Source organism: Triturus cristatus, chromosome 6 (genome assembly GCF_964204655.1).
Source record: "Triturus cristatus chromosome 6, aTriCri1.1, whole genome shotgun sequence".
Classification (NCBI taxonomy): Eukaryota; Metazoa; Chordata; class Amphibia; order Caudata; family Salamandridae; genus Triturus; species Triturus cristatus.
In genome coordinates, this window is record NC_140589.1 from 1,724,656,470 (window position 1) to 1,724,728,558 (window position 72,089).

Sequence of the window (72,089 nt, forward strand, 5' to 3'; positions counted from 1 at the left end):
CTGGCCATGGAGTGGCTATTGTCATCTCCTGCATCCCTTTGTCCTGTCATGTGCATATCTTGATTTGTACCACCACACATGCAGTCTTATGTTTCGAATGATCCTTGTTGCTCTAGCCCCATGGTGATGCACCTGTCAATAGGTGCTGTGCATGATTGTGCCCTGACTTTCTTCTACTTGTGCATTGGTGTGTCACACTTTGGTTGCTGTGACAGTTTCCTTAGCTTACCTGTGTGCACACTGTGCTTGGCAATGGGGTAGGTATGCCTCTTTGTACAATGAGAGGGCTGGTGTTGTCATATGGCACCATTTAATTACGTTAAAATGGGTGGGTGCACATACTGGCCACTTACCTGTAAGTGTGTTTGGTGTACTGCAATGGCTTTCAACTGCTCCTAGGTGGGGGAGGGCTCCATCCTGCTCAGGTGTGGGACAGAGGGGATGTTGGGAGTGGTGGTGCAGGCCTCCACCCCCAGACACCTTCATTGTGAAGATGGCTACCTACCCGTAAGTTTGTTTGGTGTACTGCAATGGCTTCCAAATGCTCCTGGGTGGGGGAGGGCTCCTTCCTGCTCAGGTGTGGAACAGGGGGCATGGTGGGAGTCGTGGTGCAGGCCTCAACCCCACAAACAGCCTCATTGTGAAGATGGCTACCTACCTGTAAGTTTGATGTGGGTTGTGTAATGGCTGACACATGCTTCTGGGTGGGGTGGGGGGAGGCATCCATGTTGCTGATGCTGTGTGCCAGGGGGCCTGGTTGGAGTTGTAGTGCTGTCTGTCTGTAGACATGCCCCCATGGTAATGTTGGTAGCTACGTTTGGGGTGAATGAGAGTGGGTGAATGTTGGATCTGTGAGCCATGTTTTTGTGAGTGTGTGGTGCAGATGGATGGTATGTGTCCTAGGTGGTGTAGTTTTGTAGTTGTTCAAGCAAGTACATAGCATTGTGGTGGTAGTCATTTGTTTGTACTTACCAGCCTCCACTCCCCCGGCTACTCCTGTGAGACTCTCTGGATGCAGTATGGCAAGCACCTTCTCCTCCCATGGTGTGATTGGTTTTTGTGGAATGGGAGGGCCACCGCCAGTCCTCTGAGCCAGCTCACGGTCCTCTCCTCGACCACCCTCTTCAGATCATGCCACCGCTTCATGATCTCGTTTTTTGATCTTGGGGTGGTCCCTACTGCATTGACCCTTTGGACTATCCTTGCCCACATTTGTGTCCTTGTGGCTAATGGTGTCTGTTGGACCAGGCTACCAAAAAGCTGTGGTTCCACTCTGGCTATCTCATCTACCATGACCTTCAACTCACTCTCAATGAATTTGGGCATTTTCTGTGTGGCCATGGTGTGTGGTGTGCAAAGTGATTGTGGGTGCAGGAGTGTGAGTGGTGGTTGTGGTTGTGCTGTGTATGGTGTGTGTTGTGCAGGGGGTTAGTTGTGCTGGGTTGGAGGTGTTGGTGGTGCTGTGTGTGGTGTGGCTAGTGATGTTGTGTCCTTTGACTCTCCTGTCAGCTGTGGTATGTGTCCCTTCGCTCCTGGAGTTTTGCAAGGGATTGTGGTCAGGGAAGGGGCTGGTTTTATACTCAGCTATGTGGGTGTGTCCAATTGGGGTGTTGCTTACAGGTGTGTTGTCCTGGAATTTGTATTTTTCGTTTTGCCATATGGTTGTGTCATTGGGGTGTGTTTTGTGTATTTGGGGGGCATGGCTAGTTTTCTGTGTGCACTTTTTGGCCTTCTTGTGGGGTTTTGGCTTCGTCCGCCATATTTTTTACGGTCCGTCTGCCGTGGTGGCTGGACTTCAGCTCTTCCGCTGGCTCTCCCATTCATCCCATTGTGCGACAAAGGCGGTCGGAGACAGCGGTACATACCGTGGGACCATCGGGGATATCCTAATTTCCGGTGTGGTGTCTCCGCAATACTTACAGCGGGTTGGTGTTTTTTCGCCGCGATTCCGACCGCCGCGGAAGGATTTTGGCCATCTACACCCGCAACGGGCGGTTTTTCTTGGCCTCGTTCTGCCGCGGTCTGATTTTTTGGGCGGTTAATCCTAATTTGGCCACCGGTTTTGCCACGGTGCCAGCGGGCAGTTGTTTTCCGCCTCCATGGCGGTCAGGGTGCTTTTCGGCCCGCCATCCTAATGGACCTCTTAGTCTGTGATCTGGAATTTAAGGGGTAATATGGTGTAGTACAGTGTTTTTTAACATCTATTTTTACATATTTAATTATTTTTGTTAATTTTTTAAGTACACTGTACTACACTATATTTCCTCTGAAAATGCAGAACGCAAACATATTTCACCCTTCCAAAATTTAAAGTGCAAATTAAAGTTTAGACTTTGGTCCTGATTATGAGTTTGGCGGTCTTATTGCTATACCGCGGCAGCAGTCCCAAGTATACCATGGAGTTTGTGGTCTTCCACCCGCCCCATTACGATGTATGCAGCCTGAACTGCCAACCGCGTTGACAGAGATTGGCCTGCCTGTGATGTGTCAGACTGCAAAACAGGCAATTCGTTCCCGCCAAGCAGATTACGAAAACGCAGTTGTACTGGCGGACCCCTTGCGGCAGTTCCCCAATGGCGGAAGTCCATTGCGGTAGGCTCTCAGCAAACCTGCATAACAGTGGCCATTGTTGGATACTCAGTCAGAAAAGGGATATGTAGTCCAGAATAGTAAATACAGTGAATGCTGTAGGTACCACCCAGCGCACACAGGAGGATATTAGAAAGAGGTGCAACGGTATGAGGGGAAAGATGCATTCCTTGGCCTCCAAGGAACACCCGGAGGCCCAAAGGACTAGTGGTGGTCCTCCCAGTCACACAATCAAAATGTTTCCCCGGGAGGAGAAGGTCTTGCAGATCCTACATTCTCAAGGCTTGTCAGGAATGCCAGGGGGAATGGAGTCTGACAAGTTACACCCCACTAAGTGTCACAATACCTCAATGCCCTGTTTGCTCTCAACCCAGCTTTTGCCATTGTGTTGTGTACCTAGTTTCCTAACATGCGATTCTCAAAGTATCAGAGATGTTCGATTGTCTGTGTTAATGTGTATTGTTGCATATAGGATCACATTTATCAATCTCCATTACATGCTACACGTTGGAATGGTGTCTGTATGTGTATGTCTATAAAAATGTAATTCCAGGACCCATGGTATGGGTTAACATGTAAATGTATGGCCCATCCCAACTGCATTTTGCCAACAGGTATGTTACACTAACCATTTTGCAAGTGTTGGTAAGTAGAGTTTTAAATAACTATGTTATATGTTGGCCTCCCAGGACCTGTACCTAATCCTCTCTAAATTTAATCAGTACAAACCCGGAGCTTTGTCAGGACCAAAGATGTATTAACACCTTTGTACGTTTATTGAGGATGAAAGGAACAGTCTTAACACAGAGACACAGTCTTATGTACGAGGGTGCCCAGAAATGAATAAAGAACAAAGTATAACGGGTCTGGTATCCACTTCCACAGGTCTCCTTTCTTAAGGTAGCTTCCCTTCAGCTCCTTGTTGGTTCCCTGATTGGCTTGGCGTCCCTGGGAGAAAACAAAGAAACACAAAACAACCACCAGTCAGTCGTAGGGCTTATGTTTCGGTATCTGTGGTGCTGACCCTTCACCTGAGCAGACTACCACCACGGTTTGTGAGGGAATGAGGACGTGGGGTAAAGAGCGGTCTTGACTAGTGCCTGCCTTATGTAGGCCGTCCTCCCTTGTCTCCCCTACCAGCCAACCTTTTCAAATATTTAAAGAAAGGCACTTGCCTGAAGCTACGGTCCTCCGGGACTGTAGCGTGGGGTGTTTCGGCGTCCTGCTTCTCCTGGGGATGTCCAGACACAGAGGCAATGCAGGCTGGGGGCCCCTGGTCCTTCGATTCTTCCTTTTCCCCGCTCCACCGGTTCCTTTTGCCTCCCGGCTTTCCCGACTGGCCCAGGTTCCGACCTTTCGCCGCTTCGCTGTCCTTATCTCTCTCCGCCTCTCCTCGGTCCTCCTTTTCCTTCTCCCCCCTCTCTCCTCGACTCGTTGATTCCTCCTCTCTTGTTCCAGCGCGCAACGTCAGTCCCGCGTCGGCCGGCGTGACTAGTCCGCTAACCTCTTCGTCTTCGGATCGGGGCGCCTCCATCTTGAAGGGCACGGAAGTCCCGTCTTCCGAGATGCACGTATTACACTGCTTTTCTCCTCGGGATGGACAATCGGGCCATTCAGATACAGGAAAGCGGGAGAGTTAGTCTGCGTTACCTTGCAATCGTCCCGGAATATGAAATGAAAAGGGCTGTAATTTTAAGAACCATCTCAGTATTTTAGTGTTGGTATCCTTATTAGTAGCTAACCAAGTCAAGGGAGCATGGTCCGTTAGCAGAAAGAACTGTTGCCGCAACAGGTAATATTGTAATGACTCCATAGCCCACTTAATAGCTAGGCATTCTTTCTCCATGGTGGCATACCGGGTTTCCCTTGAGAACAATTTCCGACTCAAGAATAACACGGGTCGTAGAAGACCCTGTGCATCTGGTTGGGACAGTACAGCTCCTAAGCCTCTATCCGAAGCATCTGTTTGCAACACAAATGATTTTTTAAAGTCAGGACAGGTTAGGACAGGGGCATTACATAGTTTTGTCTTTAGGGAACTAAAACTGTCTCCTGTCTCTTCCCCCACTCTATCTTGGCCTTTGTAGTCTTGTGTCTTAGCAAGTCTGTGAGAGGACTAGCAAGCTCGGAAAACTGTGGAATAAACCTGCGATAGTAGCCCCAGAAAGGCTTGTACCTCTTTCCTGGTAGTGGGTCTGGGAATCATCTGTATAGCCTCTAGTTTGTTATGTTGTGGTAAAATCGTACCTTCCCTGATGGTGTACCCCAGGTACTCTATCTGGTGTGTTCCAAGGGTGGTCTTTTTTGGGTTTAGAGTGAGGCCAACTTGTCTCAAGGTATCAAAAATTTTATTGAGATGAGCTAAGTGTATTTCCCAATCCGGACTATATACCACTATGTCGTCCAAGTAGGCGACAGCATATCCTTGGTGTACACGTGACAGGACATCCATAAGTCTTTGAAAGGTTGCCGGTGCTCCGTGGAGACCAAACGGCATCACCTTGAAGTGGTATAGTCCTGACGGTGTTGAAAATGCTGTCTTCTCTTTGGCTGAATTTGTTAAAGGAATTTGCCAATATCCTTTCGTCAAATCAATGGTGGACATGACTCTAGCTTCACCTAACCTCTCTATCAATTCGTCCACACGGGGCATTGGGTAGTTGTCAAATTTGGAGTGAGCATTCACCTGGCGAAAATCTATGCAAAATCGAAGGCTTCCATCCGGTTTGGGCACTAACACGATGGGCGAACGCCACTGACTGTGAGACGGTTCAATTATGTCAGCTCTGAGCATGGATTCCACCTCCATTTCTACGGCATTTCTCCTGGCCTCTGGTATCCTATATGGTTTCAGGTTCACCACTTGCCCCTTTTGAGTGATAATGTCATGAGCCACTAAAGAGGTACGTCCTGGGCTACCAGAACTCAGCCCTGGGTATCGATCCAATATGTTTTCTAATTGTATCTGCTGTTCTAGAGAGATCTTAGATCCCAGCTGGGGTCTCTCCTCCTTGGACCCTCTTTCGAGTTCCATATGTATGTCCAATGGTTTATTGATAGTTACTTGGCATACGGGGTGTATTCCTTTCCCATCCCCGATACGGGCCTCAATCTCCTCCCATTTCTTCAAGAGGTTTATATGGTAAGTTTGTCCGAGACTATTGGTATGGGGTACTGCTACTCGGAATGAGACTGGAGTGACCCTCTGTGTCACGGTATATGGTCCTTGCCAAGTTGCCAACAGCTTCTTTTCCAAAGAGGGCAAAAGAATCAGTACTTTCTCCCCCACCTTTAACTCCCTCATTCGGCTGGTACGGTCATACTGTTCTTTTTGGTCAGCTTGGGCTTTATCCATATTCTGATGCACCGTGTCCCATAAAGTAGTTAGGGTTTCCTTCAATGTGTGCACAAATCCTAAAAGGGGTTTCCCTTCATCCTCCTCTTCAGTCCACTGTTCAGCGACCATCTCTAGTAAAGTGCAAGGTTTGCGTCCAAACAGGAGTTCAAAAGGACTGAATCCTGTGGATTTTTGCTCGTGTGTTCTGATGGCAAAGAGCACCAGAGGCAGTTTTCGGTCCCAGTCTTTTCCTGTGTCCCCTATCAGCTTTTTAAGGATGGTCTTGATTGTTCGGTTGTACCTTTCCACCAGACCGTCTGTCTGGGGGTGGTACACCGCTGTTCGAATTTGGTGTACTCCTAGAATTTTACAGATTTCTTTCATCAGTTTAGCCATGAAAGGAGTCCCCTGGTCTGTTAAGATTTCTAAAGGAAAACCCACTTGTGAAAAGAAAGAGATCATAGCCTGGGCTACTGCTATCGTGGTCATGCTGGTGAGGGGAATGGCCTCGGGATAGCGGGTGGCTTAATCCACCAAAACCAAAATATACTGGTGTCCCCTTGCGGACTTTACTAGTGGTCCTACTAAATCCATACCCACCCTCTGGAAGGGAATGTCAATGATGGGCAAAGGAGACAGTGGTACCTTTCGGTCCTTGGAGGGATTTATCAACTGACACTTGGGACATGCTGCACAGAATCTGTCAGTCTCCTGATACACTCCTGGCCAATAAAACCGTTTCAACAGGTACTTTAACGTGTGTTCTTGGCCATAGTGACCCCCCCCCCCCGGTCTGGTTGTGTGCCAACTGTAACGCCTGTTCTCTAAATGCAATCGGGATTAGCAATTGTTCAGACTTCTGTCCAGGACCTCCAGTAGCTCTATACAGCAGACCTTTTTTTATGAAAAAATAAGGGCCTTCCTTTTCGTGGTCGACTTCCTGTACATGCTTCCAGGCCTGTAACAGGGTGCTGTCGTCTTTCTGGGCCGTTCAAAAGCTCCGAGCAGGAGTGTTTCCATTGTCTGGGGAAGAGAGCATACATGAGGACACACTATGGCAGGCATGCGCGTAGCTTTCTCTATCTCTTCTTTTCTCGCTACGGGTTTTCTTTTCCCTATCTCTGGGGCTGGCTATGGATTCAGTGCAGAACGGAGCTTCCTGTAGCCATTCTACCTCATCACCTTGCTGCGTGAGGCCAGTTAAATACTCATGAAAGTGGGGAAGGTCAGTGCCTACCAACACGGTTTCGGGCAGTCCTGGAACTATCCCTACCTTTCTAACTTGTGGGTATCCATCTATCTCTATGAATATCTCTGCTAAAGAGTAGGACCTGACATCACCATGCACACAGGACACTAGTACCGTCTCCCCTTCACACTCTTTTGCCCCCGGAATAAACTCTTTGGCTACGACTGTATGGTGACAACCTGTGTCCAGTAAAGCATCAGTCGGTCTCCCGTTTATCCTGACCGCTTTCTTATACCTCTGTCTATTGCCTCCTGTCATTAACACCCTTCCTCGGGACCATCCGACCTCCATAGGTTCTGTGCTATCGGTGTTTAAGGGACAATTCCTGGCTATGTGCCCCCACTCGGCACAGCGAAAACACTAAGGCCCCATGTGTGCGGGAGACGGTTTTGGAAGTGGTTTAGACACAGGTCTCGTAGTGGAAAAGGGTTGTTTGTCTCCTTCACTGGAGAATTTGGAGAGGGGCTTAATAGAAGAAATAGGGGCTCTTGCTGGCTGAGCTTTGAAGTCTGGAGATCTATGATATGCACAAGCTAGTTCTATGGCCGACTGTTGTGTCAAACCCGGATGCTGTTTCACCCATGCTCTAGTGTTACTTGGCAGGGCTTCCAGGTATTGCTGTAGGAATACCTTCTCTACCACCTCTCCCACTGAGGAAGTACTTGGTTGAAGCCAGCGGGTTGCCAAATCTCTAATTCGGTAAAACAAGGCTCTGGGATTGTCTCCAGTCCCCCATATCTCCTTGGAAAACCTAGCCCTATAATATTGCTGGTCACACCGAGTCATTCTAAAATAGCCTTCTTGATATCCTGATAGGGCGTGACTCAAGCGGGGTTGCCGGCTTGGTAGGCGGCCTGTAACTCCCCAGACAATAGCGGGGCTATGTACTGACCCCACCTCTCAGGGGGCCACGTGGCGGTGGTAGCAACTCATTCAAAGTTCGTAAAGAAATAATCTGGGTCCTCTCCCTCTTGAAATTTCTGAAGTACGCTCCCAGGGACATTCGGATGTACCCTGTTGCTGGATATAGTATCCGTGAGTCTTAGAATGGCCGTATCTTGCACCTGTTGATTATTCGTTAGTAGCGCCGCCTGTTCTGTCAGGGCCTTATGGAAAGATTCTCTTTCCTTCTGTGCATTTTGATTTTGTTGTTCCATTACTAACTGTAAATGTCTCTGTCCCTCAGCCAACTGGGTGATAATGTCCTGGAGAGTCACGGGTTGTGTCATCTTCAAGCCTCAGACGACAAATCCCACTTCTGACACCACTGTTATATGTTGGCCTCCCAGGACCTGTACCTAATCCTCTCTAAATGTAATCAGTACAAACCCGGAGCTTTGTTAGGACCAAAGATGTATTAACACCGTTGTACGTTTATTGAGGATGACAGGAACAGTCTTAACGCAGAGACACAGTCTAATGTACGAGGGTGTCCAGAAATGAATAAAGAACAAAGTATAACGGGTCCGGTATCCACTTCCACAGGTCTCCCTTCTTCAGGTAGCTTCCCTTCAGCTCCTTGTTGGTTCCCTGATTGGCTTGGCGTCCCCGGGAGAAAACAAAGAAACACAAAACAACCACCGGTCAGTCATAGGGCTTATGTTTCGGTATCTGTGGTGCTGACCCTTCACCTGAGCAGACTATCACCATGGTTTGTGAGGGAATGAGGACGTGGGGAAAAGAGCGGTCCTGACTAGTGCCCGACTTATGTAGGCCGTCCTCCCTTGTCTCCCCTCCCAGCCAACCTTTTCAAATATTTAAAGAAAGGCACTTGCCTGAAGCTACGGTCCTCCGGGACCATAGCGTGGGGTGTCTCGGCGTCCTGCTTCTCCTGGGGACGTCCGGACACAGAGGCGATGCAGGCTGGGGGCCCCTGGCCCTTCGATTCTTCCTTTTCCCCGCTCCACCGGTTCCTTTCGCCTCCCGGCTCTCCCGACTGGCCCGGGTTCCGACCATTCGCCGCTTCACTGTCCTTCTCTCTCTCCGCCTCTCCTCTGTCCTTCTTTTCCTTCGCCTCCCTCTCTCCTCGACTCGTTGATTCCTCCTCTCTTGTTCTGGCGCGCGACGTCAGTCCCGCGTCAGCCGGCGTGACTAGTCCGCTAACCTCTTCGGATCGGGGCGCCGCCATCTTGAAGGGCACGGAAGTCTCGTCTTCCGAGATGCCCGTATTACAAACTACAACTTCCATGAGACCCTGTTTCTGTAACTCATAACAAGGTGAAATTGTGATTTTGCCCATTCTCACTTGTCTGACATATTACAACTGATGTTCATTTCTCATGGAGTGATCCATCTACATGCAATGCTCTACTCAGAGAAATTACTGCCTACTTTGCTTTATGTTGTCCTGGTCTCTTCAACTGAAACAATTGATGGAATAAGTGACACCATACCAAGTGTGTGGCTCAAATACTTGTAAGGCAAGAAGTTAACTCAGCTGATTAGAAGTGGCAGGTGACCCATTGATTCTGCATTGCTCACATGATGACTAATTCTAAATATACAACCAAGTTTGTGTAATCGCCTGTTTAATACACAGCTAGGCTTTGGAATGGCCAAATACAGATTACCTCTCCACTGTGTTGTCTTGAATGTTTGGGAGATGTCATGTGTATTCCTTAATCCAAAATGCAACATCTCAGGACATCTAATGAGCTGCTTAATTTAAGTACATATATTGAAAGACTAAAGATGTCTTGTTAAGTTCAATACCACTGTAATAAATCACAATAATGTTTACCTATTTTGTTTTTCTTAGGTTTCTACTTACTATGTCAAAAAAGATTTGTATGTAGAGACACCCACTTGACCCCAGGACCAAGCCGTCAATGATGACAACACTCCTGGTGATCTGGATTACGGTACTGGTCCATCTGGTCAGCCTGGGCAGACGGCAACAGTAAGTCTCACTGGGCCCACAACAATACCTCCCACCCCAGCTGCAACACCTCAGCCAGCCTCAGTCCCCACAACCTGTGTACCTAGCACAGTAACAGCCAGTGTGTGCCCCCCAGTGGGGCCACTCACACCCAGGCCATCATCGACCAAGTCTTGGGAGCCTATCATGAATACCAAGGTGGGATGGGCCAGGTACGCACCGCAATAGGGATATGATGTGCTGCAGAGGGACATACACCATGAGATGCAGGCCCACACGTCAAACATGGGCTCCGTAATTGGGGTGCTGCAGGACATTCACACACAGCTGTGCACGGCTTTTCCAACATCATCTACCTTTTCCTGTGGTCCAGCAACATCAGGCCCATCAACAACTGTTCCAGCCACAGGAAAGGAGGCCCTGCCAGAGGAAGACACACCTGCAGACACCCCTGTCCCTGCAGATGTGGATCCCCCCTGCACTTGCAGGCAGGGACAGCCATGCAAATTACTAGGAGGTGCGGATGGCAAGATCTCCACCACATGCAACAAGAAACCTCAAACCTAAGTTCCTCCAATGTGTGCAACATATTCACTCTGTGGACTATTTCTGGACACCGTTACCTTTCTGATTGCAGTAGTATTTTGGAAATTGGACTACAAAAAAATGGCATATACAACTGTGGTTACACTTGCCATGACTGACTTTTTCACTTTTCAGTTTTCAAGTTTGGTTTCACAATGTTTCGTTTCTCCTTGTTCACTTAAATGAATCCACTATTCTGCAACTCATTGCCTTCTGTAGTATATCTCACATCTAGCAATGTATATATGTCCTCCCATCTGAACTTTACAATGGTAAAAATATCAACTTGTGTAAGCATGAATATGTTGCATGTACACAATGTTTAGCTTTGTATCACAACCATGTCTCACCAAAACATATATACAAGTGTGTTCTCATATACCATCTTTATTCCACTGTACCAACAATACTCTGGTATTATGTCAGTAAATATAGCATTTCATTCATGACACCAATGATTTGTGCCAATGGTAAAATTTTCAGTTGTAGACCTTAACAACATGGAAGGAGGGGATACAGCTGACAATTTCCTGTTGAAGAGACAAAATAAAAAGAAGCCATATCGCCTAGCTCACCAATAGAAACCCACATCAATAACACCAATAGACAAACGCATGGCAGAACTACATTTTCTGATCACAAAATCATTCCAATTCATTGTTCCAGTATCTGGTGGAATGTCACAAACACATTTCAGTGTTGCGCCACAAGTACTTTGTCCTACAATGAAGAGATACATCAACAGCAACATACACTTTATACACAATGAGGATTTAGCCAATGTGAATGGAGAATAGCATGATTTGGCTCCACAACAACATTTTGTTGGAGCACATGATGATACACATATTGCGTTAGGACTACCACATGACATGGAACAAGTTCAATTGATTCTGCATAACTTCAATCCTATCACTGTGCAAGCTGTCTTGGTACAGGATTTCTACATCAAAAGTCTGTGTCTGTCATTCCTAGGAACAACCCTTGTCCCCTTTGTACTTCAAAACAGCATCATATACCTGCAAATGACATAACTCTGAAGTGTCCAAATTAAGATGCCATGGTGAAGGTTAAAACATACAAAAACAAAGAAATTAGCTGTCTAACCATACATATAAGAAAATTCACATTGTCAACTTCTGGATAACATAGTCCATGACAAAAATCTGAGCAAAACAAAGAAACACACGCAAAACGACCATGTGTCAAAACCTTGTTCAACAAAAACCTTTCACCTGAATTTCCCAGAGCTTGCCCTCCCTAATATATTCCCTTAACATCCTCCTCTCATCATCACAACAAGAATTGCTGTAACAGTTAAAGTTATTATATTTGACAAAATACTTACACTCATGAGAAGGAGTTGTTGATGAGATCTTGACGCAAGTCAGCTCCTTCCTCTTCACCACTATAATCTTCATTTGGGATTTCAGGATCCTCACCTGGTGGCACTTCATGGTCTCCATCCTCTGCGATATAAGGGATGTCCCGTCGCAGGGCGACGTTGTGAAGTATGCAGCAGGCCGCAGTGATTTGACACACCTTCCCGGGTGAGTAGAAGAGGGCTCCCCCAGTTTTGTCCAGACATCTCACTCTGGACTTCAGGAGCCCAAAAACCCGCTCTACTGGCCACCGTGCCCTTCATGGGCCTCACCGAAGCAGACTTCCCCTGGTAATTTTGGATTCTTCAGCGGTCCCATGGCAGGTTGGGATAGGCTGAGTCTCCTAGATGGAAGACAGACATAAGTGCAACAATAAGTTACACACTTTATGATTATACTACCTGATATTACCCCACATAGTTAGGACAGATCATACTTACTAACAAGTGGTAGCTGTGACATCAGCTGGGGGATGGTGCTGTTCCGCAGTACAAAGAAATAATGGGCTGATCCAGGGAACTGGGCACAGACGTGAGATCTGGTAAGCAGACAACTTCCACACTGATAGAATGGAAGTGCTTCCTGTTATAAATTTGTTCCCTGGCTTCCGGTGATTCTAAGGCAATATGGGTGCCATCAATGGCTCCAACCACATGTGGTAGGCGAGCAAATTCATAGAAGTCAACCTTCACATTGGCAAAATCCTCACGTCTGCGGAACTGGATGTAGCTGTCATTGTGTCTCATCATTGTGGAAAGCATGTCTTGTAGTACACCACTGAACATTGGTTGTGACATACCACCAGATATTGCCACAGAGTATTGAAAGGAACCTGTGGCCAGAAGATGGAGTACTGCCATAAGTTTCACAATTGGTGTGAGATATGTGGGATTAGTGTTATGAGACAGGAGATCAGGCTCCAACTGATTACATAAATCCAGTATGGTTTGCCTATTCAAACAAAACTACTTGAAGATATCCCTTTCTTCCATGGTCTGAAGGTCTGGGAATCGGCTGTAAACTGGAGGCTGTCATCTCCTTACTCTCCCATGGTTCCTATGTGTGAATTTAAAACAGTTTTTGTACATTGGCACAATATCTACAGTAACATATTTGAAAAGTAAGCCAAAACTCATGTGACAGTACATAAAAGTTTCAGTTTGCAATATATTACTTTAAATATTATATTGTTCAACATCCATCACAAATCCCCATTGTGGCCTTGACATGTGTCTTGACCATTAATGTGAAAATAATACACTCAAATATATTATTTGCACCCTTGTCTATGTATTTTAAAAAATTTTGGGACAAAATACCGTCACCAGCGGTGTGCACTGCACCGCGCTAATTTAGCCTTAATGCACAGTAACACACCAGACAAAGGATAAGTGTAGTAAAATTTTAATGCCAATGGATTTGTACATATTTAAACATGTAACCCTCATTTGGAGATGTGGGGACGCAGTTAACAGTCACAAATACAGTAATTTTAACTATTAAAATGGCGGCTGACTAACCTCGCATATTGGACATTGTGCTTCTGACACCGTCGGCGGAAATGGAAAGCACAGTGGGTCTCCACGACAGACACAGCTATAGGCTATGATTGTGACAGTAAAGGGCCAATGGTTTTGTCCGTATATGCTGATGACCGCATACGTCACCTACATGTATGCAGTGGTTTGAAAAATACCTCACTTGCCTCCTGACACTAATGCTATCAAGACCTCCTCCACTTTAGCTTCTGTTTGCCACCTCTGGGAGCAATCATGCCAGGCCAAGCAGGTGAGAGAACCAGTGTCTTCTCTGCTGAGAAGCTGGAGCTGTTAGCTGATGAGGTCCTTTCCCTGTATGGCCAGCTTTATGACTCACCAGAGGAACTGGTAACTATCTTACATTAATATGTTACTCTGTTTAACTCCATCATTTCCATTCCCACAAGCTACAACGTGCTTCTGAGTTCCAGTCTGACTACTGTTGCAACATTTTGGGGTCCCTACATAGGACAATGATGTCAGGGATTGTTGGGCACTATACATTGTGTACTTGACATCATCATTGGGATGTGTGATGTGTGGAACGCCCTAGATTCTACTTGTGGTGCATGTACACATCTATGCACATATACATTTCATGGTACCTACGAAATATTTACTAATCAGATTATGCTAGGTGTGCAAACAAATGAATAGCCTTTACAGCATGAGTTAGGTATGTATTCTGTAAAAAGTAGTTGAGGACGGTGTTACCTATTTGTACAGTCCCACATATCACTAAGCCTACATCTGGGCACACCAAACTGTTGTCTGGGAGCTAGCAATAGCTCACAGACCCCTTCAGAGTGTTGCCGCACAACCTTGAGGTCATGTATTAGATGGCCACTAGCTGCACATTTATATATTAAAGTGGTGAAAATGTGATGTTCATGTGGGATCATTATGCTCAAACTGCAGAGAGCCAGATCTCACAATGATTTGTGCCCAGTCTGAACCATGTGCCAGGCTGCGGTAGAGTTTCTGTGGCAATACAACTGATACACAGGGCAAAATCCCTGTAGACTTGTAGATCCTTGGATGATCTCAAAATGAGTTTTCATAAACAATAGTAGCCCTGATCGGTTTTACATGGACTACATTTGGAATGGTGACTGATGTAACCCATCGACCTGATACTTCATTCCACATTGTCAATGTGTGTCATTTACTTTGGACAGGCCCCTTACTCTCACAGGTCCTGTTTTCACTTTTACATAAGTCATGCTGGCACTGTACAGGCCTATTTCACATGTGCCACATTAACAGTACAGATAGTTAGTTACTTCAGAAGAGGATTTGCTCTGTGAATCACCAGCTTTTTTACATTGGACCAATCAAACAAGAAATACAATGTTAGGTTGATATCATCCCTGTAACAGTGCTGCATATGGCAAAAGGTGTGTCCTGTGATGTCAGTATTTACCAGACAAACTCAATAAGACATAGTATGATATCCCATTAGGTAGTCCACATGTCCACACATCCCCAGAGAGGAAGATCTCACTGAGACATATGGCAGCCCTTTCATAGTGACCTAAATCTTAGGATGTAGTCTATACTATGGTACCAGGCTCTATGGCCCGTATGCATCAAGTCAATGGGTCTGGCTGAAAGGTGTCTGTACAATAATGCACAAGTAGTGTACCCTTCAATAGGCCACAATGGTGTGTTGCGTTTCATAATAGCTCACATCACAGTAAATGTATGATGGCACTGGGCTACTTGATGTTAGTGGGCTGGCTTAGTTAGTGTAGGACATGAGCAGGGATGAGGATAGTCAGCAGATTACTACAAAAGTGTGTATTCATGTCTTTGTAGTGCTCAGAATGTGAAACTACAGGTTGTGTGTTAATTTTGGATCTATGATTTTGCTAGATGTATACAAATTGTGTGACAACAAAATAAAAATTCAAAAACTTGCAGTGATAATCAGTTTTTTCCTCTTTTGGAAGGTACATGCCATGATGGTATATGGCCAGCACAGCGCCATTGCAAAAACGATGAGAGGACCTGAGGAGCTGGGCTCGGAAGATTGCAGAGGTCCAGCTGGGGAAGTCCTCCGGACGAGTGCCGCACCCTGATCCCCCTATGGCCCGCATACTGTTGGTTGCTTATCCGAAGCTTGATGGGCAGTTGAGAGCCCAACAGGAGCTACGAGGGGGCGAGTCCTGGCCAGAGTTATACATGTTACATTGCCAACTTTGTTACAGATAGGCATTTCCTCATCATCATTTGGGGTGACCCATGTTCAACGCAGAACTCAGCAGATTCCAGTCCACTGCCAATCTACTGTCTTGAGCAGACACATGGCTGAGTAAAGTCATAATTCACCTCATATTGTTTGATGTTCTGGGTGACAGTTGTACCAAACCGGCCACTTGTCTTCATTGTGTTAGGAGTGATGCTCCCTCAGTACTGTGTCTCATGTGATGGTAGGCCTATTACATGTGACATACCATACAGTGCACTTTTGATGCAGTTACTGGACACTTCCCATTGGTAATTTGGGATTCTACAGTAAAATGAGTGTGCAAACATCACTGGTGCCATCAGCATTAGTGCCTACATGTTACCCTGTGTACCTTTCCATCTTGTTTCATCTGCAATACTGTTTCAAGATTCATTCACGAACTGGTGACATGCATGAGGGAGTGAGATGTAAAAATGTAGGGATCATATGTGAGCGTCTATACTCGGTCTTACAAGGAGGTAATTGGTGTTTGCACTACAAAATTATGCTGTGCCATCCCATTAGGACTAAAGTGATTCCACCTCTTCATGTCAAAGATATTCACTGACACACAACAACCTTCAAAGATGTATTGGCTTTTAGGAATGTAATCTAAGAATGGGTTGTCACCAGTACCAAGCAGGAATGGGGATGTTCATAGGGCTATATGAACTCCTATGATGTGTGCATTTGTAGTATATAGCTCCTAATACTTTGGCCCTGAATGTCTCCAGGTTACTTTTCTATGCTACATGTGATGTATAGCAAAACTACTTCAGTACAGTTTTCATTTAACTTTTTGGACAGTGGACATATGATGAAGTTGCAACTAAAATGTGACATTAGTGTGAAATAAGCATTTGCATGTGACATGATTTCTGCTATAGCACAATTGCTGATACATTGCTGTATTACTTGACCTTCATCACATCATGATGCTGTTTAAGGTAAATGAACATTTGCTGAATTCAGGGGCTAGTGTGACCAGTGTGAACATCTTTTTTTGTAGACATCCTATTTGGTTAAATGAGTTCTCTATGGTATACTACAAGAGCCAAAGTATACTATACTATCCTAGTATAGACATAAGGATGGAGTGTACACAAGTTCATTAAAGTACTGGAGCTGTCTGGGGTTATGACATCACTGTGACCAACTGTTTCCAGGGAATGTAGCATGCATGCATGTGCTCATTCTAATGTTGAAGCCTATATAGTGAACCATGAGGCTGGTGTAATCTGGGCACTTTTTAAAAGTTTTGTGTTAAAATATAATGGTCATGTGTGTTAACACAGTTGCAATAAACCAATTTTATATGTCAGATTCATCCCAGGCAAGTAAAGGAGAAAGGGCATACAATGTTGGGGAGGCAGCCGGCCACAGTGGTTCCGGTCCTAACAGTACTGACACAGAGGGACACAGTGACTGAGAGGGTGTGGAAAGTGCCACGGAGGACGCAAGCTCTACTTTGTCAACTTCAGAGTCATCCACCAGTGGACACTGCTGAGCGCTGGCAGACCCAACAGGACCTGCCCCAACATTATCCTTGTCCGCCACCCCCAATTCCATCCCCACTCTCCCTGTTGCTCCCCAACCTGTTGTCCGGGCCTGCTGCCCTAAGAGGGGAGCTGTCTCCTTTGCTTCAGGCATGTCCCCTCCCCTGCTGTGTAGAGTGAGGAGGCTAGTGACCTCCTGAGAAACATCTCTGTGGGCCAGACTGCACTACTGAATGCAATAGTAGTAGATGGTGGCTTACCTGGAAGGCATTACAGTGCAATGTCTGGCCCACAGAGATATTTACAGACTCTGGCCTCCACCCTCAGCGCAGTCTCCCATACCCCAACCTTGTGTCTCTCCCACTGCCCCTTACCCATACCAATACCCTATTTCCAAACCTATCCAAAGCACACACAAACACTTGCAGACACACACTCATACAGACCCAAGCAGCACATCCACACATAAGCACAAACCCCACAAAAAAAACAGACATGCATCCAAACACACAGTCTCACACTCACCACCACACTCACAGGCAACGCCACCACCATCACATCCACAACCACCACTGATAACACCACATACTCACACCACTCCCCGATCACATCCCCACAACACCACAGAGATGACTACACACACACAAATGTACATACCACACCCATACCACCACATCCACAGCAAGCACAGACAACACCACACCTGCCCTCAACCACCATCACTTCCATACACAACACCTACCCACTGTCACCACCACATCAGCATCGACAACACCCACACCCATCACTTCCACTGTCGCAATATCCACAGCCATCACACAACACCACACCCACCCACCCAACCACTATCACTTCCATACACACACCACACACATCCACACCCACGGTCACCACCATCCACAACACCCACAACCAGCACTTCCACTGCTGAAATATCAACAGATACACCAGTCACATTCTACACACCTAAGAAATACAGATGCACACCACCGAACAGACAGCACAGAAACAAGACACACCCATACTTGCTGCACATACACCTGACACACATGCAACTGTGCCTGCAATAGACCCAAGCACATCACACACATCACACCCTCTACCTCCAAGAGCCCATTACCACAGTTCCAACTACTAATTACCTAAAGAGCCTTCATTTTCCCTTGCCCTCACCTCTCCCAAACCTCAAACCACCACTTCGAAGGACCTTACTCCACCTCCAAATCCACCCCTATTTCCAACCCATCCACCCCTTCCACTTCCCAAGGACTCCCCCCAAACTTCCTCCACTTCCCATTCCCAAAGTCCCCACCCTGAATGTAAGCCCACCCTTTCGTCTTTGAAAACCACCACTTCCCAACCCAAGGACACTCATCCCAAAACCAAATGTCCCATCCCAAATAACATCTTTGAGGTGGCTGCCTTGGCCAATGGATGCCCCTTCATGAGGAAGTTGCCTTAGCAGTGTCTTTTGGGGCATGTTTTGTGGCATTGAAATGTGCTAAGCCACACAATTTCTCTATGGACTGGCCATTAGACTTTGGTTATGTTTTGTCCGTGTGCTTTATTTGGAAAAATTCATTCTGCTTTGCTTATTAACAAATTAGTCCTGGCATTACGTTTCCCTAGCTATTTTTGGGAATCTAGCAATGTTGCAGAGGTTAGATTGTGACACAATGTTATTGTGTTTACACATATAGTTTTAGAGTGTACTTTGTTATGTACATGCACAATTTTATATGGTATGTGACGGTGAGTAATTTTTATATGCATGCATTCATCATAGTGATGACAACTTGCACCACCTAATTGATGTGATTTGATACATTGGAATGTGTAACTACAAGTGTGTTTGTTTCACTCTTATTGCTGATTAATATGAATAAGTTTGTATATTTAGAGCTTGGAACCAGCGTAGGAGTCACACAAGACAAGGGGAAATGCTCCATGGATGGATATGTGGAATGAGTCCAAATTGGACCAAACGTTCAGTTGGGTGGTATTTCAAACGGTAAAGGTTTCAGCTTATCTTAAGCACTGTCTACATCATTTTGCTTACACTTCTCCCTGTGATGTATGTTGTATATGTGTTTAATGTGTGCAAGTTAGTTATTTGTTTAGCCACACCTGGAGGCTGGGTAGTTGTCATACCTTTTTAGGTCTCGGCTAGCGATGGCTGCGCTTGCGCAGTCTCGCTCGCGAGAGATAATGACTTGGGAGAAGAGGGGCTTGAACCCGCCCCTCTTCTCCCCTGTTCTCCATTGGCTGGCCTAGTAAATGCTGGCCAGCCATTGGAGAAGAGGTCCCGTCATTCCAATCATGCCCCGTCCTTTTCGGATCGGGGGGCGTGTTTTTTGCGAAAAGTCTCAGGGAGGAGACAACAGCAAAACACGCCCCCGAATCCGAAAAGGACGGTGCCTTTCTCCGAGGCATTTCTGCTCGGCCTCGGAGAAAGGCGGTGGTGTCTCCCGGTGCCCTCTTTACTTGTTAGGGCGATTTAGTAGTGTCTTCTGACAGCATATCGATTTAAACGTTCAGCATTCTCAGTAATATTTCGAGTATTGTATATGCAGATTTCAGATTTGTCCCAATTTTAATTAACTGGTATTTCCGTTAATTTGTAAACCGTTTTTGAAAACGTGGCCCTTTACGAGAAGAATTGATGCCTTGCCAATTTCAGAAATATTTTACGTTTTTAAAGAAGCAGAAAAACATTAAGCGAGGAGTTTCATGGTTTTGCAGAGCTACACAGTAACTGTAAACGGTTGCGGAGCGAAAGCGGACTACAGTTAGGAGTGACATCGGAGTCGCTTTTACACCCCACCCGCTCGTTTCTGCGGGAGACGCTCTAGCCGTTGAGGCGACTCTCTATTTCACCGCTCTGTAGTTGCTGTAGTCTTGTAGACGCTCTATCTCCTGTTTGAACACGCCTCCCCTCTATTGTTTCCGCGGCCAGTCTACCCTCCTTGACTTGCTCTTCCGGTGCACTGTGGGAGCAGTCATGGCGTCGCGTGCCCTCTGGTGCTGTGTCCGTAGTGTGGGCGTCCTCCGCGTGCCACCGGCCGCTGCTTTTATCAGAGGCTCCGCGCTTCTCCGGCTCACCGAGCCCCGCAGAGAGGCCTCCAAAGCCAGCCTGTGTCGGGTCCGAACGCCTCTCACAGTCCATGTGAGGCGGGTCCCCCACTGTACAAGGAGAGGTCAATGACAGGAGAGGTGTTCACTGGTGCCTATGAAACACGGGAGGGAGAAGGAGATGGTGGCTCTTCAGTATGGGATGCAGAAAAAGGATCGGCCCTTGGTGTCTGGGACAGCCCTGGGCAGAGAATAGGCTTCATTGGGCTGTGGAGAGAGCGCTGCTGCTGAGCTGCAGGTCCGGGCACTCGGGGGCAGGGCACGAGGAACAAGGGCAGAAACAGGGCAGAGGTAAAGGGCAGGCGGCGAGGACAGTGAGGGCAAACGGGGTGGAAAGTGATTAAAGGTAGCGGACAGGCGTCAGAGAGGGGCAGAAACAGGAAGAGACAGAAGTGTAGAGGTGCAGGACAGGTAGTGAGGAGGAGGGGCAGAGAGGCGACAGGAGCAGGGTGGGCGAGTTATAAAGTGGGGACGATGTGGAGTAATCGGCCATTCTACACCCTGACGGCCTACTTTTTAATTCAGTTTGGCGCCCCTCCCCCCACAGTGCATGACTAGCTTTGGTGAGGCCTTATTATGGAATATATCGGTGAACTCGCGCTGATGGGATTATTGTTGGCAGGACTCCCCCCGTCAAAGGCTGGTGGCTGGATGTACTGCAGGCAGGGGGGGGGGGGGACCTGGAGGTTGTAGACTGTCTACCATAAGCCCCAAAACGCTGGAGAATAGTGCACTGAAGATGCTGCCAGTGAACTGTGGGCCTGAAAGAAGGAATGCAAGTGTGGGTGAGTGTAGAATTTCTACCTTAGCACTTCAGCTCTCTTGCACGTTTTCTTACTACATTATAACGAGTGTCTTTTATGAGATTTTCCCTAAGTTTCACAGTAGATGACGGCATGGGTTCTTTTGCATCAGTGTCGCTTTGATTCCTTCCTGCACTCGGTGTAATTGACACTGATTTCCAGCACCCATACTCGTAAAAACCATAGTCTGTGAAAATGTGTCCTCCTTTCTTGGCCCAGAAATAGCTTTCTCTTTGACTCTCTCTCCCTTCCTTTCTAAATTACCTTCCTTTTCCCATTTCTGTTTCTCCTTTCCCCTTCCTTCCCCTTCTGGGTACTCCAGCCAGCCAACTGTGCTTCAGGGCCCTCCTCTCTTTGGGTAATGACGCTCTGGTGATTGTGCCAATCAGTGCCTTCAGGATGTCTTAAGGTCTAACAGTGTCCATTCCCCGCCTTGCAGGGGGATGACGGAAGCATTAGCCGCTGCTCTCAAATCCCCACTTGCTTGCCCAGTCCGAGAGGAATGAGAGAACTCCTTCAGCTCTGCATCATTTCGACTCGTAAAAACAGCTAGCCAGCAGGTCATAGTAACAAGCATTTACAATGCAACGGTCTCGGCATTGTTAAAGTTAGAGCTATTGGCATTGCTCATGACAATGCCGTGTCTTTAAATGTTTTAAAAACAAAAACATAAACAAAAATAATGTCATGAGCAATGCCAATAGCTCTAACTTTACCAATGCCGAGACCATTGCATTGTAAATGCTTGTTGTCTTATGTTTTTGGGCATGTGTCCATTATTTTGTGTGTATCTTACACCTTCTAAAGTTATATGAGAAGAATGCTGTTACTGATATGTTTGTTTTAATATCTTGCACTTACTCATTACACACACACATATGCATGGCACTTGGTGATGCTATTGGTTGTCCCTCATATACTTAAAGCCAGGGGGCCTGTGCACAGAGACATTTGGAGGCATAGGCAAAGGGGGCTCTCGTCCAGGGAGCCAGACCTTCAGGGTTCCCCCTGATTGAGTCAACCCTGCTCTACAGTGAGTCTCTCATCAATGACCTTGAAATACTTCTTGAACAGATTGTTTTAATTGACATTGTCCAAAAACTACTTTTTAATGTGGGTGATGTGTGAGAGTCTATTACAGACATTTTGCAGAGAAGGTGTTTCTGTTTCTTGAAACATCCATACTTAAGTTTCCTTCATATCAAAACAGGACCTAGCATGTGAGAAATGGGAGGGTGTCACAGAGATTGTTTGCTCTAATTTTAGTAAGGACCAGCTGTTGTGTTACAATATTAAAAACGCACATCACTATCCATGAATATTAGATGTGAACACATTTGGAATATGGAAGAGTGTGCTTTGCAGTGCCTGTGACCTGGCCAAAGAGGGCATCAAAGAGCTGAATTTGGACATTCAAAGCTGTTCCAAAAAGGGAAAAACAAAATTGATTTGCCCCAGGACCCCAGACACCTTAAGATGGCGTTTCCTGTGCATCTGTTAACTGAGGAGTCAATGGAAATGGACTAGATTGTGGCGTACCTTGGTTGCGTCGGTTGTGCCCACAATGGTGTCGTTTTGGATGTCATCAAGCAGCGGCAGTATGTGTACGATCGGCTCCATGAGTACAGGTGAGTTTCTGCCTTATATGTGTCCCTTTCGGCCAACTCAGGTCTGGAGGTTTTACTGTCACAGTCATGTCGGCAGGAAGGGTCATCGTGATTGGGCTGGTGGGGAAACTGGCGGTCCGCCCTCTGACAGATGCATTAGCCTGTCCCGCTGCCATTGTGGTCGAGATTTCATGAAGATGACGGCGGAACCGCTGTAGTCTTTAGTCTATTCACCCGCTTGCTTCGCAATTCAGCAAGTGGACCACCAAGGTAGCGGGGATTTCTGACACTGTTGTGACAGCGGGACCCTTTCTGCCAAACTCGTAATCAGGCCCTTAGTCTGGGATCCGGATTTTTATGGGGAAATATAGTGTAGTATAGTGTTTTGTTTTTGTTGCCATATTAAATTTTTTGTTGAATTTTTTTTAACTACACTACACTACATTTCCCCTTAAAAACCCAGAACGCAGACTAAGTGTAATTTTTTTTAAATTAAATTAAATATATAAAAATGAAAGAGAAAACACTGAACTAAAGTATACTGAAAGTATATTTCCTATTAAATTTAATTTGATTGTTTACATATTTAATTTTATTTAAAGTACCACAGTTCTTCCTAGGTAGTATAGCACTACTCTGTTACTTTAAAAAAAACTTTATACAAAAATATAAAAACATTTACCTATCTATTACCACTTTAACATTAGTGCTTTATCATCTCCAGGTCCTGTAACATACCATGAAGTTATCATGGTATACCGGGGCCTAGGATATTACTATGTTTCAGTGTCTTATAACTGCAAATCTACTGACCAGATTTGCAATGAAAAAGCAAAAAGGATCTTTTCCAGACTATAATCTATATTCCTGCCAATTTTAAGCTGTTTTGCAGCTAACTCTGTCTAAAAAGTCGTTGGAAAATGCATTGGTTCAAAAACGCGTTTTGGGATCCCTCTTTTTTCTTTCTACCCCCCTTAAGTAATCACCATCAATCAATCAATCAATCAATCAAATAATTTGTAAAGCGCACTACATACCCGCAAGGGTTTCAAGGCACTGAGGGTGGGGAAAGGGGAGGGTGCTGTTGCTACTGGTCGAACAGTCAGGACTTGAGTTGCCTCCTGAAGGTTAGAAGGTCTTCGGTTTGTCGTAGGATGAGGGGGAGGGTGTTCCAGGTCTTGGCGTCGCGGTGGGAGAAGGATCTGCCTCCGGCTGTGGTTCTACGGATGTGTGGGAGGATTGCCAGGGAGAGGTCTGCGGAGCGGAGTTTTCTGTTGGGTACGTAGAAGGAGAGTCGACTGTTGAGATAGGCTGGACCGGTCTTGTGGAGTGCCTTGTGTGCGTGGATCAGGAGCTTGAAGGAGATTTTTTTGTCGACTGGGAGGCAGTGCAGGTTCCTCAGGTGGGGGGGGATGTGGTCGCGGCACGGGACGTCGAGGATCAGGCGTGCAGAGGCAGTCTGGATTCTTTGCAGTCTGTTGATGAGCTTGGTCGGGGCTCCGGCGTAGAGGGCGTTTCCGTAGTCGAGTCTGCTGCTGACTAGGGCCTGGGTGACTGTTTTCCTTGTGTCTGTCGGGATCCATCTGTAGATCTTGCGGAGCATACGGAGGGTGTTGAAGCAGGTGGAGGAGACAGCGTTGACTTGTTTGGTCATGGTGAGTTTCGAGTCGAGGATGACTCCCAGGTTGCATGCGTGGTTGGTGGGTGCGGGGGTTGTCCCCAGCGACGCGTGCCACCAGGAGTCGTCCCATGCTGAGGGGTTGGGCCCGAGGATGAGGATCTCCGTCTTGTCTGTGTTCAGCTTGAGGCGGCTATTCTCCATCCAGTCGGGGACGGCCTTCATTCCCTGGTGGAGGTTGGATTTGGCGGTGAGGGGGTCCTTGGTGAGGGAGAGGATCAGTTGCGTGTCGTCGGTGTAGGAGATTATGTTGAGGTTGTGATGTCGGGCGATGCGTGCAAGAGTTGCCATGTAGATGTTGAACAGCGTCGGGCTGAGGGAGGATCCCTGGGGGACGCCGTAGATGATCTCGGACGCTTCGGATCGGAACGTGGGTAGGCGGACTCTCTGGGTTCTGCCGGAGAGGAAGGAGGAGGTCCAGTGCAGGGCCTTGTCTCGGATCCCTGCGTCGTGGAGTTGTGTGCATAGTGTGCGGTGGCAGACGGTGTCGAAGGCGGCGGAGAGGTCCAGAAGGATGAGGGCCACCGTCTCGCAGTTGTCCAGTAGGATCCGGATGTCGTCTGTGGCGGCGATGAGGGCGGTCTCGGTGCTGTGGTTGCTGCGGAATCCTGACTGGACGGGGTCCAGGATGCTGTTGTCTTCGATGTAGCGGGTGAGCTGGATGTTGACAATCTTCTCGATGACCTTAGCTGGGAACGGAAGCAGGGAGATGGGCCAGAAGTTTTTGAGTTTGTTCGGGTCCGCCTTGGGTTTCTTCAGTAGGGCGTTGATCTCGGCGTGTTTCCAGGTCTCAGGGAAGGTCGCGGTCTCGAAGGAGAGGTTGATGATGTTGCGCAGGTGGGGTGCGATGGAGCTGTGTTGAAAATATGGTGTGGAAAAGGGTCAGACGGTGAGCCAGAGTGGATTGTGCCCATGGTCTTGACTGTGTCTTCGATGCTCACGTTGGCCCAGGTTGTCAGGGGGTCGTGGTCGGTGGAGTGTGATGGGTCCGGCGTGTTGGGGCCTGGTAGGGTCGTCCGGGATTGAAGCTGTCGTGGATGTCGGCGATCTTGCGGCAGAAGAAGGTGGCGAGGGAGTCGCACAGGGCTTGCGACGGCGGGATGTCGTTGGCGTTGGAGCTGGGGTTGGAGAGTTCCTTCACGACGTTGAAGAGCTCCTTGCTGTTGTGTGCGTTGTTGTCGAGGCAGTCTTTGAAGGAGGTCCTCTTGGCGGTCCTGATGAGGTGGTGGTGGTTGCAGATGGCGTCTTTGTGGGCTGCGCGGCTGGCCGGCGACTTCTTACTGTGCCATATGTTCTCCAACTTCCGGCATGTGCGCTTTGATGCTAGGAGTTCCGGGGTGAACCAGTTGGCTCTTTTGCTGGTGTCTTTGAGGGTTTGTTTTTTCAGCGGGGCTAAGGTGTTGGCGCAGTCGTCCATCCATCGTCTGAGGGTGCGCACACCATCGTCAGGGTTGGAAGGGTTGGTCGGTGGGTTGAGTGCGAGGTTTGTCTGTAGTGTGATTTTGCCCCAGCAGCGGCGGGGGATCTGTAGGGTGCGGTGATGTGCGACGGGTTTCCGGAAGGTGAAGTGGATGCAGTGGTGGTCGGTCCAGGTGGGTTTAGAGACGTGGCCGAAGGAGAAGGGCGGCCTTGAGGAGAAGATGGCGTCGAGCGTGTGTCTGGCGATGTGGGTCGGCGTCATGACGAGCTGTTCCAGTCCAGCGTTGGCGAGGTTGTCTATCAGGGTGGATGAGCTGATGTTGTTGTTGTTCTCCAGATGGAAGTTCAGGTCTCCGAGGAGGATGTAGTCGGTGGAGGTCAGTGCGTGCGTGCTGAAGAAGTCGGCAATGGAGTCGCAGAATTGTGGTAGGGGTCCGGGTGGTCTGTAGACGAGGGTGCCTCTTAGGGTGGTCTTGGGGTCCGTGTGGATCTGGAAGTGCATGTGTTCGGCGGTGCTGAGAGTGTCGTCGGTGTTTGTTGAGACCCTGATGGTCTTCTTGTGGACGATGGCGATTCCTCCTCCGACTCCGTTGGTGCGGTCTCTGCGGGCGATCTTGTATCCGTCGGGGATGGCTATGTATGGCGATGCCTGGAGAGGAGGCTTCGTTCATTCAGGTCTCGGTCAGGAAGGTGACGTCTGGTGATGCGGTGTCAAGTAGGTCCCAGAGCTCGACTGCATGTTTGCGTGCGGAGCGAGTGTTGATCAGGATGCATCGGAGCTGGTTGTGTTCTGTCGTGGCGGGTGTCTCTGCGTCTTCGATGCAGGAGATGCTGCAGTTCTGGCAGGTGAAGGGACCGTAGGTGCGCTTCGGGGTGGCCCTGCAGCAGGTGAGGGTCCATCCTGGGTTGAGAAAGATGAGGGTGCTGGCGTCGTATCGGAGGCGGTCTTCATGGCTCGTGCAGGGGCCAGGGGTTCTGGCGCTGGGCGCGGTCCAGGCGCGGACGGGTGCAGACGGGCTTGCCTTAGGAGCGCCTTTGGCGCGCCAGCGGCGTGGCCACGCAGCGGCCGCCATTTAAGGGGAGGTGAGAGGGAGGAGCAGCTTGGAGGCGGGTCGCAGGGGGCAGCAAATCGGTGCCGGGGGGGTCGGGCCGCAGGGGATGCAGCGGTGGGAACAGGAGCGGCGAGGGGGGGGCGAACAGGCACAACAGGGGGGACAGAAGGCAAAAATGGGCAGCGGGGCACAGAGGGAACAAGGGCACACCAGAGAACGGGGAACAAAAGGCAAAATGGGCAGCGGGGCACGGAGGGAACAAAGGCACACAAGAGAACGGGGGACAAAAGGCAAAATGGGCAGCGGGGCACAATGGGAACAAGGGCACACAAGAGAACGGTGGACAAAAGGCAAAATGGGCAGCGGTGCACAGAGGGAACAAGGGCACACAAGAGAACTGGGGGCAGCGGGGCACAGAAGGAGCAAAAGGAGCAAAAGGGCACTCAGAGAGCTTAGGTGGAGCTGCAGCGGGGGGGAAGCGACCTACCTGGTAAGGTATATAATGCGCCAATATAGAAAAAGGGACAGGTCTGCAAAGGTTTGTGGAGATTTGTCAAATGGGTGCAAAGGTATTCAAATATCCCAAAAAAAACTGTGTCTGGAAAGCCTAACTATAAATACTGTAGCCACTTGTTAGTCATAGTTAAGAGTCCCAGAGATAGAAAATCCTTTGTGTTATTAGATGTGAATTGGTTTGGTAGCTTTGAAGTTATTAGGAACAAAAACTAGTGATATATTGGGCTGTGGTATTTTACGGTCATTTTGTGGTATACCGCGGGACATGGCAATGACAAAACACAATATTATTGGATAATGATAGCCCTCAAAAAATTAAAAGGCATTGCTTAGACCACACTTTCTGTTTGTTGTGGGTTTTACTGTGAAATTTACATTATTACTGCTTTTCAAATCTATAGGAACACATGAGGCCTAAACTGTGTAGGGGTAGGGGAAAATTATTTTAAATTATATATATATTTATATATACATATATATACATACATTAACTGAAAAAACCATAGGTTTCAGGAACGTTATATTTAGTTGGAAATTTCACTCGTACAAAACCATGGAAATTCCAGCGTTATTCCATCAAGTTTGTGGCAAACAACACCCGATGCGTTTCGAAACCCACCGGTTTCTTGGTCACGGGTCGATACGATGTTGACACTTATCACATGATATAGTACACAGTGTATGAATAAAATAAACAAAGGACTACATTGCTGCCTGGTTCACATAGCTAGCATAAGCGCCATCTTTAAATGATATTATGACACTGAATTTAGGAGTTAATTTACATTGTATTGCTTAAATAGCAGCATATTGAATTGAACTTTCAATAATTTATAAAATGAAAATTCAAATAATAATTACAAGTGTAATATTTCAAATTATCAATTAATTGCATGGCATATATTGTTTCCGATTACTTCATCATCATTCAAATCATGTATATTTAACCCAAGTTAAAGAAGGTATTCTGCCCACTGGGGCTAACAGAAAAATTAGAAATTGCGGTGCATGTACACCCACTTGGGTTAAATATACATGATTTGAATGATGATGAAGTAATCGGAAACAATATATGCCATGCAATTAATTCCATAGGAAATCCGCAACATTCTATTTGGAATAACTTTGGCGCCGGTTGACAAATCCTCACGAAATTTTCAAAATAGGTGGGGCGGTCCGCTCTGCTCCTACCCTGAAAGTCTCGGGGGGATTCGTCAAGCGGGGGCTGAGAAAAAAGGGGGGTCCCAAAACGCGTTTTTCCCATGCAATTTTCCATAGGGACCTTTAGTCCAAGGTACAGCCCGAACGGCTGAACAGAATTACTTGAAATTTGGCAGAGAGGTAGTCCTCAGCTCAGGGATGTGCCTTTTGCATATATGGTGTGAATCTGTTCAGTAGTTCCTGAAAATCACATACATATCTGGATGGAGCCTAATGACACATCTCATCGTGAGATCTGATTGGCTGTCAGTACTTCATCCAAGAAGTGTTGGCAGCCATCTTGGGACCAATATACATGATAGCACCTCATTAAAAAGCATTGCAGTTAATAGAAGGTTTTAAGACTTTAGTTACATTATAAATCATTTGTTGATGGTACCATACTCATTTTAGGAATTGTGGTGTGTTCTAAGATGATTTTACCATGTGAAAAAGCCTTCTGCTGTGATATCATGAACCATGTTTGAGTGAAAACTATTTTCTCATGCTTTTCCAACAGAGGTTTGGAAGGTGATCTATAAGCTAAACTGAGAGCATATGTTCTGTAAATTCACATTATCTTTCTCAGTCATGTAAGAATGAAGTCTGACATTCTCAGTAAAACATGTACATCCAACAAGGGCAGAGACTGTCAGTTGATTCCTTTGTGTTCTACTGCAGCTTCCCAGAGTGCTCTAAAGAACAACTAGAGCGCTAACAGTCTTACTTATGACAAAAGTATGGCACACCTGAAGCCATCTTGATTGGAATAAAATGGTAACACTTAAAACATTTAATTTACAAAGGAACACAATGAGGGGGTTCATTTTGCCATAGAAATTATGATTAGTGCTGAAGAAAGAAAAATTAGGGCACATTTTGAGTGACTTCTCAAATCCTCTTCTATTTCATTAAAAAATTCTGATATGCAGACTGAAATATGCACTTCTAATACTAGCAGCAGACTTCCGTGGTGAGCAGTAGCTTTACTACAGTGATCTAATGAGCAACTAGAGTGCTAACATTCAGAATTTATGGCAAATGTGTGACATATCTGAATACCTTCTTGATGGAATCAAAGTAAAAAACTGAAAGCATTTCCTACTGAGGAGACTGCAGTAAATGAGGAAATTAGGAAACTTCATAACAAATAAATCTCCTAAAATGGCCACCAGAGACAAAAGAGCCCAAATGTAGCCCAAATGTAGCCCAAATATCACCCAGATGTAGCCCAAATGTAGCCCAATGACAGAAGTGTGCAAAACACTTATTTTTTGTGTATTTTCAGTTTTATATAGTGCAGACTTGTCAGGTATTAGAGTGCTTTACATGAGCATCGGTTACATCACACAAGATCAAATTCATTTTGGTTGTAGACATGGGGAGATTAAGTGATTTGACCAGAATCACAGAATGTTGAGCTGAAGCAGAAACTCCAACCTGGTTCCCCAGTTGCAAAGTCTGCAGCTCTGGAAGTAACACCATACCCTCTCCCCTTGGATGCAACATTTAATCAAGTGGTCAACTGGATAAAAAAACTAAGATTACAAATAATTTAAAAGTTCTTTGTCGCTATTTGAAAACTCAGAAAATATGTCCTCATTTTAGTTTTTTAGAGCACTAACCATAATTTTGATGCAAATAAGACCCTCTCATATATGTAATTTCTAAAGGAAATGCTCTAGGCATTACAGTTTTGATTACATCAAGATGAAGTCTGGCGTTCCACACTTTTGTAATAAATATAGAATGTTAGGAATCTAGTTGTTCATTGGGATACTGTTGAGAGGCAGAGGTCAGGGGCATGGACTCTGAAAATTGAAGGCAGGTAGGAGAGTGCAGAGGCAACAATTTGACCACACTAGACAGGCAGGAAGGGCAGTGGCAGCACAACAGACTATGGAGGGCAGTGGAAAGGGGGGCAGGGGCAACAAACCAACAATACAGGACTGGCAAGAGAGGCTGTGGCAATATAATAGACCATTGTGGGCAGAAGGAAGAGGCAGCGGTCATACAACCATACATGCCAACAGACCCGTTTCAGCCAGGAAACGTCCAATGTTTTTAAGCTCAAATGGGCTTTACTTGATCTGTTTCCTGTCTACAATCTTCCCTTTTTCAATGTAACTCAAAGGGGAAAATCAATACCCCAGTTTTATTTCAAAATCTCCCTCTTACCAAGTTCAAAATGTTCGCAAGTATGGTACATTGGATCATGGTAGGCAGGAGGAATTGGGGTAGGGACATGGACTTGGATAACAGAGGACAGGAGGGACATTGAGAGGTGCACCAAACTGACCCTACAGGGCAGGCATCAGGGTTTGCAGCAGCACAATACAACACACAGGGCATGCGGGACGGGAGTGCAGCACAACAATCCATAGAAAGCAATAAGGAGGGGACAGGACCATGCACATGGACAACAGACAACAGAGGGGAAAGAGGCAATGGTAGCTAGCTGACCATAATGGACAGACAGGAGATAAAGCTGCAGCATAACAGACCATAAAGGGCAGGAGGGACGGATCAGGGGCATTACAATGGAACCGACAAGCCAGGAGGGAGGGAATAGGGGTCTGCACATGGAAACAGAGGGCTGGGGGCAAGGGGGCAGGGCAGGAGCAGCAAGATGACCATGGAGGTCAGGCAGGATGGGCACTAGAAACAAGACACACCATGGAGAGCAACAGTGAGACTATGATGGCATACACACAGACCATGGAGGGAAGGTGGGAGGGGGTCAGGAGCAGCTAGCTGACTACACAGGGAAGGTGGGAGGGGCCATGGCAGCACAGAAGACCATGCATGGCAAGCGGGAGGGTAAGTGGCAGCACAATGGCTATGATGGGCAAGAAGGAGGGTGCAGGGGCATGCACAAAGGACCATGGAGGATAGAAAGGAGGGTCAGGACCTGGGCACAGACAAGAGAGTTCAGGGGAAGGGGCCTCACAACAGACCGCGCGGGGCAGGCAGGAGGAGCAGTTGCAGCACAACAGACCAGGGAGGGCAGAATTGTGTGGCAGTAAAATGGACAATTGGGGACAGGAGGAAGGGGATAGGGGCATGGCATGTGGACAGGCAGGGTGGAGGTGGCAGGGACAGGTTACAGTCATCTGACAATGCTAGGCAGGTGGGAGGGGAGCTCAACAGAACACTCAGAGTAGATAGGAGTGGCAGGTCCATGGAACATGGTGGTCAAAAAGGATGGAGCAGGGGCATGCACAAAGACATCGGAGGGCAGGGGGAAGGAGAATAGGGGCAGCAAGCTAAGCACAGAGGCTAAGCAGGAGGTCAATGATGGGCCATAGAATTGGGCAATGGAGGGCAGGAGGAGTGGACTGGTACATCATGCTAAATGGAGGGCAGTGGCAGCACATCAGACCATGCATGGGGCAGCAAGCTAACTGTTCATAGAAGGTGGCTATTAGGAACTTAATTGTTTTTAAAATGTGTGTCTGTGCAAACTACTTAAAATATGAACAAGTATGCAGCATAATCTCACTTTTATTCAGGAAGAAGAGGACGTTTGGGACTGGGACTCCGGGCTCACTTGGCAGACACATCCCCTGACCCTCCACCCCCCATCGCAAAATGTAATGCCCGTGAAAAGGGTAGGTGGACGCAGTGTTATATAGAACATAGTCCTGAGAGCACGATTGAAAATGAAAACTAGATATAGTATATGGTATAAACTATGCACCAAAAAGTGTGATATAAGATGAACCGGGCCTTGAAATATAATATGCAATACATTGTGCGCAATGACAGATTCATTGGAGAGCGCGAGATAGCACAGGCACTAGCGCTTGGTATGTGATATGCGCCTTGGAGTGTAATATGCACAGGGCAGTGTTGTGTAACCTAAGTAGTCTCTAAAGTTGTAATATAAAATATATGCTGGGTAGTGTAACATTGCATATGCACTGTGACAAAGATATGGATCCCAGATTATAATATGTATGGCATAGCGCTGTGCTTTTAACATAGGCATCGAGGAAGGCACGTTAGATGGGGCAATATAACCCGTGCGAAGGCAAGTGTGGCATGACATATTCACGGGTGGTGTTACAGTGCACATGGGCTAGAGAGTGTCATAGCATACGCACTAGCTGGTGGAATACAACACAGAGGTGTGTGGCACTCGGCGGGCACTGGTGGGTGTAACACAGCATTGGGCTCAGCCAGGAGCACGCTGTGACTCTCAAGTGAGGTTTGTCTCCTTTCCAGAGAGTAAAATAAAAAGTATTACACATCCGGCAGTAGATGTGTGTTTTATTAACCGTGAGGGGGTTTCTTGCATAGTTTGGTCGAATTTTGTCGAATCCCCTTTGAATGGCTTGGTGTGCATGTGTATTAAATGTGCCCGTCAATAGCTACCCATGTTTGTATAAATAAACGACAAGGGTGTCTACTTGGAGAGTACCCACCAGCAGGGGCGCCGGGATTAGGCACGGTAGGGTGTCAGACATGTCAGAGCTTCACTAGCGGTGTGAATATATTCTACGTGGATTCATTGTATGCATAGTCGCCTTTTAATGAATATCACGCAAATCGTCATGGTGATAGGTACATACGGTTTGTCCAGCATGTCCTAGGTGTTTCTATAAATATATATTTTTTTTAAATAATAAAAATCAAAGGCCGGCCCCGGGGAATGGGGTCCCCGGGGCCATAAGTGGCCTGAGGAGGGGGGAAACACAGCCCCCCTCCTAAAGAATAAAAAAAAAAAATAGGCCATGACCCGGGGGTTGGGGTCCCCGGGGCCGATTAAGGCCTTGGGTGGGCCAAATTAATTTTTTTCAACAAAAAAAATTAGGGTGCAGGCCCTGGGGGATGGGGTCCCCAGGGCTAATAAATTAGAAAAAGAAAGGGGGCCACACAGCCCTCCTTCTAAAAAAAAAAAAAAAAAAAAAAGACCGGCATCGCGCCGGAGCCCACGCCCCCTCCTTGCAGCACTCTGCAAACGCGCCCCCTGGCTAGTTGTAAGTTGAGGAATTAATTCCCCTTCAATACTGAGGGTCCCTGAGGGCCAACTAGCCCAACAGGTATCTCCAGTATGCGCCAGGGAGCTGCGTTGCAGATAGGTGTTCTGAGGCCACGCCCCTTTTTACACCTCCATGCAACGCAGCTCTGTGGCGCTTACTGGAGGTACCTAGTGGGCTAGTTTGACCCTAGGGACCCTTAGGATTCAAGGGGACTTAATCTCTCAACTCAGAACGGCCACAGGGCGCGTTTACACAGTGGTGAAGGGAGGGGACGGGGCCTGAGGTGACGTGTGCAAACACACCCTGTGGCACGTTTTTAAATTGGGGAAATAATTCCCTTTCAATCCTGAGGGACCCTGGGGTCCAACTAGCCCACCAGGTGCTTCCAGTAAGCACCACTGCTCTGCGTTGCAGAGAGGTGGTGCAGGCCGTGCCACTTTTTACCCCTCTCTGCAACGCAGCTCTGTGGCGCTTACTGGAGGTACCTAGTGGTCTAGTTGGACCCTAGGGACCCTCAGGATTCAAGGGGACTTAATCTCCCAACTTAAAACGGCTACAGGGCGTGTTTACACAGTGGGGAAGGGAGGGGACGGGGCATGAGGTGACGTGTTCAAATATGCCCTGTGGTGCGTTTTAAGAGGTAGTTTTAATCCCCTGCCCTATTATATACTAGGGGCTTACAGAGGAGGTCATGTTAATCACAGGGGGACCCCAACACATAGTGTGCCCTAGTGTATGTAGGTGTTTTCACTGTATTCTGAGTGTCTTTTAACATAGCACTGGCTCTAGGAGTGGTTAGTCAGACTCAGTTACCACCAGTATCCGTCTGAAAAAGTTGAGGGTACAGGATGATTTTGCAACAAGGCTTGTTTCTGCTCTTCTGTTTGTTCTTTCTGCACGTTATACTTCTTCCTGCACTTTTCTTCGTCTTTGAGGACTTCTGTTGCTTCTTTCTGCATTTATTTTTTTTCTGTCTGTGCGTTTTTCCTTCTTTCTTCACATGTCCTATCACTGTAGGCATAGCTAGAAATTAGCATTTAAAAAACCTTTGAAATTCACTGAAAAAACCATAGGTTTCAGGCACGTTATAGCTAGGAATTAGCATTTAAAAAACCTTAGAAATTCACTGAAAAAACCATAGGTTTCAGGGGCGTTATAGTTAGCTGGACTTTTCACTCGTACAAAACCATAGAAATTCCCCCGTTATAGTTAGTTCAGCTAACTATAACTCGCGCGCCCGCAATGCACTGCTGATGACATCACATATTACATCACTCATGACATGGTCAGTGACATCACTCATGACATCACTGATGACATCATCCTTGTGATAGAGTGGCAGACCTCCTCTCCCCCTAATATAACCTTTGATACACACATTCAAAAATAGAAATTAAAATTTTCAAAACAATGGACATACCAATACCAGTTACAACAACCTACTCAGTAATTGTAAGATCCACATCCACATCCACTCATTCACCAACAGTCCTATACAGTCACTCATACATGTACTCACTCATCATATGTACTCATACACCTATACATCCTGTTACACAACGCCACTCATCCATAAAGTTACTCACACACATAGTCACTCATGCTAATAAAGAATCAAACATCCGTTTACCTGCATATACAGTTATACACACACCACCACATTTACTTCTACAGAAACTTACACATGCTTAGTCTTTTAAACAATCACTTATAGAAACACATACTTATTCATACAGGAACTCTTTCAATCTCTCACTCTCACATATACTCACTTATATACACCAATAGTCACATATACTAGTTTGAAACATATGTAGTTACTCATAGAGACACTATTGAGACAGTCATTCACTCACTAACACACCCATGCACATACTCATCCACCCATACAGTCCTGCACACATGCTGTCTTCAACACATACAAACAGTGAGTCACTCATTCATGCACCTATGCACTACGTAATACCCCCCACCGAACCATACAGACATCAGACACTTATACTGATACTCAAAAACCAACTAATAACCTATATAGACACTCATGTAGCTACTCACCAACCCATGCAGCCACTTATACACAAAGTGAGAGACTGATACAGATATTTACATATTTAAACATTACTCACTAAGCCATGTATTCACTAAGATACACTTAATCAGTCAGTTATACAATCAATTTTTGAAAAACAAATCATCCATTTAGACACTTATATACCCATTTATTCTTCCATCGACCTTGAGATATACATATATAAAACATATGTAATTTTCAGAAAAACACACATTCACTGGATGATGACATCAGTGATGTCATCAGTGATGTCATTTGAGATGTCATCAGTGATGTCATGAGTGATGTCACTGACCATGTCATGAGTGATGTAATATGTGACGTCATCAGCAGTGCATTAACAGGGGAATTTCTATGGTTTTGTATGAGTGAAAAGTCCAGCTAACTATAACGCCCCTGAAACCTATGTTTTTTTCAGTGACTATATATATACATACATATTTAGTATACTATGTATACATGTGAAAATGTGTCGGTCCACCTGTTTTCCCCCGGTGGCATGGCAAAAATGAGTGGAACTGACGTCAGCATGCCAACGAGGTCCTCTTATGGCTCCTATGACGTCATACGGTGTCGCGAGCGGAGCCGTGCTATTATGACATCGTCATTGACGTGGGAGAGCTAGGAAAGAATTTCCGCGGAATGCTGGCGCAGGGGATATTCACCTAAGTGTTCAGGCTAGTCCTTTGGGAGCAACTGTTTATGTTGCCACTCCAGAAACTGAAACCAGTGATCCGAGGGCAGAGGCCCTGCAGATGGCACACGAGGTGGGGAGCCCAGTCGTGTGCACCGGCGGGGCAGCAAAGTGACAAGCACCGCTACCCACAGAAAAGGTAACGAGGGCACTGAATAACACAGGACCTTCTCTTTGTATCGGGGAGGAACAACAAGGTTAAAATGCCTTAGTTCCAAAATGTAGAATTAGTGCTACAACGGTCCTCAATAGGACCTGCGATGAATGCCGCTTCTGCCTTCCGTACACTGGAGGCGGCACATGGGTCACGCGGTATGGTCATACTGCGGTGGGACGCACACTTGTTGACCTCTCATGGCACTGCTCCACACTTTGAGGACTTTCATTAGCTGTGTTTTCTGATGACATGTTGCGCCAGCCCCATCCAACAGCAGAACCCCTTTAGATCCAAACAGACTCTTCCACTCACTCACCGGAAACGAAACCAGGCCACTCGAACACTTTCACAATACAACAGCCGGGAATGCACGTTTCGGTAAAAAAAACACATTCCTTCCTCCTAATTTATCAAATAAACGACTCACTGAAGAACAGGGGCCAGCTTCGATCGGTAAACAGCCGTTACAACGACTTTTTAACTTCGCGATACCATTACAACGCATGCATTACCACGCATGCGTTGTACATCGCGAAATCATTACTACGCATTTTTTTAGAATGCATGGTCATTTACCACGCATGCCTTTAAACCGAATGTTGTTGTAAAGGTATGTATGATAAATGACCATGAGTTCTAAAAAAGTGTAGACAATCCATGTCGTTGTACGGAAACAGAGGCTGTCCGTTTCCTCACAATGACGTGCACCGCCCCCGAGACGACATGAAGCAGGAACCATGAGGAGAGAGGAACCACGAAGAGTGAGAGGTAAGGGGGATTGGGCATGGGGTGGTGGTTACTTTTCTAGGGTTTAGGGTAGTGCAGTAGTGTTTGGGTAGTGTAGGAGGTCGTGCTGAGGGTAGTGGTTTAGGGTTTAGGGTAGTGCAGTGGTGTTTGTGTAGTGTAGGGGGTCGTGCTGGGGGTAGTGTTTTAGGGTTTAGGGTAGTGCAGTGGTGTTTGTGTAGTGTAGGGGGTCGTGCTGGTGGTAGTATTTTAGGGTTTAGGGTAGTGCAGTGATGTTTGTATAGTGTAGGGGGTTGTGCTTGGGGTAGATTTAGGGTTTAGGGTAGTGCAGTGGTGTTTGTGTAGTGTAGGGGGTCGTGCTGGGGTTAGTGTTTTAGGGTTTAGGGTAGTGCAGTGGTGTTTGGGTAGTGTAGGAGGTCATGCTGGGGATAGTGTTATAGGGTATAGGGTAGTGCAGTGGTGTTTGGGTAGTGTAGGGGTTGTGCTGGGGTAGTGTTTTAGGGTTTATGGTAGTGCAGTGTTGTTTGGGTAGTGTAGGGGGTTGTGCTGGGGTAGTGTTTTAGGGTTTAGGGTAGTGCAGTGGTGTTTGGGTAGTGCAGGGGGTCATGCTGGGTGTAGTGTTTTAGGGTTTAGGGTGGTGCAGTGGTGTTTGTGTAGTGACGGGGGTCGTGTTGGGGTAGTGTTTTAGGGTTTAGGGAAGTGCAGTGGTACTTGTGTGGTGTAGAGGGTCATGCTGGGGGTAGTGTTTTAGGGTTTAGGGTAGTGCAGTGGTGTTTTGGTAGTGTAGGGGCTTGTGCTGGGGTAGTGTTTTAGGGTTTAGGGTAGTGCAGTGGTGTATGGGTAGTGTAGGGGTCGTGCTGGGGGTAGTGTTTTAGGGTTTAGGGTAGTGCAGTGGTGTTTCGGTAGTGTAGGTGGTCGTGCTGGGGGTAGTGTTTTAGGGTTTAGGGTAGCGCAGTGGTGTCCGGGTAGTGTAGGGGGTTGTGCTGGGGGGTGCTGTTTTAGGGTTTAGGGTAGCGCAGTGGTGTTCAGGTAGTGTAGGGGGTCGTGCTGGGGATGGTGTTTTAGGGTTTAGGGTAGCGCAGTGGTGTCCGGGTAGTGTAGGATATGGTGCAGGGGTGGTGTTTCAGGGTTTAGGGTAGCGCAGTGGTGTTCGGGCAGTGTATGGGGTGGTGTTTCAGGGTTTAGGGTAGCGCAGTGGTGTTTGGGCAGTGTAGGGGGTGTTGCTGGGGGGTGGTGTTTCAGGGTTTAGGGCAGGGCAGTGGTGTTCGGGCAGTGTAGGGGGTGGTGCTGGGGGTGATGTTTCAGGGTTTAGGGCAGGGCAGTGGTGTTCTGGCAGTGTAGGGGGTGCTACTGGGGGTGGTGTTTCAGGGTTTAGGGCAGGGCAGTGGTGTTTGGGCAGTGTAGGGGGTGGTGCTGGGGGCTGGTGTTTCAGGGTTTAGGGCAGTGCAGTGGTGTTCGGGCAGTGTAGGGGTGGTGCGGGGGGTGGCGTTTCAGGGTTTAGGGCAGTGCAGTGGTGTTCGGGCAGTGTAGGGGGCCATGCAGGGGCTGGTGTATCAGGGTTTAGGGAAGTGCAGTGGTGTTTGAGCAGTGTAGGGGGTGGGGCGGGGTGGTGTTTCAGAGTAGTGCAGTGGTGTTTGGGCAGTGTAGGGGTGGTGCGGGGGTGGTGTTTCAGGGTTTAGGGCAGTGCAGTGGTGTTCGGGCAGTGTAGGGGGTGGTGCGGGGGTGGTGATTCAGGGTTTAGGGCAGTGCAGTGGTGTTTGGGCAGTGTAGGGAGTGGTGCTGGGGGGTGAAGTTTCAGGGTTTAGGGCAGGGCAGTGGTGTTCTGGCAGTGTAGGGGGTGGTACTGGGGGTGGTGTTTCAGGGTTTAGGGCAGGGCAGTGGTGTTTGGGCAGTGTAGGGGGTGGTGCTGGGGGCTGGTGTATCAGGGTTTAGGGCAGTGCAGTGGTGTTCGGGCAGTGTAGGGGTGGTGCTGGGGGGGATGTTTCAGGGTTTAGGGCAGTGCAGTGGTTTTCGGGCAGTGTAGGGGTTGGTGCTGGTGGGTGGTGTTTCAGGGTATAGGGCAGTGCAGTGGTGTTCGGGCAGTGTAGGGGGTGGTGCGGGGGGGGTGATTTAGGGTTTAGGGCAGTGCAGTCGTGTTTGGGCAGTGTAGGGGACCGTGCGGGGGCTGGTGTATCAGGGTTTAGGGCAGTGCAGTGGTGTTCGGGCAGTGTAGGGGTGGTGCTGGGGGGTGGTATTTCAGGGTTTAGGGCAGTGCAGTGGTTTTCGGGCAGTGTAGGGGGTGGTGCTGGTGGGTGGTGTTTCAGGGTTTAGGGCAGTGCAGTGGTGTTCGGGCAGTGTAGGGGGCCATGCGGGGGCTGGTGTATCAGGGTTTAGGGAAGTGCAGTGGTGTTTGAGCAGTGTAGGGGGTGGGGCGGGGGTGGTGTTTCAGGGTAGTGCAGTGGTGTCTGGGCAGTGTATGGGTGGTGCAGGGGTGGTGTTTCAGGGTTTAGGGCAGTGCAGTGGTGTTTGGGCAGTGAAGGGGGTGGTGCTGGGGGTGAAGTTTCAGGGTTTAGGGCAGGGCAGTGGTGTTCTGGCAGTGTAGGGGGTCGTGCGGGGGTGGTGTTTCAGGGTTTAGGGCAGTGCAGTGGTGTTCGGGCAGTGTAGGGGGTGGTGCGGGGGGTGGTGTTTTAGGGTTTAGGGCAGTGCAGTGGTTTTTGGGCAGTGTAGGGGGTCTTGCTGGGGGTGGTGTTTCAGGGTTTAGGGCAGTGCAGTGGTGTTCGGGAAGTGTAGGGGTCTTGCTGGGGCTAGTGCTTCAGGGTTTAGAGCAGTGCAGTAGTGTTCGGGCAGTGTAGGGGGTCGTGCTGGGGCTGGTGTTTCAGGGATTAGGGCAGTGCAGTGGTGTTCGGGCAGTGTAGGGGGTTGTGCTGGGGCTGGTGTTTCAGGGTTTTGGGCAGTGCAGTGGTGTTCGGGCAGTGTAGGGGGTCGTGCTGGGGCTGGTGTTTCAGGGTTTAGGGCAATGCAGTGGTGTTCGGGCATTTTAGGGGGTCGTGCTGGGGCTGGTGTTTCAGGGTTTAAGGGCAGTGCAGTGGTGTTCGGTCAGTGTAGGGGGTCGTGCTGGGGCTGGTGTTTCAGGGTTTAGGGCAGTGCAGTGGTGTTCGGGCAGTGTAGGGGGTCGTGCTGGGGCTGGTGTTTCAGGGTTTAGGGCAGTACAGTGGTGTTCGGGCAGTGTCAGGGGTCATGCTGGGGCTGGTGTTTCAGGGTTTAGGGCAGTGCAGTGGTGTTCGGGCAGTGTAGGGGGTCATGCTGGGGCTAGTGTTTTATGGTTTAGGGCAGTGCAGTGGTGTTCGGGCAGTTTAGGGGGTCGTGCTGGGGCTAGTGTATGGCAATGCAGTGGTATTCGGGCAGTGTAGGGGGTCTTGCTGGGGCTGGTGTTTCAGGGTTTAGGGCAGTGCAGTGGTGTTCGGGCAGTGTAGGGGGTCGTGCTGGGTTAGTGTATGGCAATGCAGTGGTATTTGGGCAGTGTAGGGGGTCGTGCTGGGGCTGTTGTTTCAGGGTTTAGGGCAGTGCAGTGGTGTTCGGGCAGTGTAGGGGGTCCTGCTGGGGCTGGTGTTTCAGTGTTTAGGGCAGTACAGTGGTGTTCGGGCAGTGTCGGGGGTCATGCTGGGCCTGGTGTTTCAGGGTTTAGGGCAGTGTAGTAGTGTTCGGGCAGTGTAGGGGGTCGTGCTGGGGCTAGTGTTTTAGGGCAGTGCAGTGGTGTTCGGGCAGTGTAGAGGGTCGTGCTGGGCTAGTGTAGGGCAATGCATTGGTGTTCGGGCAGTGTAGGGGGTCTTGCTGGGGTGGTGTTTCAGGGTTTAGGGCAGTGGTGCGGCAGTGCAGGGGGTCTTGCTGGGCGTGATGTTTCAGGGTTTAGGGAAGTGCAGTGGTGTTCAGGCAGTGTAGAGGGTCTTGCTGGGGGTGGTGTTTTAGGGTTTAGGGCAGTGCAGTGGTGTTCGGGCAGTGTAGGGGGTCGTGCGGGGGTGGTGTTTCAGGGTTTAGGGCAGTGCAGTGGTGTTCGGGCAGTGTAGGGGGTGGTGCTGGGGGTGGTGTTTCAGGGTTTAGGGCAGTGCAGTGGTGTTCAGGCAGTGTAGGGGGTCTTGCTGCGGGTGGTGTTTCAGGGTTTAAGACAGTGCAGTGGTGTTCGGGCAGTGTAGGGGGTCGTGCTGGGGTGGTGTTTCAGGGTTTAGGGCAGTGCAGTGGTGTTCGGGCAGTGTAGGGGTCGTGCTGGGGGTGGTGTTTCAGGGTTTAGGGTAGTGCAGTGGTGTTTGTGTAGTGTAGGGGGTCGTGCTGGTGGTAGTATTTTAGGGTTTAGGGTAGTGCAGTGATGTTTGTATAGTGTAGGGGGTCGTGCTTGGGGTAGATTTAGGGTTTAGGGTAGTGCAGTGGTGTTTGTGTAGTGTAGGGGGTCGTGCTGGGGGTAGTGTTTTAGGGTTTAGGGCAGTGCAGTGGTGTTTGTGGAGTGTAGTGGGTCATGCTGGGGGTAGTGTTTTAGGGTTTAGGGTAGTGCAGTGGTGTTTGGGTAGTGTAGAAGGTCATGCTGGGGATAGTGTTATAGGGTATAGGGTAGTGCAGTGGTGTTTGGGTAGTGTAGGGGTTGTGCTGGGGTAATGTTTTAGGGTTTATGGTAGTGCAGTGTTGTTTGGGTAGTGTAGGGGGTTGTGCTGTGGTAGTGTTTTAGGGTTTAGGGTAGTGCAGTGGTGTTTGGGTAGTGCAGGGGGTCATGCTGGGGGTAGTGTTTTAGGGTTTAGGGTGGTGCAGTGGTGTTTGTGTAGTGACGGGGGTCGTGTTGGGGTAGTGTTTTAGGGTTTAGGGAAGTGCAGTGGTACTTGTGTGGTGTAGAGGGTCATGCTGGGGGTAGTGTTTTAGGGTTTAGGGTAGTGCAGTGGTGTTTTGGTAGTGTAGGGGGTTGTGCTGGGGTAGTGTTTTAGGGTTTAGGGTAGTGCAGTGGTGTATGGGTAGTGTAGGGGTCGTGCTGGGGGTAGTGTTTTAGGGTTAAGGGTAGTGCAGTGGTGTTTCGGTAGTGTAGGTGGTCGTGCTGGGGGTAGTGTTTTAGGGTTTAGGGTAGCGCAGTGGTGTCCGGGTAGTGTAGGGGGTTGTGCTGGGGGGTGCTGTTTTAGGGTTTAGGGTAGCGCAGTGGTGTTCAGGTAGTGTAGGGGGTCGTGCTGGGGATGGTGTTTTAGGGTTTAGGGTAGCGCAGTGGTGTCCGGGTAGTGTAGGATATGGTGCAGGGGTGGTGTTTCAGGGTTTAGGGTAGCGCAGTGGTGTTCGGGCAGTGTATGGGGTGGTGTTTCAGGGTTTAGGGTAGCGCAGTGGTGTTTGGGCAGTGTAGGGGGTGTTGCTGGGGGGTGGTGTTTCAGGGTTTAGGGCAGGGCAGTGGTGTTCGGGCAGTGTAGGGGGTGGTGCTGGGGGTGATGTTTCAGGGTTTAGGGCAGGGCAGTGGTGTTCTGGCAGTGTAGGGGGTGCTACTGGGGGTGGTGTTTCAGGGTTTAGGGCAGGGCAGTGGTGTTTGGGCAGTGTAGGGGGTGGTGCTGGGGGCTGGTGTTTCAGGGTTTAGGCCAGTGCAGTGGTGTTCGGGCAGTGTAGGGGTGGTGCGGGGGGTGGCGTTTCAGGGTTTAGGGCAGTGCAGTGGTGTTCGGGCAGTGTAGGGGGCCATGCGGGGGCTGGTGTATCAGGGTTTAGGGAAGTGCAGTGGTGTTTGAGCAGTGTAGGGGGTGGGGCGGGGTGGTGTTTCAGGGTAGTGCAGTGGTGTTTGGGCAGTGTAGGGGTGGTGCGGGGTGGTGTTTCAGGGTTTAGGGCAGTGCAGTGGTGTTCGGGCAGTGTAGGGGGTGGTGCGGGGGTGGTGATTCAGGGTTTAGGGCAGTGCAGTGGTGTTTGGGCAGTGTAGGGGGTGGTGCTGGGGGTGAAGTTTCAGGGTTTAGGGCAGGGCAGTGGTGTTCTGGCAGTGTAGGGGGTGGTACTGGGGGTGGTGTTTCAGGGTTTAGGGCAGGGCAGTGGTGTTTGGGCAGTGTAGGGGGTGGTGCTGGGGGCTGGTGTATCAGGGTTTAGGGCAGTGCAGTGGTGTTTGGGCAGTGTAGGGGTGGTGCTGGGGGGGATGTTTCAGGGTTTAGGGCAGTGCAGTGGTTTTCGGGCAGTGTAGGGGTTGGTGCTGGTGGGTGGTGTTTCAGGGTATAGGGCAGTGCAGTGGTGTTCGGGCAGTGTAGGGGGTGGTGCGGGGGGGGTGATTTAGGGTTTAGAGCAGTGCAGTGGTGTTTGGGCAGTGTAGGGGACCGTGCGGGGGCTGGTGTATCAGGGTTTAGGGCAGTGCAGTGGTGTTCGGGCAGTGTAGGGGTGGTGCTGGGGGGTGGTATTTCAGGGTTTAGGGCAGTGCAGTGGTTTTCGGGCAGTGTAGGGGGTGGTGCTGGTGGGTGGTGTTTCAGGGTTTAGGGCAGTGCAGTGGTGTTCGGGCAGTGTAGGGGGCCATGCGGGGGCTGGTGTATCAGGGTTTAGGGAAGTGCAGTGGTGTTTGAGCAGTGTAGGGGGTGGGGCGGGGGTGGTGTTTCAGGGTAGTGCAGTGGTGTCTGGGCAGTGTATGGGTGGTGCAGGGGTGGTGTTTCAGGGTTTAGGGCAGTGCAGTGGTGTTTGGGCAGTGAAGGGGGTGGTGCTGGGGGTGAAGTTTCAGGGTTTAGGGCAGGGCAGTGGTGCTCTGGCAGTGTAGGGGGTCGTGCGGGGGTGGTGTTTCAGGGTTTAGGGCAGTGCAGTGGTGTTCGGGCAGTGTAGGGGGTGGTGCGGGGGGTGGTGTTTTAGGGTTTAGGGCAGTGCAGTGGTTTTTGGGCAGTGTAGGGGGTCTTGCTGGGGGTGGTGTTTCAGGGTTTAGGGCAGTGCAGTGGTGTTCGGGAAGTGTAGGGGTCTTGCTGGGGCTAGTGCTTCAGGGTTTAGAGCAGTGCAGTAGTGTTCGGGCAGTGTAGGGGGTCGTGCTGGGGCTGGTGTTTCAGGGATTAGGGCAGTGCAGTGGTGTTCGGGCAGTGTAGGGGGTTGTGCTGGGGCTGGTGTTTCAGGGTTTTGGGCAGTGCAGTGGTGTTCCGGCAGTGTAGGGGGTCGTGCTGGGGCTGGTGTTTCAGGGTTTAGGGCAGTGCAGTGGTGTTCGGGCATTTTAGGGGGTCGTGCTGGGGCTGGTGTTTCAGGGTTTAAGGGCAGTGCAGTGGTGTTCGGTCAGTGTAGGGGGTCATGCTGGGGCTGGTGTTTCAGGGTTTAGGGCAGTGCAGTGGTGTTCGGGCAGTGTAGGGGGTCGTGCTGGGGCTGGTGTTTCAGGGTTTAGGGCAGTACAGTGGTGTTCGGGCAGTGTCAGGGGTCATGCTGGGGCTGGTGTTTCAGGGTTTAGGGCAGTGCAGTGGTGTTCGGGCAGTGTAGGGGGTCATGCTGGGGCTAGTGTTTTATGGTTTAGGGCAGTGCAGTGGTGTTCGGGCAGTTTAGGGGGTCGTGCTGGGGCTAGTGTATGGCAATGCAGTGGTATTCGGGCAGTGTAGGGGGTCTTGCTGGGGCTGGTGTTTCAGGGTTTAGGGCAGTGCAGTGGTGTTCGGGCAGTGTAGGGGGTCGTGCTGGGTTAGTGTATGGCAATGCAGTGGTATTTGGGCAGTGTAGGGGGTCGTGCTGGGGCTGTTGTTTCAGGGTTTAGGGCAGTGCAGTGGTGTTCGGGCAGTGTAGGGGGTCCTGCTGGGGCTGGTGTTTCAGTGTTTAGGGCAGTACAGTGGTGTTCGGGCAGTGTCGGGGGTCATGCTGGGCCTGGTGTTTCAGGGTTTAGGGCAGTGTAGTAGTGTTCGGGCAGTGTAGGGGGTCGTGCTGGGGCTAGTGTTTTAGGGCAGTGCAGTGGTGTTCGGGCAGTGTAGAGGGTCGTGCTGGGCTAGTGTAGGGCAATGCATTGGTGTTCGGGCAGTGTAGGGGGTCTTGCTGGGGTGGTGTTTCAGGGTTTAGGGCAGTGGTGCGGCAGTGCAGGGGGTCTTGCTGGGCGTGATGTTTCAGGGTTTAGGGCAGTGCAGTGGTGTTCAGGCAGTGTAGAGGGTCTTGCTGGGGGTGGTGTTTTAGGGTTTAGGGCAGTGCAGTGGTGTTCGGGCAGTGTAGGGGGTCGTGCGGGGGTGGTGTTTCAGGGTTTAGGGAAGTGCAGTGGTATTCGGGCAGTGTAGGGGGTGGTGCTGGGGGTGGTGTTTCAGGGTTTAGGGCAGTGCAGTGGTGTTCAGGCAGTGTAGGGGGTCTTGCTGCGGGTGGTGTTTCAGGGTTTAAGACAGTGCAGTGGTGTTCGGGCAGTGTAGGGGGTCGTGCTGGGGTGGTGTTTCAGGGTTTAGGGCAGTGCAGTGGTGTTCGGGCAGTGTAGGGGTCGTGCTGGGGGTGGTGTTTCAGGGTTTAGGGTAGTGCAGTGGTGTTTGTGTAGTGTAGGGGGTCATGCTGGTGGTAGTATTTTAGGGTTTAGGGTAGTGCAGTGATGTTTGTATAGTGTAGGGGGTCGTGCTTGGGGTAGATTTAGGGTTTAGGGTAGTGCAGTGGTGTTTGTGTAGTGTAGGGGGTCGTGCTGGGGGTAGTGTTTTAGGGTTTAGGGCAGTGCAGTGGTGTTTGTGTAGTGTAGTGGGTCATGCTGGGGGTAGTGTTTTAGGGTTTAGGGTAGTGCAGTGGTGTTTGGGTAGTGTAGGAGGTCATGCTGGGGATAGTGTTATAGGGTATAGGGTAGTGCAGTGGTGTTTGGGTAGTGTAGGGGTTGTGCTGGGGTAGTGTTTTAGGGTTTATGGTAGTGCAGTGTTGTTTGGGTAGTGTAGGGGGTTGTGCTGGGGTAGTGTTTTAGGGTTTAGGGTAGTGCAGTGGTGTTTGGGTAGTGCAGGGGGTCATGCTGGGGGTAGTGTTTTAGGGTTTAGGGTGGTGCAGTGGTGTTTGTGTAGTGACGGGGGTCGTGTTGGGGTAGTGTTTTAGGGTTTAGGGAAGTGCAGTGGTACTTGTGTGGTTATAGAGGGTCATGCTGGGGGTAGTGTTTTAGGGTTTAGGGTAGTGCAGTGGTGTTTTGGTAGTGTAGGGGGTTGTGCTGGGGTAGTGTTTTAGGGTTTAGGGTAGTGCAGTGGTGTATGGGTAGTGTAGGGGTCGTGCTGGGGGTAGTGTTTTAGGGTTTAGGGTAGTGCAGTGGTGTTTCGGTAGTGTAGGGGGTCGTGCTGGGGGTAGTGTTTTAGGGTTTAGGGTAGCGCAGTGGTGTCCGGGTAGTGTAGGGGGTTGTGCTGGGGGGTGCTGTTTTAGGGTTTAGGGTAGCGCAGTGGTGTTCAGGTAGTGTAGGGGGTCGTGCTGGGGATGGTGTTTTAGGGTTTAGGGTAGCGCAGTGGTGTCCGGGTAGTGTAGGATATGGTGCAGGGGTGGTGTTTCAGGGTTTAGGGTAGCGCAGTGGTGTTCGGGCAGTGTATGGAGTGGTGTTTCAGGGTTTAGGGTAGCGCAGTGGTGTTTGGGCAGTGTAGGGGGTGTTGCTGGGGGGTGGTGTTTCAGGGTTTAGGGCAGGGCAGTGGTGTTCGGGCAGTGTAGGGGGTGGTGCTGGGGGTGATGTTTCAGGGTTTAGGGCAGGGCAGTGGTGTTCTGGCAGTGTAGGGGGTGCTACTGGGGGTGGTGTTTCAGGGTTTAGGGCAGGGCAGTGGTGTTTGGGCAGTGTAGGGGGTGGTGCTGGGGGCTGGTGTTTCAGGGTTTAGGGCAGTGCAGTGGTGTTCGGGCAGTGTAGGGGTGGTGCGGGGGTGGCGTTTCAGGGTTTAGGGCAGTGCAGTGGTGTTCGGGCAGTGTAGGGGGCCATGCGGGGGCTGGTGTATCAGGGTTTAGGGAAGTGCAGTGGTGTTTGAGCAGTGTAGGGGGTGGGGCGGGGTGGTGTTTCAGGGTAGTGCAGTGGTGTTTGGGCAGTGTAGGGGTGGTGCGGGGGTGGTGTTTCAGGGTTTAGGGCAGTGCAGTGGTGTTCGGGCAGTGTAGGGGGTGGTGCGGGGGTGGTGATTCAGGGTTTAGGGCAGTACAGTGGTGTTTGGGCAGTGTAGGGGGTGGTGCTGGGGGGTGAAGTTTCAGGGTTTAGGGCAGGGCAGTGGTGTTCTGGCAGTGTAGGGGGTGGTACTGGGGGTGGTGTTTCAGGGTATAGGGCAGGGCAGTGGTGTTTGGGCAGTGTAGGGGGTGGTGCTGGGGGCTGGTGTATCAGGGTTTAGGGCAGTGCAGTGGTGTTCGGGCAGTGTAGGGGTGGTGCTGGGGGGGATGTTTCAGGGTTTAGGACAGTGCAGTGGTTTTCGGGCAGTGTAGGGGTTGGTGCTGGTGGGTGGTGTTTCAGGGTATAGGGAAGTGCAGTGGTGTTCGGGCAGTCTAGGGGGTGGTGCGGGGGGGGGGGTGATTTAGGGTTTAGGGCAGTGCAGTGGTGTTTGAGCAGTGTAGGGGACCGTGCGGGGGCTGGTGTATCAGGGTTTAGGGCAGTGCAGTGGTGTTCGGGCAGTGTAGGGGTGGTGCTGGGGGGTGGTATTTCAGGGTTTAGGGCAGTGCAGTGGTTTTCGGGCAGTGTAGGGGGTGGTGCTGGTGGGTGGTGTTTCAGGGTTTAGGGCAGTGCAGTGGTGTTCGGGCAGTGTAGGGGGCCATGCGGGGGCTGGTGTATCAGGGTTTAGGGAAGTGCAGTGGTGTTTGAGCAGTGTAGGGGGTGGGGCAGGGGTGGTGTTTCAGGGTAGTGCAGTGGTGTTTGGGCAGTGTAGGGGTGGTGCAGGGGTGGTGTTTCAGGGTTTAGGGCAGTGCAGTGGTGTTTGGGCAGTGAAGGGGGTGGTGCTGGGGGTGAAGTTTCAGGGTTTAGGGCAGGGCAGTGGTGTTCTGGCAGTGTAGGGGGTCGTGCGGGGGTGGTGTTTCAGGGTTTAGGGCAGTGCAGTGGTGTTCGGGCAGTGTAGGGGGTGGTGCGGGGGGTGGTGTTTTAGGGTTTAGGGCAGTGCAGTGGTTTTTGGGCAGTGTAGGGGGTCTTGCTGGGGGTGGTGTTTAAGGGTTTAGGGCAGTGCAGTGGTGTTCGGGAAGTGTAGGGGTCTTGCTGGGGCTAGTGCTTCAGGGTTTAGAGCAGTGCAGTAGTGTTCGGGCAGTGTAGGGGGTCGTGCTGGGGCTGGTGTTTCAGGGATTAGGGCAGTGCAGTGGTGTTCGGGCAGTGTAGGGGGTCGTGCTGGGGCTGGTGTTTCAGGGTTTTGGGCAGTGCAGTGGTGTTCGGGCAGTGTAGGGGGTCGTGCTGGGGCTGGTGTTACAGGGTTTAGGGCAGTGCAGTGGTGTTCGGGCATTTTAGGGGGTCGTGCTGGGGCTGGTGTTTCAGGGTTTAAGGGCAGTGCAGTGGTGTTCGGTCAGTGTAGGGGGTCGCGCTGGGGCTGGTGTTTCAGGGTTTAGGGCAGTGCAGTGGTGTTCGGGCAGTGTAGGGGGTCGTGCTGGGGCTGGTGTTTCAGGGTTTAGGGCAGTACAGTGGTGTTCGGGCAGTGTCAGGGGTCATGCTGGGGCTGGTGTTTCAGGGTTTAGGGCAGTGCAGTGGTGTTCGGGCAGTGTAGGGGGTCATGCTGGGGCTAGTGTTTTATGGTTTAGGGCAGTGCAGTGGTGTTCGGGCAGTTTAGGGGGTCGTGCTGGGGCTAGTGTATGGCAATGCAGTGGTATTCGGGCAGTGTAGGGGGTCTTGCTGGGGCTGGTGTTTCAGGGTTTAGGGCAGTGCAGTGGTGTTCGGGCAGTGTAGGGGGTCGTGCTGGGTTAGTGTATGGCAATGCAGTGGTATTTGGGCAGTGTAGGGGGTCGTGCTGGGGCTGTTGTTTCAGGGTTTAGGGCAGTGCAGTGGTGTTCGGGCAGTGTAGGGGGTCCTGCTGGGGCTGGTGTTTCAGTGTTTAGGGCAGTACAGTGGTGTTCGGGCAGTGTCGGGGGTCATGCTGGGCCTGGTGTTTCAGGGTTTAGGGCAGTGTAGTAGTGTTCGGGCAGTGTAGGGGGTCGTGCTGGGGCTAGTGTTTTAGGGCAGTGCAGTGGTGTTCGGGCAGTGTAGAGGGTCATGCTGGGCTAGTGTAGGGCAATGCATTGGTGTTCGGGCAGTGTAGGGGGTCTTGCTGGGGTGGTGTTTCAGGGTTTAGGGCAGTGGTGCGGCAGTGCAGGGGGTCTTGCTGGGCGTGATGTTTCAGGGTTTAGGGCAGTGCAGTGGTGTTCAGGCAGTGTAGGGGGTCTTGCTGCGGGTGGTGTTTCAGGGTTTAAGACAGTGCAGTGGTGTTCGGGCAGTGTAGGGGGTCGTGCTGGGGTGGTGTTTCAGGGTTTAGGGCAGTGCAGTGGTGTTCGGGCAGTGTAGGGGTCGTGCTGGGGGAGGTGTTTCAGGGTTTAGGGCAGTGCAGTGGTGTTCGGGCAGTGTAGGGGTCGTGCTGGGGGTCTGTGTTTCAGGGTTTAGGGCATTGCAGTGGTGTTCGGGCAGTGTAGGGGGTCTTGCTGGGGGTAGTGTTTCAGGGTTTTGGGCAGTGCATTGGTGTTCGTGCAGTGTAGGGGGTCATGCTAGGGTAGTGTTCTAGGGTTTAGGGCAGTGCAGTGGTGTTTGTGTAGTGTGCAGCGAATGCGCTGCATCGCTAGGCGAGGTCTAAAAAGCATTGCACCAAGAAGGCTGCCAACACTTCCTAGATTGAAGTGTTGGCAGCCAATTAGAGCCAAGCTCGTGCTTGTGTAGTTATGTCCCGCCAAGATATATAAATATTTTTTCCCTTAATATCTCGAAAACTTGTGAATGGATTTACACCATTTAAAAAGACGGCCGCTTTATGAACCAAGCACTACCTTTTTGACAAATTTGGTGTAATTCCGTTCAGCAGTGTCAGCTGTAACCGTGTCTGAAGTTTCCTATGGGAAATTGATTTTTTGACCTCTATTTTTTGAATTTCTCAGGAACTAATGAACGGATTTACACCATTTAAAAAAGGTCTCTTTCTGAACCAAGGGCTACATTTTTGACAAATTTTGTGTAATTTTGTTCAACAGTTCGGGCTGTAGTCGTGTCTAAAGTTTCCTATGGGAAATAACATAGAGAAAACACGTTTTGGGACCCCCCTTTTTTCTCAGCCCCCACTTGGCGAATCACCCCGAAACTTTCAGGATAGGAAATGACCAGAGCGGGCCACAAGTTTTGACAATTCAGCGAAGATTCAACAACCGGCGCCAAAGTTATTGGGAAAAGAAAAAACGCTTTTCCTATGGAAACTAGGTCCTAACTATAACTATCTACTGCCGACTGCCAGTAGATAATATGTGTGTATAAATAAATATACATGTATACATATTCATATATAGATATATATATATGTATAAAAATATATATATATGACAAACACACGCTGTGATTGTCCGATGATGGGGTATTTATGACTGGTTTACAGTGTTCAAAACTATAACTACCACTATCAGGACAGCACCCTTTTCGCTCGGTTAGTCTATGGTCTAAACGTCGCATCAGATTTTTCAGTTAAGTGCACCCTTTAGGTTGCGGGTCTATTCGTGCCAAGAAGTCTTTCAGTTTGTGATAATAGATTGTTGCCCTCTTTTCCTCTGGCCACTTGGTTTCTGATACCAAACGATTAAAGTGTGTTAGATACGTGACCAGATCACTGTTACCTTGACGCAGTTCCAAGAGTTCCTTATCTGCCGATAGTGTGGCTGCCCTTCTGTCAAACACCTTTTCAAATTCTTTGACAAAAGCCTTCCAGTTATACAGAATGGCATTGTCTTCATGAACTAATGGGACAGCCCAAGAAGCTGCATCACCAATTAAGTAAGAAATGAGGAATGCTACTTTGGATTGTGCGTCAGGGAAGGATGCTTACAGGTAAAATGTGATTCGATTTGACTAAGGAAGATCTGGATTTTAACAGGATCTCCAGAGAAATGTTCTGGTACAGCTAATGGTATTTGGGGAAGAACCGTCACAGATATAGATGTAGGATATACGTCTCCACCAGTGGTACCATGACTGACAGGATGACTGCACTCGGAAATTTACCCAACGGAACATCAAAAGGATTCCTTTCCGCTTTTTCCCAACTTCCTATTCTATGTTGCAAATGTGATACGCTCTCAGCTTGTGCAGTAGTACCTGCCTTGGAGTCTGCCAATTCCTGTTGCACGTGTCCTAAGGCCTTAAGAATGTCATCCAAAGTGGCCATTCTACAATCGAGCAAGCTGGGAGGAAAGCAATTCGTGGGCTCGTTATTCTGTCAGGGGTTGACGTTCCTCAGAGCTTGCACGATGATAGAAGACTCCACCTCCAGGCAGCTCCAAGTCTGATTGTCGTTATGACACAGAACATTAGAGTGGCCAGGCGAGGGAAAGGGTGTTGGGGTAGCAAAAGCAGGGAAGGAGATCTGTAAATAGAAATAATGACAACATGAAACGGCCTGTCACCTAAGTATTATTGATTAATATATTCACCTGAGTTCCCTTACTGCTTTAAACTGGAGAGGCTTTGAGGAATGAGAATACTGCGGTAAAACATATGAGAAACATTAGTGATGCATACATCAAGAACAGTGAACTATGTTACGCAGGTTGAAAGAACTTATACCCACCACAGCCTTACTCCTCTAAGTCCTTGTCCGTTAGTTCCTTAAATGATGAGTACGCAGGACTTGCCACGCAACTTTGTACAAGAGAGATGAATTGTCCAAAGCAAAGTTCTTTACTAAAGTGCGTTACCTTACAAATGTTCAAAAAATTACCGTTAAACCATTCAGGGTTAACGGGTTAGAAATTGTCAAAGAGTTCTGAGTTCTATGACCTCTAGTCTGTTATGTAAATGTTCAGTTGCCAAACATTGTCCAAAATTATTCTGCTCGAAGTTTCAGGCAAAGCAATAAAGAGGTGCTCTTACCCCAATTCTAGACGAGCAGCTGCCTTCTTAGTCTCAGGTATTCTCTGTGCCTCCGGTTTAAAATTCACTGCGTTGGGAACACTTCCAGGGCCCCAGCTTCGTTTATAAGCCAGCGGGAATTGTCCAGCGGCAAGCGGGAGAGGAAGAAAATAACAAGCGCGATGTGGAGGGCATGGTTCCCTTTTATAGTTGGGACCCTCCCAAAATGGAAGCTACGGTGCAGCACGTCTCAGAAGGGGGCGTGCCAGTGCATTCATCGATGCGGAGGGACCGGCCGCACTTAGGGGTATATTCACCCAAAAATGTTACCGCAACTTTACACATCGCAGCCTATCGCGGGAAAATAACCCCATGTCAATGTGGAATTCACAACAAGGCGGTACTAAGCGATATAAACAACAGGAATTAGGGGGGTCAAAGGGAAAAAATTTATAGACCAGCAAGATGAAGTTTTCCCATATACTAAGTAAACACAGAGGTCATCTCGGGTCTAAGAAGGTAGTGAACACAAAAGACCAAGGCAGGTGAATTGAATCCCCACAGGGATAATCCCGAAAGAGGACTGGAGCCCTCACTGACCAAGAGGTGACATGCTTCATCATCGGGTTCGTTCCTCCAGTGGAAAAAACTAGTTCCAAAGGGGGCTACAACCCCCTCACTAAGAGGGAGGAGTCCAGGGATTTTGTTCAGCGAGGATGAGGCTGTATGTACAAGGAGTAGTGTTCCTTATACTGTGAGTGAGGTAAAAGAGAGCAGTGCTAGAGAATCAGTGGACGAGGTCAAGAGGCGATGGAATGACATCAAGCGGAAGACCAAGGAGAAACTCGCAGCCAACCAGAAGGCAGCAATGCAAACTGGAGGTGGGGGCCCAGTGCCACAGCTCGAGCTGGATGGCATGGAGGAGCTGGTGTCTACAGTCATCAGTGTGGATACTGTGGCTGGAGTCGGGAGACCGGACACTGCTCGACAAGACACAACACAACCGCAATAGGGTGAGTGACCACCAGGTACTGGGAGGATGGGTGGAGATGGCCACGATGGCACACATGCACAATCAAGCAGAGCACAGTGCACACCCTCAATGACTCTGGGTCATCGCCCAGATCCATAGACTGTTACAATGTACAATGCCATGCTGTCTGAATGTCAACATTTCCCATGCGGCTACATATATGTGGACACATTGCAATACACCATCTCCCCTTCACATTGCAGGGCCAGAGTCAACACCCCCTGCAGAGCAGTCCCAGCCACTCTTCACTGATGACCAGGAGGACAACCCCAGCATCGACACCCAAGCCCTCCTTGACATCATTGACATCATCCGCGACTCACCTCCAGGATCAGGGCTGACCAGCTGCATCGAGGAGACCCCACCCACCACCCAAACCACCCCGCAGGAGGCACCCATGGCCCGTCAGTCTCCCAAGACCCCCAGGAACAACACATGGTCTTCCAACGCCGTGTGCTGGAGGCCCAGAGGGAGACGGCTGAGCAGGTGCGGGTGGGGTTCGACCTCATGGCTACCAAACTGGACGCCATCCATGGGTGTCTAGACCCGCTCCATGACCTCCAACGAGCCCTGACTGACATCGATGGAGTGCTGACGCGGAGAGAACACCTGTCTGCTCAGAGGGGCTCCAGGAATAGCAGCCGTGAGCTGGCACACATGCGGAGGCTCAAGGAGGACATGGTGCGTATGGAGGCGGAAAGGATGGCAGCCACCGCTGCACACCATCGAAATGTAGCTGGGATCTACCATGCCCTGCGGATCATCTTCATGGATTTGCTGCCACAAGGCGTGGCGCAGATGAATGCTGCTGACCCCACACCATCCACATCTTCGCCCCCTGGTGTGTCAGTGCCCCACAGTGCAGCGGGCGTATCCACTCCGGCACCTGATGTGTCACTGCCACACAGTGTGGCTGACAACCCTCCTCTGGAACCTGATGTGTCAGTGGCACACAGTGCCTCAGCCGGTACTGCAACACCCACAGGTGGGGCAGAGCACACATCCCGGGACGAGGACGAGGACGAGGATGGGTTTATGATCAGGAGGCACTAGCTTTCCTTTCCGCCACCCGGCCTGTTCCTGCTTGGTGCCGCACATGGCCCCATGACCTTCCACTGACCCCCGATACACTCCGATGCACTCACCTTGGACAGTGACATGGACTGCCATATCCTGTTTGATGACCAATGACACGGCGACCAGACTGCTGACTGTACCCTTCCTCTTCCTCATTACTTGTCATCCCCGGATGGACTCTGGCTGGCCCTCCACTGGCCCATATTGTGTAGTGTGCTCAGCATTGCCCTGTAATGCTGCAGCGGCAGAACTGCACTGGATGTGCAATAAACATCCAGTAATGCACTGCTGTGTTATGTCTTTCATCATTCATGTATGAATGTGTGGGTGAATGTAGGGACAGTGATGTCCCTTGCGTCAATGATGCTCATCCTGTGGGATGCCAGTCAGAGGGTGCTACATTGCATATTGTGTGCCGGGTCCCGTGAACACTACAACAGGGACACATGCATCAGTCACTTCCATATCCGGACATGGACTGAACCACGCCCAGATCGCACAAGTCATTGTTGCAAGCCCTACGCTGGTCCGGCGTAGGGCAGGCCAGACCACTCCTCTTACGCTCCGAGGGGGGGTCCTCATTGCTACCCGTCGCAGGAGTCCTTGCTAGTGGTCTGCAGGTCACTGGTCTAGTTGTCAGCATGTCACAGCCACTCCCTGAGGGCAGGTTTGCATGCACACCACACCCATCCGGCAAAGGCGTCACAGGCCATGTGACTCCGCCAACATAAGGGGCCGACAACGTCACATTCCCCTCTGCCGGTGGTGACTGGATGACGGACGCTCCACGGTTCTCAATCATAAAGGGCCCATGAGTTGTTGTGCACAGGGTTAGTGGCACATGGAGCATTGCGGCCGGCACAGGCTCCCCGCCTCGGGACGGTGACTTTGGGTGCACTGAGTTAGGAGCACCTTGAGCTGCTGAGGGGGTGTGTAGCCTGCGATGATGACCCGTCTCGGCGGTCTGGACAGCTCAGGTTTTGTGTGCCCTGCTGGACCGCAGTGTAGGCCAGAGCCAGCGGGTAGCACGGGCCTACCGCCACGTAGCGTCACTTCCGGGATCACATAGTTGGTGGCACCTATTGGGCTGAGTGGGTGTGCAGCCTGCAATGAGGCCGGGTGCACTGGTATGTCCTCTGCCATGGAGTAATCAACACCCAGCACCAAAGTGGGACCTGGTGGCCTGTGGAGCGAGGCAGCATGGTGTGGAGTGTGCCATGTCCGCGGGCCCCGGGCTTGTGGCTTGCAGCGGCACATGGTGGGACCTCCTGTCTGCACGCCGGTGGCAGAAGGTGAGCAGTGTAGCCTGGGTGTGCATGGGCGGGCATGCTCCGATGGGCGGCTGGAGGGGCTGGGGTGCCTCTGTCTGGGTGTGCATGGGTGGGCAGGCGATGTTGTCTTGTGCAATTGTGTATACTATGCCAATCATGTATCTGGACACTGTTTCAGATGACGGGTCTGTCTCAGATGTGTGACCTAATGAACTGCACTACATGCTGGCAAGTGGTTGAAGACACACCAGTGGCAGCAGGTGAGCCGTGTGGCCTGAGTGCGCAGCGGCATCGCTCGCTCTCTCTCTCTCCCCCTTTCTTCTTCTCTTTCTCTCTCTCCCCCTCTCTTCTTCTCTCTCTCTCTCCCCCTCACTTCATCTCTCTCTCTCTCTCCCCCTCTCTTCTTCTCTCTCCCTCCCCCTCTCTTCTTCTCTCTCTCTCTCCCCTCTCTTCTTCTCTCTATATCTCTCCCCCTCTCTTCTTCTCTCTCTCTCCCCTCTCTTCTTCTCTCTCTCTCCCCCTCTCTTCTTCTCTCTCTCCCTCTTCCCCTCTCTTCTCTTCTTCTCTCTCTCTCTCCCCCTCTATTCTTCTCTCTCTCTCTCTCTCTCTCTTCCTCTCTCTCTCCCCCTCTTCTTTTCTCTCTCTCCCCCTCTCTTCTTCTCTCTCTCTCCCCCTCTCTTCTTCTATATCTCTACCCCTCTCTTCCTCTCTCTCTCCCCTCTCTTCCTATCTCTCTCTCCCCCTCTCTTCTTTTCTCTTCTTCTCTCTCTCTCTCTCTCTCTCTCCCCCTCTCTTCTTCTTCTCTCCCTCCCCCTCTCTTCTTCTTTCTCTCTCTCCCCCTCTCTTCTTTTCTATCTCTCCCCCTCTCTTCTTCGCTCTCTCTCCCCCTCTCTTCTTCGCTCTCTCTCCCCCTCTCTTCTTCTCTCTCTCTCTCTCTCTCTCCCCCTCCCGTCCTCTCTCTCCCCTTCGCTCTCTCTCTGTCCTTTGATGTGTGCAGGACACACATTCTCATCATGATGTTTGTCTTGCAGGCTGTGGCCTACGGATTTGCCCAAGGGGAACTGCAATGTGTTTTCATTTCATTTCAGTGTTCATTTTAATAAAGTTTGATTTGTTGCTTCGGAAAGGAATGTGTGATGCCACATGCATGCCACCAGTTGTGATTCTGCGACATCGGGTGGATAATTTTGTACGTGTTTGGGTGTAGCTGATGTGGCATGTCTTTGGTCGGGGGTGCCGGGGAAGGGGGGCACTGGGGGTGGTGGCGGCAGGTGTTGTTTCCCTTTCAGCACTCCGGGCTCCATGTTCAGTTGCCTGGGTGCATCTGTTGTTCGTCAGGTGTGGCTCTGGGCTGGTCTCCTTTTTGTGGTCCAGGCTGTGGTCCGACTTAGTACCAGGTTGGAGCAGGTGTTATTTTCCTGCTGCTAACGCGCCTTATCACCTGTTTCGTGTTCTTATCGCAGTTCTGGCTGTTTGTGAGTGTTGTGGAGTGGTGTTGTCGCGGCTTTTGGCACGGGAACGCCTACTCTGCATCTCATTAGCGATAATTGCAGGGGTCATCCGTGGCTGCTATCACTGCTGGTGCTGTGGGCTGTTAACACCAGCTTGTGATTGGGGCGATAAGTTTATCGCAACTTTGGCTGCGATGAAGTGCCGTTAAGTCGGCGATAGTTCCTTGTGAATATGGCCCTAGGTCTTTAACGCAAAGCAATATAGGGAGACAACTTGTCTGTAAAAATAAAAAGGCGGTAAAAAGAAAAGACATCAGCGTAAAAGGCAACATTCTGTTCTGATGAAAGCATGGGTACAATCATGACCAGTGAGGCACATGAATACGCTTCCTGTAGCATACTAGGCATGCGATTATGGTCATTCTTGATGTCACAGTTCTTATGTCCATAACAGCACATATAACATTGAAAGTTTGGGGTTCTGTGGTTCTGTGTCAGGGTCGAGTGGAAGACCACCAATAGCGCGCTTAAGGAAAAACACAGTGTATTTTGCCACAGAGTGAACATGAGGAGAAGTGTGTACGTCTGTGTAGAGGTGCCCCAGGAGCCGCAGCCCATAGCCATGACAGGCACCCGTCATGAAAACACCATCACTGCACACACCAATGCAACCTCTGGATATCAAACATGTTATTCTGTCAAGGTAAGGCAAAATGACATGTATCATGACATAAGGGCATGAAATGTAGTAGTTTGGTTGGCGGCAGAAACACATGAACCACCATATATCCTCACAAGCACCGGGGCCATTAAGTAACATCATAAACACTGAGTGTGCAGCTCTACTATCCTCCTACTATGTGATTTAGGGGCTACACACCTGAATCATCAGGAATACACAGAACACGGTGCACCTGCGCTCCTCTGAGGCTTATTAGGTTGAGTTCATTTAATTCTTCAAGTACGTGCCAACTTGTCCAACGAGGGCCACCAGCAAAGGTTAAATACCCCATGTACGTGTGAACACATCCACATGCCTCAGGGTGCTGCGGGTGACCTTGCTGGGTCTTCCGCACCAAGCAATGAAAAGCAGCTGCCCGTGTTTGCGCAATGCAACTGATAAGCAAACCCCAGCTTTCCCCACAACTGCCACAAGGGACTCGGCCGGTCGCAGGGCAGCATGGGATGGCAGCATCCCTGACTCTGCTCCCACCGTACCTCTTGTCAGCGACCTCTGCCGGGGAATGGACGGACCAGGCCAACACCATACACATCAAGGGGCAGCCCTCCTCACACAGCTCTGCCAGCTCTTCTTCCTGGCAGGTTCCTTTTGATCTAGAAGTGATCTTTTGAAGTCTTTGATTTCCCTGAGACTTCCAAAAGGAGGAAAGCTTTGCATCAATCCCTTGGGGATACTTAGAATGCAGAAAGAACAGTCCAGTCCTTTCTCTGCCCACTACAGAAGCAGCAACTGCAGGCCAATGCCCCCCCACACACCAGGGGGCAGTGCTCCTCACACAGCACTTCTTCCTTGCAGGTTCCGTTGTTCAGAGTAATCCAAAGTTCTGGGACAAGAGCCTCAATATTTATAACACATTTTTCTTTGAAGTCAGCACAAAAAAGTCTCTCTTTCACACCCAAACCAGTTCTACATTGTCCAGGCCAGGCACACTGAGGGAGGTGGAGACAGCATTGTGAAAGGCAGCCACAGTCCATTCAGGAGCTAGTGGTAACTCCTCAACCACTCAATTTGCAGAAAGATCTATTTAGCCCGACCATAAGTCACCCAGGAAAGACAGGACACCCAACAACCCCTTTTGTGTGACTGTCTACAGTGAATACAAATCTCCAGCCCCTGTCAGCTAAACCAGAAGTTGATTCCACAAGCAGGCAGAGGATGGTTAAATAAGAAAATACATACTTTCGAAAAGTGGCATGTTCAAACATAATTTGAAAACCAACCTTACTAAAAGATGTATTTTTAAATTCTGGGTTCGGGCAACCCAAGCTTCAAATCTCTATCATGTTCCTATTGAAAGTTACCCTTGTAAAATATCACAAGGTAGTTCCAATGATAACCTATGGGAGAGATAGCCTTTCAATAGTTAAAAACGAAATTGGCAGTACTTCACTATCAGGACATGTAAAACACGTCACTGCATGTCCTACCTTTCACATACACTGCACCCTGCCCATGGGAGTACCTTGGGCCTACCTTAAGGGTGACTTACATGTAAGAAAAGGAAAGGTTAGGGCCTGGCAAGGGAGGAGTTCTTTCATGCACCTCTGAATTTGGGGTTACCCATGCTATCGTGATTTAGAGGTTGTTTTATTTCTTGCACATTGGCATACATTTGTAAGCCACAAATGCAGAGAAATCCCATTGCTAATAACAAGTGTTCTTTTGTTCCTTTTTCCCACAAGTCTACTAATAAAAATGATATCCCACTTCTGTGTCTGGGCCTAGCGCCTGTGACACAAAACGCCTCATACTCGAGCTGGAGAAATCATATTTCACCCAGCAGAATACATGCTTTTTTGCAATGCTGGTAGTGTTGGATTTTGGGCACCTACAGAAACCTACCAAACCCATACATTTCTGAAAACTAGACACATGGGGGAGTCTAGGGTGGCATGACTTGTGTGGCTTTCACAAGGTTTTCTTACCCAGAAGGGTTTGCAAGCCTCAAATGTTGGCTAAAAACACTAATATTCCTCACGTTTATGTGAGGGAAACTTCTGGAATCTGTGGGGAGCCACACATTTCCTACCACCCAGCATTCCCCCAAGTATCCCTATAAAAACAGTACCTCACTTTGGTGGCTGAACCTAATGGCAGAGCACTAGGGGTGGCTGGAATTGTGTGGATCCCTGCAATTCCAGATGTTTATGCCACAAGAATGCTAGGAAACTGCATGATTTTAGCCAAAATGTATGGTTTGCAGGATATTTCAGGTAAGAAAACATCATGGGATCCATCAAAAATCCACTACCCTTAACTCCCCTGGATGTCTAGTTTTATGAAATTTCTGGGTTTAGTAACTCTTCATGGGTGGCCGCTGAGCCCGGGGACACAAATCCCAGCAACCACTTTTGCTGACACTGGCTTACATTTGGAAGCCAGAAATGCAGAGAAATACAATTGGTATAACAAGTGTTCTACTGTTCTGCATTTCCACACATCTCCCAATAAAATTGGTATCCTACTTGTGTGGCTCGGCCTTGCACCTGTGACACAAAACACCTCAGATTTGGCCTGGAGATAATCATATTTCACCCAGCAGAATCCACTGTTTTTAACAGTGTGGCTATCTGCAGATTTTGGGTCCTAGCTCTGTCACCACCCAGGGAAAGGTACCAAACCCATACATTTCTGGAAACTAGTCACCTGGGGAGTTCATGTCTTGTCACACTTAGGGTGTCAACTGCAACAGCAATAACAACAATGTGATAGATGGAATGCTTGAATTAATCTCAGCCTCTGGCAATCGCTCATGCCACATACCAATCCATCATTTTTCTTTTCGCCCACCATACCACCTCAGTTTGTACCCAGCTGTATGCAAATCAGTCTTGACCCTGCTCCAATGGAACAGACCAGTGTGAACTGCCAAGCCTCTCTGCGGTGTTTGACACGGTCTCCCCGCCCATCCTCATCCAATGCCTACATGGCATCAGAATCCAAGGGCACACTATGTGATGGATCTGCTCCTTCCTCATTGGAAAGACCTGGTCAGTCAGCTTAGCACCGTACACCTCGGACTTCAGTGACCTCATCAGTGAAGTTCCGCAGGGATCCTCCCAGACCCCAAACCTCTTCAATGCATACATTATCCCTTTAGACAGCATCATGAGCTCTCACAGTGTCAGTGTCCTTTCCTACGCTGAGGACAAGCAACTCATTCTCTCCCTCATGGACAAGAGGGCCAGTACCCGGATCAATTTTAATGCCTGCATGACTGAAATCGCCCACTGGATCAATCAATCAATCAATCAGGGTTTTGTAAAGCGTGCTACTCACCTGTGAGGGTCTCAAAGCGCTGAGGGGGGGATTAAGACCAACTGTATGAAGCTGACTACTGACAAGACCCAAATCATGATCTTTAGGAAAAGTACTTTGCAGTGGTACACCACCTTGCGACCAACATAGATACAACCGACACCCACCACCCACGCCAAGAACCTTGGTGATCGTCATCAACAGAATAGTTGACATGACCACCTGAGTCAATGCCCTCTGCCTCATTTTTCCATACCCTGAAGATGCTTGGCAGATGTCCTAATGGCTCCCAATCAGCATCTGTAAAAATGTCATGAGCAAACTTGTCATAACCAAGCTAGACCACAGGAAAATCCTCTATGCGGGGATCAACAAAAAACTGACCAGTAGACTGCGGATCATTGAGAACTCGGCAGCGAGAATTACTCTCAACCTCCCACGCTGTACTCATATCACACCTGAAAGAGCTCCACTGGCTCCCCATTCACAAATGAGCAAAACTCCTCACCCACACTTTCAAGGTACAACATAACACTGGCCCAGCATACCTCAACCTCTGCATCTGCTTACACAAACCTTCCAAACGCCTCTGCTGGTCTGGACTCCTTCTTGCAGAAAAGCAGATCTGGTGGTTAAGCCTTCTCCTATATAGCTCCTAAAGTGTGGAACAATCTGCAGCTACATATACAAGCCTCTTCCTCACATCCTGAATTCCACAGGAAGCTGAAGAACTGGCTTTTCTTGTAGTCCCACTAGGCCCTTAGTTTGGCTAAACTCATGCATGCTCAGAGCCAGAATACCCTCCCGGGTGATAGTGCACTCTACAGATCTGCATAACATAACATAACATGACCTAACGTAACAAAACATAATGATGGCAATGTTGCTTGAGTATAAAGTGGGTTTCTTCAGGCGTGGGAGGGCTGATCTGTCTTGACAGTTTCAGGGAAGGTGCCTTAAGTGAGGGAGGCATTGATGATAGAGTGTAGAGGAGAGAGATTTGAAGAAGCATAAAGGAAAGACATCCTCTTCAAATGCGGTAATTTTGAGGAAGTCAAGGATGTTCAAGATGTCTTTAAGTACAAGGGGTTTGAAGAATTACCATTTTGGGATGTAGTTTCAGGAAAAGGAACTGGAGACACTGCTTACCTCTTAGTATAACTTGAGCATGGGGAGCTGCCAAATATGCTTGCACTAAGTTCCTTTCAGCGAAAGGAAAACTGATGGTCATTATGGAGTGTTGGAGTTACCTGGACTGAAGAAACACATGCGGAGAAAATCCTGCACAGAAGTTTGAGGACAACAAACTACACTTCTTAATAGGCCATGAACTTTTGTATATTCTGGAGAGATGACAGCCATCCTGGCTTATCTGGGGTAAAGTCTTTCATGTTTCACAGAGTCTTTGCTATGCGATTGCGATACAAAGTTGCTTCAGCCCAGACCTTGCTACATGGATCTTAGATTTTCCTTGACAAGACCTTTTCCTTCCTAAGACACTGTGAATATTGGAAAGTATTCAGAAAAGTTGAGTTGTTGCTGAAAAAACACATTGAACTATTTCTTGAACATTTAGAACATCATCTGCAGTGCCCCTCAAGGATCATCCCTCAACCCTACCCTGTTCAACGCCTACATGACCTCACTGGCCAACATTGTCAGAGCCCATGGACTGAACATCATATCCTACGCAGACGACACCCAGCTCATCCACTCTCTATCAGAAGAACCATCCACCAATTTCCACATGTGCATGACCATCGTCACCAACTGGATGCATAACAACTGCCTCAAGCTCAACACAGACAAAACAGAAGTACTGATCTTTGGGAACAGCTCCTCCCAGTGGAACGACTCCTGGTCACCCTTTTCCACTGACCACGCCCGGAACATCGACATCATCCTGGACAGCAACCTCAAAAATGAAAAGCCAGAACAACGCAGTGTCCCCCGCCTGCTTCCTCACTCTTCGCATGCTCTGAAAGATCTTCAAATTGCTCCCAGTCACCACCCAATATACCATCACTCAAGCCCTCGTCGCTAACTGCCTGGCCTATGCAGGAATTACCACTCACCTCCTAAAGAGACTGAAGACCATACCTCAACGGCCAGACTCATCCTTGACCTCCTCAAACAGACCCACATCACCCTTACCTCAAGAAACTCCACTGGCTCCCCATTCACAAGAGATGTCAATTCAAGATGCCTACAAAGCCCTGCACAATCTAGGACCAGCATACATCAACCACCACCTGAGCTTTTACCAACCCTCTAGGCAGTTGTGCTCCACCTCCCTCTCCTTCGCTCACACCCCCTACATCCAGTGAAGCAACAGTGGACAACGCTTCTTCTCCTACCTTGCCGCCAAGTCCTGAAACAGCCCCCTCCACTCCACACCTCACCCTCTCTTTAGGAATTCAGAAAGGGACTAAAGACCTGGTTGTCCAACTGATTCCACCCAAGCAGTATGGCTCTCAGTGCCTTGATACCCTCGCAGGTGATTAGTAGCATTCTATAAATCCCGTTTGATTGATGTACTTTTTGTGAATAGTTTCGGGAATTGCAGTTTCACGTCAAAGTACAGAAAATTGGTTGCACAAAGATATTGGTAAGATCTATCCATTAACTGTTATAGTTAAGCTTAGAATCCTTATGGGAAGTTATTTAAGGTATCTATCTGTCTTGTAGATATCCACCGCATCCTGGAATCATCCTTGTCCAACAGAAGTGACAAGTCAGAGTCCGGTGTCTCTGCTTTCTCTCTTATCACATTCCTTTTACCCCACTGCTACCACTGACCTTCATATTCCTATGTCTATGGCCACTGGTGGAAGTGGTGAGAGATCAAATAGTGAAATGCTCCCATTGGATTCCAAGTATCCAATGAGAGGATTTTCATATGAAGCACGGAAGAGCAAGTGTGACAGAATTTTGACGAGAAAACATTGTGGGCCCAAACAATTGAGAGCTAAATATAAAAAAACAAAAAATTATAAATGTGAGCATATGTTTACTATACTTAACTTCACATAAATGTACTTCGACAATTTATATCTTTAAGGTGCATGTATGGGGTTTAGAATAGTAAGTCTGCAGTTACATGTATCAGTTTACCTTCTAGATATTTTGGTGCTTGGGGGCTGCACAATGCAAAAGAAAATCCCCTCAACATGGCACTGTCCTGCCAACATTTGACAGGTAAAGTGTCTGGCAAGGAAAAAGTAATAAAGTAGCTGTCACCCATATGTTGTTCCACTGAAACATCATTGTTAGAATTGACAGCCTTGGTGTGGTCTTCCTCCAAACATTTTGCATTCTCCCCTCCTGTTTTCTGAAATTTGTTTTTGTTGGCTTTAGGACTCTGTGCACGGTACCACTGCTAACCAATGCTAAGTGGTTGTATTCACCCTTACAACATGGTAAAATTGGCTACACCTGATTGGCAACTTTAATATAGGTATACAACCCTAATAAGGTGGTCTGACTGCTACCCAGGGCCTGTAAATTAAGTAAAACTAGTGGACCATAAGCACTTATTGTGCTACCCTATCCTTTTAAAACATGTCTCAGGCCTGACCTTTCAGAGTGTGGGCAGTCTTAAACTGGCATTTAGACCTGGCAAAATAAACCTTTTGCCAGGCCTTAAACTCTTTTTTTAATACATATAACTCACTCCTACAGTAATCCCTAAACAGGGCATAGGGTAGGGTGTATTGTAGTTAAAAGATAGGACATGCGTTTTTAAGTTTTACATGTCCTGGTAATGAAAAACTCCCACGTTCATTTTTCAGTACTGTGAGGTGTTGCTCTCCCGTAGGATACCAATAAAGGTACCTTATTATATTTAATAAGTACTAATTTGGCATTGGAAACAGGTAAAACTGTCAGTTTGGGCTTAAAAGAATTGTAATTTAAAATTCTCTGTAGTGGTAATGTCAGATTTTAAGTCATAATTCTGAAAATGGTCCTTTTAGAAAGTTGGAATTTTCTTGTCCTAATCATTTGGTGCTTGCAGCCTGTGTTCTGGGTCACATGACTGTGAATAGTTAGCAGTTAGCCTTTATGTATTACTCCCAGATAGTGAGACAAAGGGGGACTAGGGTTGGCAGGATGGGCCATCCTGCCAGTATGGATTGGGCAGAGTTGTTACCTGCCCCAATTACATTTCAGTGGGTTGCTTCCAGCACACTTACATAGGAACTTGACACCAGCCTTTTGTCACCCTAGACCACTTGGAGTCTTGGCAGGGTGAAGGAATGATATTTCCAGAACTGGATTGGTGGGGTAGACTAGAAGTTTCTCCAACTTCAAAAGCAGGTACAAGGTATAAATATTTGACCCTTAGATCAACTCTTCATTTCACTCCTGGACCTGCGGAGGACAATCAGAAGGACTGCCTTGTACCCTCATAGGACTGCCTTGCTTCTTGAGGCCTGCCTTGCTGTTTGTACCCAGAGCTACCAGAGTGACTCCAATGGCAAGTTGGCTGGCCTCCTGTTCTCGTCTACAGTGTCACAACAAGCTCCAACAACTTTGAATCCTGCACCTGGACACTGCCTTAAGTGAATGCTACCCTCCAAGTGGTGCCCAACCAGTCCTGGACCCTTGAGAGTGGCACTAAAGGTGTCCAAACAACTAAACCTGAAACTTGGGACTTGGAAAATGTCCACTAAAAGGTGGCCTGAGAACCGAAAGGAGACTGGGACTTACGTGCTAGCTGATCCACCCATGCTGCCTCAATGGTTGGCCAGACTTTGTGGTAGCTCCTGCTACATTCTTCTCTGCAACAGCAAATACTGTTCAGTGGGACTTCTCAGGAGGGATATCAGGCCTCATGGAGCCCTCGTTGATTACAGCCTGCAGCTTCGTCTCGCTGGAGAAAAAGTGACAAAGACTGCATAAAGAAGTCTTCACTGCAAACCTGTCCAGCAGCTTACTGACGATGACGCTTCCTCTTCGGATACCTTGCCCCTCTGAACTCTACCTTCTCAGAAACTTTTTCTTGAAAATTCTTAGTCCGAAGGTAAGCCGAAACCTGGCCCAATCCATCTTGTATAGCCGAACCGCGCTTCAACGTGGAAGGGCTTAATTTCTGACTTTGCCCCAGTCTCACGCGGCTGGTTACCCGCAATTGATGATCTGACGTTCTAGTGTCTATTTTTCACTTAAATATCAAAATTCATAACTCTGGTTCTACTGATCGGATTTAATTCATATTTGTGTCATTTTATGTTACATCTTTCTCTATTATTCAGACCCTCTAGGATTTTGCGATTTGCAAACAAATTACGAAATCGTCAGTTTGTAAAAATGCCACGATTTTTACAAAACTGCCAGCGAAATTTGGAAAATGCCATCCCTCCTTATTCATCCAATATAGACAATCCTGAGTCTGGTACAAAGGTCAAATTGTAACTCCTCCTACAAAGCACTGCCTTCACCAGGGCATATTATCTAAATTATAACCATCTATGGGCAAGTTTCAGTAGTGAGATACGTCAGCAGTGGTGGTCCAGATGAAAATACATGCAAAAATGAAGTTGGTCATTCACCCACAGCTGCTGGAACCAAAACTTCCTGTTTCTATAAACAGAGCACAAATTAGTCTGATTTTTGCATCCAACAAGCTGGAGGCAAGAATCTCTGGGCCTCTTGTATCCTAATATCCCCTTATATGCTATGTTGGACTATGTTTTAAGAGCACCGAAATACGGATTGTAACAACTTTATAAATAACGATTTGCAAGAGTGTTTACCAGGCGCATCATTTATCTCACCTGATCCGTCACATCCCGTTTGTCTTTGTAAAAGCGATAACAGTGCGGCCTTAGAAATCTGTCAGCGTGCAAGCAGTGGGAGGAAAGGCATGAACCAGCTTGGAACGCGCACAGCATGTTACGACTTTTCGAGAAGCAATCTTGCATTTCTTATCAGAACAGCGAGCACCACAGCATGCGCTCTACTGCGCCAGAGCCCTCTTTTTACCCCGGGAGACGTGACTTTACCTGCAGCTGTGGAGACTCACATCTGATAATTAGCAGATGCAGACTGCAGAAGTTGATCCAGTTACTTCGCACAGCTGGAGATGTAGTGACGCAACCGCGGGCACTAAAGCAAGCCAGGTAAAAGCCCCCGGCCTCCCGGTGTGATAGTAACTGGGATGCAATATGCCTAGAAGATGAAAATTCTACCGCTCTTGAAGAGCTTTTGGACCATCCTTCCATCCTCAAGCTACAAGCCTTTTTGTGGGAGGGGATGACTCGAACCTCGACCGGTGTTGCCTTCCATGGAAGACTGCGTTTTTTAAAGGAGGAATGAAAAACCTTGATATTTCACTGAAAAAACCATAGGTTTCAGGGGTGTTATAGTTAGCTGGACTTTTCGCTTGTACAAAACCATTGAAATTCCCCCGTTATAGTTAGTTCAGCTAACTATAACTCGCGCGCCCGCAATGCACTGCTGATGACGTCACATATTACATCACTCATGACATGGTCAGTGACATCACTCATGACATCACTGATGACATCTCAAAGGGGCCCTCAGTATTGAAGGGAAATGATATCCCCAATTTAAAATGTGCCATAGTGCGTGTTTGCACACGTCACCTCAGGCCCCGTCCCCTCCCTTCACCACTGTGTAAACGCGCCCTGTGGCTGTTCTAAGTTGAGAGATTAAGTCCCCTTGAATCCTAAGGGTCCCTAGGGTCAAACTAGACCACTAGGTACCTCCAGTAAGCGCCACAGAGCTGCGTTGCAGAGAGGTGTAAAAAGGGGCTTGGCCTCAGAACACCTGTCTGCAGCGCAGCTCCCTGGCGCATACTGGAGATGCCTGTTGGGCTAGTTGGCCCTCAGGGACCCTCAATATTGAAGAGGAATTAATTCCCCAACTTACAACTCGCCAGGGAGCGCGTTTGCAGAATGCTGCAAGGAGGGGGCGTGGCCTCCGGCACGATGCCAGTCTTTTATTTATTTTAATTTTTTAAGAAGGGGGGCTGTGTGGTTCCCCTTCTTCTTCTAATTTATTGGCCCTGATGACCCCATCCCCCAGGGCCTGTCTCCTAATTATATTTTTTTGACCCCAATCCCCAGGGCCGGCCACTGTTTTTTATTATTTTTAAAAAATATATATTTATAGACACACCTAGGACATGCTGGACAAACCGTACGTACCTATCACCATGACGATTTGCGTGATATTCATTAAAAGGCGACTATGCATACAATGAATCCACGTGGAATGTATTTACACCACTAGTGAAGCTCTGACATGTCTGATGCCCTACCGTGCCTAATCCCGTTAGACACCCTTGTCGTTTATTTATACAAACATGGGTAGCTATTGACGGGCACATTTAATACACATGCACACCAAGCCATTCAAAGGGGATTCGACAAAAAATCGACCAAAACTATGCAAGAAACCCCCCTCACGGTTAATAAAACACACATCCACTGCCAGATGTGTAATACTTTTTATTTTACTCTCTGGAAAGGGGACGAACATCACTTGAGAGTCACAGCGCGCTCCTGGCAGAGCCCAATGCTGTGTTACACCCACCATTGCCTGCTGAGTGCCACACACCTCTGTGTTGTATGTTATGTTATGTTATGTTATGTTACGACTATTTATTGTGCGCACAGATACTCCAGCCAAGGAGCGTCCTGGCGCAGAGACAAGGTAGCACGTAACACAACCACAGGCTAAAAACAGATGCTAAGAGACAGCTAAAACAAAAAGGTTTTTATGGCCCTCCGAAAAGTCAGAAGGTCCTCCAGCAAGCGAATTTCAACAGGCAAGGAGTTCCATGCTGACGCAGCCATTACCCTGAACGAGCGTCCTCCCATGCGGCTAAGCCTGAATCTGGGAACCACCGCAAGGGCCAGACCCTGAGAGCGAAGGCTACGGGCAGGGACATAGAAAGAGAGACAGCTCGACAGGATTTCCGGGCCTGTACCTCGCAAGACTTTAAAAGCAAGGCACAATACCTTGAAGAGGATGCGCTTCCTAACCGGAAGCCAGTGTAGGGAGCGAAGGACACCTGTAACTGAGCAGAATCTGGGCAAGCCAACGATCGCCCTCGCCGCAGCATTCTGAACCCGTTGTAAGCGGGTTAGTTCAGCCTGGTTAGCCCATGTGCACTGTAACACCACCCCGTGAATATGTCATGCCACACTTGTCTTCACACGGGTTATATTGCCCCATCTAACGTGCCTTCCTCGATGCCTATGTTATAACGCACAGTGCTATGCCATACATATTACAATCTGGGATCCATATCTTTGTCACAGTGCATATGCAACGTTACACTCCCCTGCACATATTTTATATTACAATTTTAGAGACTAGTTAGGTTACACAACACTGCCCTGTGCATATTACACTCCAAGGCGCATATCGCATAGCACACGCTAGTGCCTGTGCTATATCGCGCTCTCTAATAAATCTGTCATTGCGCACAATGTATTGCATATTATATTTCACGCCCGGTTCATCTTATATCACACTTTTTGGTGCATAGTTTATACCATACACTATATCTAGTTTTCATTTTCAATCGTGCTCTCAGGACTATGTTCTATATAACACTGTGTTCACCTACCCTTTTCACGGGCATTACATTTTGCGATAGGGGGTGGAGGGTCAGGGGGTGTTTCTGCCAAGTGAGCCCGGAGTCACAGTCACAAACGTCCTCTTCTTCCTGAATAAAAGTGAGATTATGCTGCATACTTGTTCATATTTTAAGTGGTTCGCACAGACACACGTTTTAAAATCAATAAAGTTCCTAATACCCGCCTTCTCTGAACAGTTAGCTTGCTGCCCCATCCCCCTCCTCCCTATCCTCTGTTGTGTGAATCCATGGACTAGCCTCCTCCCTCCTGCCATGCATGGTCTGATGTGCTGCCACTGCCCTCAATTTAGTATGATTTACCAGTCCACTCCTCCTGCCCTCCATTGCCCAATTCTATGCCCCTTCATTGACCTCCTGCTTAAACTCTGTGCTTAGCTTGCTGTCCCTATTCTCCTTCCCCCTGCCCTCCGATGTCTTTGTGCATGCCCCTGCTCCATCCTTTTTGCCTACCATGTTCCATGGACCTGCCACTCCTATCTACTCTGAGTGTTCTGTTGAGCTGCCACTCCCCTCCCACCTGCCTAGCATTGTCAGATGACTGTAACTTGTCCCTGCCACCTCCACCCTGCCTGTCCACATGCCATGCCCCTATCCTCTTCCTCCTGTCCTACATGGTCCATTGTACTGCCACACCCTTCTGCCCTCACTGGTCTGTTGTGCTGCAACTGCTCCTCCTGCCTGCCCCGTGCGGTCTGTTGTGAGGTCCCTTCCCCTGAACTTTCTTGTCTGTGCACAGGTCCTGACCCTCCCTTCTATCCTCCATCGTCCTTTGTGCATGCCCCTGCACCCTCCTTCTTGCCCATCATAGCCATTGTGCTGCCACTAACCCTCCCACTTGCCATGCATGGTCTTCTGTGCTGCCATGGCCCCTCCCACCTTCCCTGTGTGGTCAGTTAGCTGCCCCTGACCCCCTCCCACCTTCCCTCCATGGTCTGTGTGTATGCCATCACAGTCTCACTGTTGCTCTTCATGGTGTGTCTTGCTTCTAGTGCCCATCCTGCCTGACCTCCATGGCTATCTTGCTGCTCCTGCCCTGCCCCCTTGCCCCCAGCCCTCTATTTACATGTGCAGACCCCTACTCCCTCCCTCCTGGCTTGTCTGTTCCATTGTAATGCCCCTGATCCGTCCCTCCTGCCTTTTATGGTCTGTTATGCTGCAGCTTTCTCTCCTGTCTGTCCATTATGGTCAGCTAGCTACCATTGCCTCTTGCCCCTCTGTTCTCTGTTGTCCATGTGCATGGTCATGTCCCCTCCCTCTTGCTTTCTATGGATTGTTGTGCTGCACTCCCGTCCCGCATGCCCTGTGTGGTGTATTGTGCTGCTGCAAACCCTGATGCCTGCCCTGCAGGGTCAGTTTGGTGCACCTCTCCATGTCCCTTCTGTCCTCTGTTATCCAAGTCCATGTCCCCACCCATTTCCTTCCATGATCCAATGTACCATACTTGCGAACATATGCCCCAGAATGTTATGTTCTGATGTGTGTCGCCCTGCGGAGACCGTAGTAGATTACGTATACATGTGTCCCTGCGAGGACACCGTATCGCTGTTTACCTCACCAGCTGTCGATTGACATATGACAGTTGACAGCTGGTGATCCTGTAACAGCTGCAGTTACTTGCGCTCCACGTTCAGAGCCGTGTTGGCGAATGCAATAAAGAACTTACTTCAAGCAAACACTTGCGACTACTTTGTTCTTTACAAAGTGGCGACGAGCGCCAACACCGGAACCCACAGTCGGATTAAGAAAATAAAAGGAAAATTAAAAACTGACGAAAGTTTAACCTTACAAAGAACAAAAAAGGACAATTAGAGAAACAAATGGAAAAATATAATTGGTGTAAGGTATTCAGCAGCTGTGGAGTAAAAGGACAACAGTATAAGGTTTGTGAACAATTTTAATACTATATAAGCGTATGGAAAAAAAATAAGAGGAAGGATTTAAAATTGGTAGAGCGAGCAGCTTGTTGTGGTATGCATTTACGGTGACTGCGTGGAAAATGTAAGGAATCGACAACTAAGCCTTGCCGAGCCGGTAATACACAGAAGTGAAAAGAGGCACGTTGTGGGAAAATCACCTCACAGGCAAGTGACAGTTAAATGGAGTTTTCAACTGTCAGCTGGGAGCGAAGTCACAGATTATGCTAATACGGAGTGACGTGCTACGCACAGACGTGCAAGGGAATCCTAAAGGAATTCAAGTCAGCAGTCCAGCCAATGAGGTGACGTACAACGCAACACTGCATGCGGCCATTTTGAAACTGACTAGTAAATAAACAACAAAGTCAATTTCAATCGTCGGAACATCGCGCACACGCGCACAAAAGAAAACCTGACTAAAAAAAAGATAAACAGAAGATCAAAGTACCGGCAGCAAGCGTGAAGCATCAGGTACGACGCTGGTTGATTAACAGTTAAAAAAAAAAAGTATGAAATGCAATAAGTAAC